The sequence below is a fragment of the Syngnathus typhle genome, linkage group LG5 (assembly GCF_033458585.1).
Source record: "Syngnathus typhle isolate RoL2023-S1 ecotype Sweden linkage group LG5, RoL_Styp_1.0, whole genome shotgun sequence".
In the NCBI taxonomy this organism is placed as follows: domain Eukaryota; kingdom Metazoa; phylum Chordata; class Actinopteri; order Syngnathiformes; family Syngnathidae; genus Syngnathus; species Syngnathus typhle.
Window position 1 is genome coordinate 5,616,967 of NC_083742.1, and position 61,517 is coordinate 5,678,483.

General features: G+C 40.0%; 4 protein-coding genes across 6 annotated transcripts; 3 read left to right on the plus strand and 1 right to left on the minus strand.

Annotated features, from left to right (window-relative positions):
• The first annotated feature begins 12,099 nt into the window (after nucleotides 1-12,099).
• Nucleotides 12,100-14,496, plus strand: LOC133154789 (beta-1,3-galactosyltransferase 2-like). The gene has a single exon (XM_061279786.1). It carries the CDS (start codon nucleotides 12,286-12,288, stop codon nucleotides 13,249-13,251), a length of 966 nt encoding a protein of 321 aa, XP_061135770.1. The 5' UTR covers nucleotides 12,100-12,285; the 3' UTR covers nucleotides 13,252-14,496.
• Nucleotides 14,497-15,896: 1,400 nt separating this feature from the next.
• Nucleotides 15,897-38,372, plus strand: zgc:162952 (PKc_LIMK_like_unk domain-containing protein). Of its 3 annotated transcripts, none has more exons than XM_061278369.1 (10): nucleotides 15,897-16,137; nucleotides 18,412-18,480; nucleotides 30,409-30,599; nucleotides 31,017-31,138; nucleotides 32,345-32,393; nucleotides 33,416-33,565; nucleotides 34,463-34,636; nucleotides 35,535-35,618; nucleotides 36,908-36,994; nucleotides 37,309-38,372. In XM_061278369.1, the coding sequence occupies exons 2-10, from the start codon at nucleotides 18,450-18,452 to the stop codon at nucleotides 37,411-37,413; spliced, it is 993 nt and encodes a 330-aa protein (XP_061134353.1). In that variant the 5' UTR covers nucleotides 15,897-16,137; nucleotides 18,412-18,449; the 3' UTR covers nucleotides 37,414-38,372. The 3 variants fall into 3 exon arrangements, with proteins under 3 accessions (XP_061134353.1, XP_061134355.1, XP_061134354.1); XM_061278371.1 differs by lacking the exon at nucleotides 18,412-18,480 and adding an exon at nucleotides 23,443-23,580; XM_061278370.1 differs by lacking the exon at nucleotides 18,412-18,480 and having other exon boundaries at nucleotides 15,899-16,137.
• Nucleotides 37,039-49,918, minus strand: gle1 (GLE1 RNA export mediator). The gene is made up of 16 exons (XM_061278368.1): nucleotides 49,709-49,918; nucleotides 48,898-49,116; nucleotides 48,517-48,666; nucleotides 48,156-48,304; nucleotides 48,017-48,077; nucleotides 47,679-47,936; nucleotides 46,377-46,599; nucleotides 44,323-44,435; nucleotides 44,025-44,237; nucleotides 43,757-43,947; nucleotides 40,715-40,844; nucleotides 40,451-40,555; nucleotides 40,241-40,323; nucleotides 40,090-40,153; nucleotides 39,661-39,756; nucleotides 37,039-37,442 (listed from the first exon to the last, which is right to left on the minus strand). The coding sequence occupies exons 1-15, from the start codon at nucleotides 49,799-49,801 to the stop codon at nucleotides 39,688-39,690; spliced, it is 2,121 nt and encodes a 706-aa protein (XP_061134352.1). The 5' UTR covers nucleotides 49,802-49,918; the 3' UTR covers nucleotides 37,039-37,442; nucleotides 39,661-39,687.
• A 2,141-nt stretch (nucleotides 49,919-52,059) lies between these two features.
• On the plus strand, nucleotides 52,060-53,793 carry LOC133154326 (E3 ubiquitin-protein ligase TRIM35-like). Its single transcript, XM_061278949.1, has one exon. The coding sequence runs from the start codon at nucleotides 52,063-52,065 to the stop codon at nucleotides 53,587-53,589; it is 1,527 nt and encodes a 508-aa protein (XP_061134933.1). The 5' UTR covers nucleotides 52,060-52,062; the 3' UTR covers nucleotides 53,590-53,793.
• The last annotated feature ends 7,724 nt before the right edge of the window (nucleotides 53,794-61,517 follow it).

A 61,517-nucleotide genomic window follows, 5' to 3' on the forward strand; every position in this document is an offset into this window, starting at 1 on the left:
GTGCCGAATGAAACATGGGGGTCTGTTAATAACCTGAGTTGTTGCTGTGGTCTGGCGTTAGAGGCTGTTGACTCTACTTGCATACTGTCTGTCATGCCTGACCCTGTCCCGTAGTCTACTCCCGCCACATGCGTATTTTCTAACAACTATTGTTCTCACTAGCAGCATCAAAACAAACAAACAGGGAGAGTAACACAGAAAGTGCCCCTTGAGATTTTTAAATAATATGGAGGCACTGGAGAGCGAAAGTGTGTCATGCAAGATTGTATCCAAGTTATACTGTGGATCATAACATCCTGATTGATAATTTCCTCAAAATCGTCTTATCCTTGCTTCTTAAATGATTTATTGGTTAGTCCCACTCCCAACCCATACCTAGGACTTCTTGAGAATATTTTCTATGCTCAAATGATTTCATTACTCAGCCTGTCCGTCATGACTTCACACAGCTAGGTAGAAAAGCAATTTGTTAAGATGTTCCATCTGCATTGGAAGCCCCTGCAAGCTGCATTTAAATTGTCATAACTTTTGGCATCTTCGTTAAACATCCTACAACTAAAGAAATAAAGAAAAAATAATACGCCTTTATCTGGTTAGACAGAGTTCAATAAAGTAGCAAATGTTCTTCAATATGTCATTGACTATTCCTGGACATGGATGTAAACCATTATTTGCTGTAGCAACTTTGCTTTTTCAAGAACATTATTTGGATACAAAAATATTACTATAAAAGAAGGAAGAGGAGTCCAGGAATTACCAAGGGAGTGTTAATCCTTTCAGATATCAGAAAATGTCTGTGTCGAACAAGCCATGCATAAGACTTTGACTTTAAGTTATATTTATATGAATTATTGTTTTGGTTGAGGATGGCTGGTGAAACCTGAGCTTTATAGCAGTCTCAGTTAACGTCGTGTTTCACTCTCAATATTGTCACGTTTGGGAAGGTGAAAACGTTGATCCCAGAGAAGCTGACGCCACTAAAGTTCAACACTGATTTATTTTGGCAATAGAGTGTGCCTTACATGCACAACAAAAGGCACTTGCAAAAAGCACAAGGAATAAAGTAACAAAAAGAGCTTGCAAGATATAAGGACAAAAGTTCAAATCTTAAAAGCACATGTAAAATGCAAGGAACACACAAACAACTAGAAAGTCAAGAGTAAATATAAAAAAACGAAAACAAAATTCAACAACAAAAACTAACACAAAAACAAACCCAGACAACTTGACATGTGTCATATGGAAAGAAAGGAATGCAATCGCTTTTCAAAAATACATATATTTTTCAACCTCGCCTAATTAAGTCCTAAGTAAGTTTTTTTTTCTTTCATTTGTGCGGCCTGCTGTGGCTTGGTTCAAGACGGCCTACGGCTCGGTACCAGCTCGGCTGCCCGGTGGTTGGAGATCACTGCTGTAGAAGACTCTTCATCAGCCACTCGCAACAGGGTCTAAGAAAGAACCACTTCCCCGAAAGTGTCTACCAGCTGTGCTTCATTTCATTACATGGATTCTCATGCTGTTTTAAGTTATATTGTAGAGAACTATACTGTGTGATTTGCGCACGTGAAATTCCGTTGTGATCACTTGGTTTCTTCCCTCCCCCCCACCATTTTTTTTTCTTTACCCGGATGGTGGAGTGTTTAGACCTTGGGATGTCGTTGATCTTTGTGAACTTTGGGCCTGTGAAGCCCTATGAGACTCTTTTGTGATGCAGGGCTACACAAATAGACTTGACTTGACCTGACACAGCGTCAATCATCAGCCTGCCAAGCAAACCAGCTGTCGGTCAATAACACCTCTTGTCCCTCAGTTTTTTCCTGTGTCCATTGATAGTTTTTCAATTCCTCCTTTCGTATTACATCCCCATGCAAACCAAATTCCAGAAGCTGATTTTCCAGAAAGTGATGATTACCACTATGATCTACTTTATGATTCAAATTCCAGTTTAGGTTTTGTTTTGCTTAGTTTCTTACCTTACAGTTTGTTCTGACCTTGTTATCTCGTCATTGTAATCTCCTTTTCTGACCCTTTGCCCTCTGTGTGTTGGTTGGTAATCAGTTTGGCCATCGATTTGGGCCAACCTTGTGGTAGCCAGAACAAGCGGCCAAGTAATGGTATCATTGTCATTCTGTTTCCCCGGGTCGTGTCATATCGTTTTTTCACAAACTTGTCATGTATTAGTCAGCATCTTTTATGGTGAAAGTCTGTTCACCTTTCAGGTTAATTCACTTCCGTGTGGCAGCACACTCAGTTCACTTGTCCCAGTTGGGGCTCTAATGAAGCACAAGGTCTCATCTTATGCTTGATGACAGCTCTTGACATTGTTTCTTGACATTGGACAGTGGGAACAGGGCTAATGATTTTATTCCTTTCTAAGATGGAGAGCTATACATCCCTATGTGACCCTTAAATATATTGGAAAATGGTATTTGAAAATGTTCCCTCCTATTTTAGTTCTCCCGCGACCCTTGCAAGGATAAGCAGTTCAGAGAAAGGATGAATGGATTTTAGTCCTCAAATTGCATCAACAAGCATTTGAAATTGCATTTCACAGTTTAAACTAAAGCAAATATTGCATATTCTCATTTAACTTTTCATTCAACAATCACCATTAAATGCAGTGCAAAATTCCTGTTTGTGAATTTCATAACCTATTTTCACTTTGCCATATGTGCAGTGCTAAGCCTTGCCAATTTTGTATCTGCTTTAATAAATGTATGTCTCTTCCATGTGGCCTGCCTCACAGAAGGTCCCTTACATAACAGTGGCAACTCCTTTGATAGCTGTCCAACAATTTACCTTCTTTCACAGCTCAGATACGCATTTATGCAATGTATGCCTGTAGCCTATTTATGGAAATGATATAGTGCTGTTACTTCACTTACTCTGTCTTGGATGAGTACAATGCTGAGACCTATCGGTAACCTACAATACTCAAAACTGGTTTTATTTCAAAGCTTCAAATTGAAATGTATTCATGCCCCATTTTGCAAGGCATCAAATACGTGTGTCAGAGAACTTTTGGCGTGGATATTTTGGCAAAACAAAGGTTTTGGCTTCAAAGTAAGTAACATACAGTCTAATGCACTTTCCAAGATTTCTCTGCTATCAATTTATGCCAAGGCTGCTGGAAAAAAGAAAATAATCAACATTTCAAGGTTCAATTAAATTCAATGGGCAAATTTGAATTGACAAAACTGAGGTAACAATATCTGTACATCTTCCATACATACAGAAGATGTATGCACGTATGTATGGAAGATGTGTGGAAGATGTTCTGGAGACAAAACTGCTGTAGGTCAGCCGCGGCCAGGGATACTTTTACTCGGCTCATTCCCGCTTCAAAACGTAGCTGTACATGCAAGTACTTAGTTAATGCTGTATCATTACAATTTTATTACAGTAAGTTTTAATGTGAGTGGGCTGTAAAAACTGGGTAGAGGACAGTAACACATCACAAATAAAAGAAAAAGCATTAAAATATTGACAAAAACGCAGTTGATATTGGTTCAATAGATTAACGTGAACAATAACAGCCAACCACAACCCAACTCTAAACTGACAATGACTGACAGAGAGGGCATCTTAAGTTCCTGGCCTTCATTCATCGCTCACCATCCATACGATTGGAGTCCCAAAGAAGAGCATCTGGGTAGTTTGGTGGATTTTTGAAAAGTGCACATGTAAACAGGGCAATATATATGTAGTATTCTGAAATACTTTCTTACCTCTTTGCTCTGATTAAAGGTCGCAAATGACGTAACGTCAGGCCCACGTCTGCCAGGTAATGACACATCCCCATTTGTCTTGTGAGTGAGGATAATGGGACCAAGTATTTCTTCAGTAGTACCCACGTTTCCAAGTAAACAAAATGACAAGTTGCCAGCAGACTGACTGTAAGTGGTGTACTGTATTATAAATGTATTTTATTTAAGTAATGTAAAGATATAAGACACTTTCAAAACAATCACAAATAATGTTGGGTCAATTAACAATACAGTATGGAGTCAGTATGGAGCCCTCAAATGACATGGGGATTTAATTAAATGTATTCCATCAAAACAAAAGTGTGTCCCCTGAAAGAAATAAAAATCTTGTAGTTGCGCGCTATATATTCCTTCCATGTCTACCTAGGCCTATGGGTTCCGTAAATCAGCGATGTTGCATTATCTTCATTTTACATGGAACAATAGCTTGATGCTCTATATGTGTACAATATGACAAAAGAAGCAACTCATAATTGTGGTAACTTATAATACTGCATGTAATGCAATTGTTATTCCAAAAATGGTCTCATTATAAGTAGGTCTAAGGTTGTGATTGCAGTACATACTGTATAGAGTAGCATTTGCTTAAGTTAGCCTCCATGTAACAACAGAATGGTGATGACATGAACGTTTAGGTTATATTGCTATTATTTATTTATATATATTATATTTTGCGTTACTGTAATTGTTCATATGTACAATACAGCCCCTGACAGAAGTTCTGTCGCTTGTTGTAGAAACAAAACCTTCTAACCTGAGTTTAAATGTATTCATTGGTTTCAGAAATGCCTCCTATGAAAATTGAAACTCTCCCAAATGAGGTGGAATGTATGAAAATAAATTTGCTTCACTGCAGAAATATTGATAACAGAAATTGATCAGATTTTGGCAAGACAAAAGGTTTGCCGCCTCGTCGTATAATGCGCCCAATCCTCGTTTACAGCCTCACCTGTGCTTACTAATTGATTGGTTAATTAGTGGATGTGTATAAAAAGACTGATATTTGTATCTAAACAATTAAAAAGATGACTCATACACGGTAGTTATGTAAATAGGTGGTGGAAAATAAGCAGTAAAAGATACTGGGAGTGAGGCAGACAAGACTCAACCCACTCTTTTGTTCTTTGTCAGCAGTAGGGATGGTGTTGTTCCATAAGCTTAGACTTGCAGACAGAGGGCTCCACTAAGTCTGATGACGTCACTCCACTGCAGAAAGAAAAAAAAAAAAAAAAAAAAGAATAGGACAGAACGGAGAGTCTATTTATAAACTATGAATGACTGGCACAATCCCATTGTATTAGCTATTTCTGCTGGATCTTCAGGTCAATTTTTCTTTAAATGATGAATGATATGCATTTAACAACTAACATATGGGACTAGATTAGACTAGGTTTTCCTCACGCTCAGTAAATTCTATAGGACAATTTTCTCCATGTTAAAGAGACGTATTTTTCATCTTGTTTATTTGGTAATTTTGTGCTCAATCAATTAAAATCAGAATCTGTTTGTGAAGCATTTCTTTAAAAAATTATTATATCCATATGTAAAAGTTCAGTTTTATAGTTAATTTGAGAGTTTAACATTAATACCACCAAACACAAATTACTTGCTTGTAAATTAAATTTATTCCTTCATGAGTAACTCAAGTGGCATTATAACAAGGGAATCACTTGAAGATGAAATGTCCCATGCTAATCTCGATGATAATCTGTAGTTGAAAAGGAGAATACAATAATGTGTAGTTCAAGTATTATGGGGTCTTAATCACGAATGAGGGAAGAATGAAATGGGAGATAGAGAAATGGATTGGTGCAGCATCTGCAGTGATGCAGGCTTTGTACCATCCCTCGTGGCAAAGAAGGAGCTGAGCTGAAGGATGAAGCCCTCAATTTTCTGATCGATCTACATTCCTACCTTCACCTAGTTTCCTACACAGGGAGTCTGGGCTCTCCTTTAGAGATAGGATGAAAAGCTCGGTCACCTGGGAGGGCCGTTGCTCCTCTGCATCGAGAACAGCCAGAGGGGCCTCTAGCCTCTGGTTAGGATGCCTCCTAGGTGCCCTCTGGTGAGATGTTGGAGTCACGGGAAAGGGACAAATATAATTCTGTGATTTTCTGGTTTATGCATTAAAAGCATAGGGCCCATCAACTTTTAACATAGACTTTTGAAATATGATACTTTGAATGTTACCATCTTTGTTGTACGCAAAGCACAGGTTTTTGTTCATATTTTTTTAATCATAAGTCAGTTGGGTGACTGCTTACTACCCATAGGCCTGGATTTTTAATACAAGCTTGAGCAGGAAATCTACCATTCATCAAAACCACACATGGGTCTGGTTGCGAGGTTGTCCACCTGCTTCCTGGAATAACTCAAATGTTTCCCGACCTATTTAAATAAATTTGAAGGCTTCAGAGTTCAGGGTTTTTTCCTTTTGGTGAGGTCTGCAGAGGAAGGCAAAATGCAGTATGCATAAAGTTCAGGGGAATGTACTGTAAGTATATGGCAATCATAAGACCCCTTCACAGTAAAGCACAGTAAAGGACATCAATGCTATTCTGTTCATTTTAAACTCAACACAGAGAGAGGGAAGGATAGATGATCAATAAATCCTATATATATATATATGTCCCTCCACTGCTCAAAACAGAAAGATACAGCGAGCAGGCACTCTAATGAGACATCTTGGGATTTTGACCAGCAGCAGTGCTTCTCCTATCTATTTTGATATGACAGCCTTGCAAGAAGATTATTCTGGACAGGCCACTGCAAACTAATTACTGCTGTTAATTATGTAATTTCTTCTCTTTAGTTTTTCATCTATATATATATATATATATATATACTCGCCTTTCGCGTGCCTGCTCTGCTCACAACACAACAACGCCGCGCACTGCTCCCGGAAAGAGGAAGCAAGCAACAATGAACTGGATTTCAAAATAAAGTCGCGTCTAATGTCCGAGGTCAAACACGGCGATATAAATCGATGTTTACGTTTAGCATCGATGCCAATAAATCGTAGAGCATCATATAGATAGCAGGCACGCGAAAGGGGAGTCGACAACTAGTACGCGGCTCCTGGGCTGGTGCTATGGCTAGTGTCCAAAATGACGAGGAAATTTGCTCCCCTTTAGGCTTCAAGTCATTCGTTTGGAAGCACTTTGGATTCCAAAGAAAAGATGGCTCAACGGACAAGACACGTGCAGTTTGTAAATCCTGCCATGCTGATCAAATATTCAGGGAGCACAAATCTCGCCGCACGTTTAAAGAAAAAACACGACATCAAAGTTCAGTGTTAAAATAAGCACTTTGTATACTACAATACTCTTGTAATTTCCTAAATAAAGGCGTTTGCAGTACCTTGTTGATTTTGCGTATGAATTGTTATAAATCAGGATATTGTTCTATATTTTTTTATTAAAAAAAAAAAAAAAAAAACATTTGGTATTTTGGACCAATACACCCCCCACTTCCCGTAGTAGGGCTCATAACTACCTTCTTTCTTGGGGCCCCAGAGGACCCATGCTACGCCACTGCCTGCATCCCCCAACTACGGTTGACCGGCAAACAGGAACGGACAACAAGTGAATGTGAGGCTTTGTAAAGCTCTTTGGCAGCCACCATAAGGTGTAGATACTCTGAAACATGCACTCCACCATTTTAATCACATTGAGTTAATAATGTGTTGCACCATTACTCTTTCTTTCTTTCTTTCTTTCTTTCTTTCTTTCTTTCTTTCTTTCTTTCTTTCTTTCTTTCTTTCTTTCTTTCTTTCTTTCTTTCTTTCTTTCTTTCTTTCTTTCTTTCTTTCTTTCTTTCTTTCTTTCTTTCTTTCTTTCTTTCTTTCTTTCTTTCTTTCTTTCTTTCTTTCTGACGATTGATGGAGGTATGGATGAGTGACAGAATATCTTTTAAAACTATATGTATGGATGTATGGATGTATGGACGGACGGACAGATGGATGGATGGACTTGTAGTCTACCACACGGTTTAGGATGAGGAATTTTATAGGGATTTTTGCACTAAGACAAAGTGAAATTATTGATGTACACGTTTTGTATTTATATTTTTGTGTACTTAATCCCGCCCTACCTTTTTGTAAAAAGAATACTGTTTAAATTTTATGACTGAATGAATGAATAAATAAATGACTGAACGGATGGACGGATGGACGGATGGATGGATGGATGGATGGATGGATGGATGGGTGGGTGGGTGGGTGGATGGATGGATGGATGGATGGATGGATGGATGGATGGATGGATGGATGGATGGATGGATGGATGGATGGATGGATGGATGGATGGATGGATGGATGGATGGATGGATGGATTTATTTCAAACTGTTATCTTCAGACTTTCCTAAATTTAATTTAAAAAAAGCATTTTCATCATTTCTAATTAGCTGAGAGCAACACAGACTGAGAAGGGAATCTGGTCAAGTATTTTTATTTTAAAAAAAAAAAGAATTAATTTATATGCTCTGCTGTTGAAATGTAAAGCATCTGACAATAAGATCCATATTCCATTATCGTCAATCGGTTGTTTTGGGCTCAAGACTTGCAAAATAAAATTTTGCTTGGGGTTGGCTGGTGTTTGACCGGGAAATGCCCTGAGAATGATACCAGGTGCTCTGTGTGTTTGAAGCGGCATGGCCTCATGGTAACATTCACACACTGACAAATATGTGTGAGAATGAGAGAGTGGTGCTACAGAAGAAAGCACTTTGAGTTCAGTGTCTTAAAAGTGAAAGGCGATATGAGCTAGCACAGATACTATTTAGAGGCAGGAAGCGTTAAAAAAAAAAACATTGCCTTCAGCATCTATCATTAGTCTTCTATGATGACTTTTCTTCAAGAATTTTGAAACATTCCTCAAAGAACAACTTGTGGCATTTCCCAAAGGTTGGGGGACCCATATTCCTGGCTCAAGGGACATATATCTCAATTTTTGAAATAGGTGACACACATCTGCAAGACATTACAATATTCTTCTGTGTGCATGTGCGCGTTTATGTGCGAACATGTGTGCGAGTGTGGCTTTCTGAAATTGTAGCAAAGCCCCCCTGAACTCAGATTGGAACCTTGTGCAATTGTAACTCATTCATTCATTGAGAACTGCTTCATTCTTACGAGAGTTGAGGGGCAATTGTAACTGTATGTCATGAATATAGTTTGGAATTCAAAAGTTATACCATACAGCAATTGTTGAAGCAGAAATCTTTGAGGGAAAAAAATATAATTAGTTAAAGTCTATGTATATATAAAGTAGAAATTGGATTCCTGACTATTCCTGATATACTGCAGTAACATGTAATGTACTCTAAACCATACAGACACAGACACACACACAAACACACACATGCACAGTGAAAATGGGCATCAGAAGACACGAGATCATTTTAAAAATATTTGAAAAGCACTCTTGACCGCGCAGCACAATTAAGAAAGAGGGGGGGGGGGGGGGGATTTGACTTCCAGTTCTCCCATTGAACCTTTGAGCCATTTCTTCATCCTATTGTCAGCTCTCCAGCATTCAGTCAGCACTTCGCCACCTTGTGGCCAGCCACGCTTTTGTCCTTATCCTCGGTCTCAAGATACTTCTGCTCATTACTGCTCATTAAATACTCCCTCAAACATATCTTTCCTTATTCATTTCTCATTGAATTACTACATGGACACCCCTGAAGGCCTTGATGAGATGATGTATGCCCTTTGGCAAAAACACTGCAGGTAAGACTGGCAGCAATCTTGGCAAGAGCACGGCTATTATGCGGGACGTCGGCAGAACAGAGGTGAGCATTTAAACCACATGTCTGTGGCATATAGGCTACCCCATTTATTAATTTATAGAAATGTATAAGGAATTAATGCAGACATTGAAACAAGGTCTTAATTCCGAAATCTGGTAACGATAAGAGATTGTGATAAATTAAGACCGATAATTTTATTTAAAATGAATTATTGCTGCCAGGTTGAAAGAGACTTCTTTCAATTATTGAGACTTAATCAGGCTTTTTGAAAGGGAGGGCAATCCATAATCATATTAGAACTGGATTAAGTGGAATACGGACTTTATGATTCAGGATATATTTCAGTTTTAGACTTTCCAAAGGCTTCATATTCAGTTGAGCATCCATTCGTTTACAGGATTTTAATTTACTTTGGGTTTTATGACAGATTTATTGTCCTTATTACTACACTCTATTAGTGCATTTATAGTTCTGTAGCTTTACGTAATGGCACCTGATGGAGATTTGAGATTTATATTTTAATCAACATTAGCCCTATTAGATGGTTGGAATATCTTGGGGTCTTGTTCACGAGTGAGGGGAGGATGGAGCGTGAGATCGACAGGCAGATCGGTGCAGCGTCGGCAGTAATGCGGACTCTGTACCGGTCCATCGTGGTAAAGAGAGAGCTGAGCCAAAAGGCAAAGCTCTCAATTTAGCGGTCGATTTACGCTCCTACCCTCACCTATGGTCAGAGCTATGGGTTGTGACTGAAAGAACGAGACCCCGGATACAAGCGGGCGAAATGAGTTTTCTCCGCAGGATGTCCGGGCTCTCCCTTAGAGATAGGGTGAGAAGCTTGGTCATCCGGGAGAGACTCGGAGTAGAGCCGCTACTCCTCCACGTTGAGAGGAGCCAGATGAGGTGGCTTGGGCATCTCATCAGGATGTTTCCTGGACGCCTCCCTGGGGAGGTGTTCCGGGCATGTCCCAACGGTAGGAGACCCCGGGGATGACCCAGGACGCGCTGGAGAGACTATGTCTCTCAGATGGCCTGGGAAGGCCTTGGGATCCCCCGAGATGAGCTGGATGAAGTGGCTGGGGAGAGGGAAGTCTGGGAGTCCCTCCTACAACTGCAGCCCCCGGATAAGCGGAAGAAGATGGATGGATGGATGGATGGATGGATGGATGGATGGATGGATGGATGGATGGATGGATGGATGGATGGATGGATGGATGGATGGATGGATGGATGGATGGATGGATGGATGGATGGATGGATGGATAGATGGTTGGATGTGTTGTGTAGAAAAATAGTGATAAGTCAGTTCGCAAATGATATAACCTTGTTTTTGAAAAATGAAAATCAAATTCCCTTAGCTCTTCAAGACGACGTCTTCTCAAAGCTTTTTGGGTTGAAGTGTGGATAAATGTGAGTTATTTATGGATATTGATGCATTACTGCCCTCTACAGTCAATTAATGAGATTACATAAGGACACGAGCATTGTTATTGCTAAAGAGAACATTGGAATGAAAAGCAAAAAAATCTGAAGGCAATAAGGATAAATGTTAGTCCATGCTTAACAGATGGCTGCAGTTAGACACTACAACCTGTTTCTGTTCAAAATTGATAGTTTGTGTGTGTTAATTTAACCAGCCTTTTCTGTACCTGCTTCACATAAAATTATTTGGTTGTTTTATTGCTCCGCTCCTATTAGACTAAAGTTTATGTTATACATGCAGTAGTATATGCAAGAGAATATAATGAAAATATAATTTCTGTGTGCGTGAGAGAGAGAGAGAGAGAGAGAGAGAGAGAGAGAGAGAGAGAGAGAGAGAGAGAGAGAGAGAGAGAGAGAGAGAGAGAGAGAGAGATCCATTCTCTCTCTCTCTCTCACGCACACAGAAATTATATTTTCATTGTATTCTGTTGCATATACTACTGCATGTATAACATAAACTTTAGTCTAATAGGAGCGGAGCGCACTCTTCCACTCCGAACACGCCCTCTCGCAGAGAAGCGCACAAGCGTCAGTGTATATTTTCCAACGCGCCCATAGGTACATAAATTTAACCACTAGATAACTTGCGCGTTGCCACAGAGCGGCCGTCTTGGGACAGAGCTGGTCGATGACTCTCACAGTCAAGGGAGCACGAATATTAATATAGCTATAGATTGCTCAACGCAGCAGACTTTCAAACGGCTTTTTTCGTCGGATGAACGTCAGAGATAGTTATTGTTATAGTTATTGAATTCGATTTAAAATGTACATTGTGGTAGATTCCCTCTCCCCTTCCCCCTCCCCTCCCCCTCCCTCTCCCCTCATTCTCCCCCTCCCTCTCCCCCTCCCCCTTCCCCTCCCCCTCCTCCCCCTCAAATGGTAATAGAAAATATTCAATTGTGAGCAATTGTGAGGAAGCAATGACACAAACAAGTAGCCTGCCGTTTATTAAAAAAAAAAAAAAAGTTATTCAAACAGTCCACCTTCAAAAACATGCCATGAAATAAGTTTTGTAATAAATAAATCATTTTGTAAACCAGTCAGGAATTTAGCGAGTTGGGAGTATTTAAGTGAGTGAATTCTTACCGCCGACAACAGCACACCGAACCGAAGCACTGTCCAGGAGCGAGCGACATTGCCGACTCTCCCGTGAGCTATCTAGACTTCCGGTCAATACCTGTGGAGTCGCTGACGTCTTCACTCTTCCGGGTTTACAAATCGAGGTTTGTTTTTGGTTTGAGGTTACTTTAATAGTTGTGCGTACGAACAGCAGTCTTGGCGGCTATGAAGGTGTGTTTCTTCCGAAGGTTCGTGAAGCTTTTCAGTCTCACCATTTTACTCGCGATTGTTCTGTTAGTTGGACGAGAGGGATATTTTAGGCAAGTTACAGAGCCATGGCCCCTTCCTGTGGAAGAGTACAAGCTGCTGCGCCCCGAAACGTACTCCTATCTTCTCAATCAGCCTGACGTTTGTAAGAAAAGAAGTCCCTTCCTGGTGTTGATGGTCCCAGTGGCACCTCTGGATTTGTCGGCAAGGGATGCCATAAGAGAAACGTGGGGTGCTGCAGGTCAGGACACCATAACACTGTTTTACATTGGCGTGCCTAAAGCGGAGCAGGTGAGAAGAATACAGGACATGCTGGAGGTGGAGAGCAAGAAATATTCAGATGTCATCCAGATGACCTTCGTGGACAGTTACCAGAATCTCACAATCAAAAGCATGATGATAATGAACTGGCTAGCAAACTACTGCCCCAACGCCACCTATGCCATGAAGGTGGATGCCGACATATTTGTGAATGTATTCTACCTCATCAGAATACTGAGGAACTCTCCCAGGAACAATTACATTACAGGATCTGTAATAGCCGATGGCAAGCCATCGAGAAACCGGAACAGCAAGTGGCGCCTGTCAGAGCAGCTATACCCTGAAGACAGCTTTCCTACATATTTGTCAGGTGCTGGCTATGTCTTCTCAATAGACATGGCCGCCAAGGTCTCATGGGCTTCCAAGTTTGTCCGATGGATCCCTTTAGAGGACGTCTACATGGGATTGTGTCTGCGCGTGCTTGGTGTAAGGCCTGTCTATGCAATAAAATGGCTGCAATTCATCAACCTCTTTGAAATCGGTCATTTGGACTATGACAGGTGCACTTTTGCCAGACGTGTTATCATCAACGGCTTTCAGCCTCCCCAATTGCGACAACTTTGGAAAGATTTCTCAAAAGGCTATAAAAGCTGCTGGTTTTGACCAATGACTGCTTCTGAGCTGGATATCTGTCAGCATTTGGAACAACCAATGCAGAGATAGTAAATATAATTTTATATTTATATATAATTAATTATAATTAAATTAATTTTATTGCCTCTGTCAAAATACAGAAGATGTATATGTCATTTCTGGTGTGCAAGAAAGAACAATTTTAAACCAAACAATATCCTGCTGATAAAAGAATGTTATGTCTAAAAAGAATCAAATGGTGACATTTTTAATATGTATATGAGCTCACTATGTTTTGTATTTATTTTACTTCAGGTGCTGCAATAGTTAGGGAAATGAAAGTCATGGGTTCTTTTTACTGATTTGCGTAGATTCAAGGAAAAGTGTGCGTGCGTGTGTGTGATCTATATATATATATATATATATATATATATATATGTATATGTGTATGTATATCAAAGTGCCAAGACACACAAAGAAATCGAAATTACGTTCCCACGGTGACAAGAAATAGTACACAATATACATACAAGTAAACAACACAAAAAATAAAAACAAGAATGCACAAACAATGAATATATAACAATGAATGAAAATTATATACACGCACGCATACGTATATGAATATTGCACTTCTCGGTCAGGCATAAAACATGAACCAAGAAAAACCTGCTGCTTGCTCGGTAGCTGTGCCTGTTTTGATCTTACTGTATTGCTGTTTCACTCAGTGGCCTCTAGGTGGCAGTACGAAACAGAGGATGAGTGTGGCAATGGCAGCTGTCATGACCTTAAAAGTTGAGAGCAAGAAGAAAGCAGTGATGCCTGATATGTACCAAAAGTACCTTATGTATCAAGTTGCTTTATGTAGGAATGAAGTAATTGAAATGCCTTATCAATCTCTTGAGTGCAATTAGTCATCCTATACTTTGCTGGCGACCATTCCAGAGCATAGACTAGATCTTGTTCACTGTTGTTTGAGACACCCCTCCGAAGCATTGGCGCATTTCATATCATGATTGGTTGGTATTTTTGGCACAGATTGTCTTGTTCCCTTAAAATTCTGATTTTGACACGTTTTGGTCAGAGGGGAGTTCTGTCGTGACTGGCCATTCCTTGATATAGGCCGGATGTCTCACAATATATAAACACGGATTACTCAGTGACAAGTTGTCTTTCTTTCGGGTAGAATGTCTAGTTTTCTTCATGTCTTCTGCGTCCAGCCCTGCTCTCTGTGGATACTTTTTATTTTTGTGTATAAAGACTGTTACTTTTCAACTTTGTGTCATGTTTGTTTTGGAGTACAAATCCTGCTCCTCACGTAACAGTACGGCTCTGATCACACCCACTCTTGCGTATACATGGCGTCAGAGTGAATTTCAGAACACACTGAAGTTTTTAGTTAAGATTTTATTTTGCTCGCATTCTAGCTCAGCTATAGATTGCTTTGTAATTAATAAAGAATGAATACAAAAATAGACATTCTCCCCTCAAATTTCCCAGTCTAACTCCTGATGGAGAACCAGTCACAGTTTGTAAGTGTGGAGTCTTCAAAATAGTGTACAAGATAAAGAATCCCCGAATAAATGCAGACTAGCAAGGCCGCATCATAGTCATATTTTGCTTCATTAAAATTGTCAACCCAAATAAATGTATGAATGTCTCATAAATCATAATGTCTCATATTGTGTGTGTGTATATATATACTATATAGAGTATAGACTACACAACAAACTCATGAATAACTAGTTTTTAAAACAGAGACTAATAAAAACTGTTCAAATATTTAAAAATGAAATATTTAAATCAAATTAAATCAACTATTTAAAAATAAAAATTATTTTGAAAAAATGAATGGCAGTAAAAAATGCTCGCAATATCTCTATTTTTCGCAAAAACAATTTGAAAGTTTGGAATTGACATATGAATACGATGTAAAATTTGTCCACCTAAGATGACGTGGCGAGCCGTATCTGGTCCCCGGGCCTTGACTTTGACACCACCTGCGCCACCATTTTGACATGTTTTTAGCAAGTCTAAACTCTTGTGTAATTTTTGTGACCTAATTGTCAGATGCGCTTACTCTAGAACTGACGAGTTAAGTTTTTGTTTTAATTTTTTTCATTTTAATTTGAACATCTTTAATTTGAAGTCAATCAGTGTTCACTCTTTAACTACTATATGCGTGCAATCTACGCCAGTTAATGGCAGTCTAAAACACGCAATGTGTTAACAGTTTTGTAAAACTGTTTGCCATTTGCCTGTTCATTTGCTGGTTTTGTATGTGCTTTGTTTTAGAGTCTATTCATTTATCACACAGTCTGAGTAGGAGGTAATGCTTTGGGCCAAAGCTCCTCATTGTTCCACTCAAACACACATTCACACACACGCATAGACACGCACGTTGACATGCACGTCCACACACATGCCTCCCCCACTCTGTGCTGTCTTGTGTCTGGACACATCTCATCAACACATGTAGCTCCAAGGAGAGTATACAAACCAGTTCAGCTAGCCATCACAAAATATATGTTTGGAGGCATTAATAAATCCAATGCCAAGTGCCAGTGAAAATCTGCATCCATCCAATGCAGAGCTCTTGAAGTGGCAATCAAGTCAGTCTGCTATTCCCCTCCAGCCTCCCTCCCCGTGGGTGGAGTTCCATCCACCGACGCACGGCTGGTGGAGCTGGTTCCTAAGACAACCCATGAAACATGCATCTCACTAGTGAGACTGCTTTCACAGCAGCTGCGGGAAACTGAATCCACCACTCAAAACCTGTGAGAGAGTGAGAGAGAGAGAGACAGAGACACAGAGAGAACAATCTAGCCGCACTTCTTGTTGTGACACGTGAGAGGATATATGATGCAGAAACCCACCACATAAACTCAACCTGCCTCTTACAACCGAATAATTCAGGTCAGTAAATTATATATTTTCACGTGTTCACCGCTTTCTCAGTAATTGACTTCTGTTACTCTGTTCGTAAATGCATACAGTATACAGTAAAGGAATTAGGATAGGCATATAGGCATAGGAATATGGGTATTGCACATGAATACATATGAAACAAGAGCTTTCCAAATATGGAGCCAAGAAAGTTTTTCCTACACACAACAACTGACACAATGTTGTGGAAGTATGCCGTCGGCCCCAGCTGCAACCCCAAGATGCAACACAAGATGATCGCTAACAAGAAGATGAAATGTTTGGAGTCCCACTTATGCAACTCTAAAGGCTTTTGTCACATTTGTGGGTTGGAGGTAGAGATGCACCGATCCGATATCTGGATCGGATATCGGTCCCGATATCAACAAAATAGATGGATCGGGTATCGGAAAATACAGCCGATCTGTGAGCCGATACTTTCCTTAATCTATTGGGACGCGGGCTACGTCATACGCTAGCAGCACGTGTGCCGCATGCCACGAGAGTTTTCTAAACAAACGCAAACATGGAGCGAACGTTCGCTTCTCTTCCCCGGGTTGCTAAGCGGACGTCAAACCCTGCGCGTTCGCTTCTCTTCGGGTTGCTAATGGGACGTCAAAGGCTGCGCGTTCGCTTGTCTCCCGAATGGGGGGGGGGGGGGGGGGGAGGCTAATCGGATGTCAAACGCTGCGTGTTCGCTTCTCTTCCGGGGGGGTGTTAATGGGACGTCAAACGCTTTGTGTGGCGGGCTCCATCTAGTGTGGAAACTGAGAAGCTGAGCTCAAGCTTCTTGTGCGGGCCATATTCAATTATGTTTTCAGAATTTGCTGCGGGCCAATAAAAACTGGACCGTTAGTTTGGACACCCCTAATTTAGAGCAAAGAACTGTGTAGTCTGCCTGATGCCATTGCCTTTGGTCTTTTCTGTTCCACATGTAGAGTTATGTAGCTTCTTAAATAAAATCGGAATTATTATTTCAGTGAGTTCAATTATTAAATTGAACTCACTGAAATACAACGACCTAGTCGACTTTAAAACCATCCAACTCATGTACAAAATAAAAAATAATCAATTACCAAACAGTATCCAGAGGTTGTTTGAGTGGAGGGAAAGTACCCATTATTTAAGAGGAACACGTATGTTTAAAAGAGATTTGGTGAGAACAAACTTAAAGTTACATTGTATAACAGTTAGAGGTGTGGAACTATGGAACACCAGCAGTGACGAATTAAAGAACTGTAGTACCTTACCTAAGTTTAAAAAAATGTATAAGGACAAAATATTGACGGGATACCGTAACATGCTGTGAAGTTGTTTAAGTTGCTTTGTATTTTAATGAGAAAATATATGGTATATATATGTATGTATATGTGTATATATGTGTATATATATGTATGTGTGTATATATATATATATATATATGTATGTGTGTATGTATGTATATATATATATATATATATGTATATATATATGTATGTTTTTTTTTTCTTTCTTTAATATATTGACTATGGACAAATTCTTGACAGAATTAAATAGAAACATGTAGTTACATGGGGTAGAGTCAGATAAGCTTAGGCTTCCTTCTACTCCCTTTTTGAACAAATATGATTTTACGATAAAGGAAAATTATGATGCAATATCTTTTTTCTTTTATATTCTATTGTATTATGGAGTTATCATTTTTCTGTATTTTTATTTTTTTCTTGTATTTCTTTAATGTTCGAAATAAACGTTTAAAAAAAAAAAAAAAATCATATCGGATCGGTATCGGGTATCGACCGATACGCAAAGCCACGGCATCGGTATCGGTATCGGAACTGAAAAAGTCGGATCGGTGCATCTCTAGTTGGAGGTTTAACTTCCCATATTATAAACAATTATGCACATAATGGTGCTCAAGGACTTTGATGGGATTTCTTTAAAAGGGGAGTGCTGATCTCTGAAGTTGACTGGAAACATTAAGAAAGCACCCCCTCCCCCACACCCGCCAAAAAAAAACAATAACAAACTACACAATATAATTTAACAAACCAACCACAAATTTGACATCCATTGCATCGACATACAGTATATTCAACAGAAGAGGATTTTTGTTTCCTGGTATAGTCAGTCTTCCGGGAAGTATTAGAGCAAATCAGCCCAACCCCTTATGCCAGTCAATTTTTATGTGTTGTGTACAGTGTTGCTTGCTTTTCTGCATGTTTTGTGGAGTCATGTGAATGTGCTTTGCTCATTTGTTGTTGCATGTATGTGGTTCCTCCTCAGTTTCTGCAGACATCTGGATTTGTTCCAGCTACCACAAGATGCATATGAATAGCTTACTAAATCAATTGAGTAAGTATTGTGAGATTAAAATACGCATCTGTAGTCTTCCTTTATTCATTACATAAAAGACACTTCATGTCCGAGGATGGCGCTACAGCTGCTATTGGCAACAGTGGGACACCACAGTGTTGAACTCCCTATGCATTCTTGGGCCAATTTCGGTTGCTTACTTTTTGGACAAGTAATCACGAAAATAGAAATTATTTGAATGAATACAAATTCTTAAAGAAAAACTTGATATAATTGTTAACAGTCTTTTATTTATTTTAAGATCATCAATATTATATTGTAAATGTCAGAGAGGAACAGCACTACCATAACCCCTCAGAGCTTACAACTTTCAACTCTCGGAGAAAACAACCAAGTTCAATAGTTTAGTACCGTAATTTTCGGACTATAAGTCGCACCAGCCATAAAATGCCCCAAAAATTGAAAAGAAACCAACATATATATGTATATAAGTCGCTCCTGAGTATAAGTCGCCCTCCCACCCAAACTATGAAGAAAAAAAAACGCGACTTGTAGTCCGAAAATTACGGTAATTGTCAGTGGTGGATATACCCTTGCCTTCATTTACCAAACATTTGACTCAAACATTTGCACCTGAGCAGCAGTGTTGTGTGAGAGTGCTGTAAAGAGAATTGCTTGTAATGACAATTGTTAGGGAATATGACTGACAAGTGTCCTATAAAAGTATTCAACTTCTTTATATTGTGTGTTTAATGTCCTGTTGATCCCTCTAAGTCAGTGTGGTGCAGATGGATGTTAGCGTGCACCCTGACCGGGATTTTTAACCCCATCACCCATCTCAGGAGTCCGTAAAAACTGTTACGGTAACAACACAAACGACCAAGATGGCGACTCGACTCCTCAGCCTGCCTGAGTCAAATCAGTGTAAAACGAGACTCAGAGTAATAATTAGGGCAGTGAGAGAGAGGTCAGTGGTGTGGAAAGACTGTAAAAACTTGTAGTCTACCACACGGTTTAGGATGAGGAATTTTATAGGGATTTTTGCACTAAAACAAAGGGAAATTATTGATGTACACGTTTTGTATTTATATTTTTGTGTACTTAATCCCGCCCTACCTTTTTGTCAAAAGAATACTGTTTGAATTTTATGACTGAATGAATGAATAAATAAATTACTGAACGGACGGACAGATGGCTGAATGGCTGAATGGCTGAATGGCTGAATGGATGAATGGATGAATGGATGAATGGATGAATGAATTTAAAGAGTAGCATGTAATACCATAAATCATTGTCACTTCATGAACAACAACAAGATGGTCACATTGAATTTAGCAAGAGTCCTATTTTCCAGTGCTTCATCAGGGGTGAGTTAGGGGAACTAATAAAACCATAGAATATATAGAATATAACACTTTTATGAGCCCAAATAAAATCATGGTACGAATAGTTTTTTCAAGGATAAAACTTTTAGGAGTCTAATTAAAATCTTGGTGGATGTCTGATTGTAGTTGCATTTTTGTTTGGTTGAAAGCCTGATTGAAATTGCAAAGCACGTCTGACTGCAGGTGCTTTTTGTGAGGTTAAAAACGTAAATATGAAAACCCAATTTGGACACAATTATCAGTGCGCGCACGTCTGTTGTGATAGTAGGTACATTGTAGTTTGTTTGGTGAACTCTGATTCTGCAGGAGTTTATGTGTTGAGGGAATCCATTCCATTCTTTTATTGCTATACATGAGAAGCAGTTTTTTTCTTTTAGGGATGGTACAATTCTGTTTTGTTCAGATGTGATATAATTTGGACTTTTATGCTACTTTTTTATTGTTTGTTTGTATATCGATTTTAGGGGTTAGATCACAGGTGTCAAACTCAAGGCCCGGGGGCCAGATACGGCCGGCCACATCATTTTATGTGGCCCGCGAAGACAAATTGTGCATCAAATTCGTGTGTTATTACTAGAATTGTAAATTGTCTTCACTTTTAATAATATATTTTTTCTAAATATTTGACCAGTTTGATTTGAAAATGAGTTATTTGTCAGTTTGTTTTGTAGCTTTTACTGTATATAATATGAGGTGCTCATGCATTTATTTGGGTCGACAGTCATAATGGCCCTCCAAAAGAAGCTATGACTACAATGCGGCCCGCGAAAAAACCCGAGTTTGACATCCCTGGGTTAGATAGTTATGTTTGCCTGTGACCAGCTCATTATACAGTACAGGAAGCGGGATCATACCATGGTAGAATGTTATTTCTGCCTCCGTGAGAGGGAGTTCCTAATATGTTTGTTATGTTTGTCATTTTCTTAATGTTTTTACAGAAATTTAGGTTGGAGGCTAAGATAATTCCAAGGTATTTAGTCTCTCCTGTTGGATTAATAGGCTCCCCTCATACTGTGCCTGCCAGGCGGTGGTGTAGTCTCGTTTTTGAGAAGAAAACTGATACTGTTTTTGCAATGTTTAGTGCGAGACGAGAGGAGTCTAACCAGATGGCGTGCATGGTTTTGGTTAGGGTCTCTACCACAGCGGCATCATCTTTGCCATGTGCAAACAGCGTTGTCGGCGTACATCTGTATGCTAGTATCGTTACAAGCTGAGGGTAGGTCATTCATGTAGAGATTGGAAATTAGTTGTCCAAGTATTGACCCCTGCGAGACGCCAATACGTCTCGATGGTTTCATTAATTTGTACTAACTGTGCTTGTGCATAGTTAGCTATGATCTAAACCAGTCTATGGCACTAGGAGCCAGATTGAATTGTGTTAGTTTGGCTAAGAGAACGTCATGGTTGACCATTTTGAAGGCCTTTCTTAGGTCCAGGAAGACTGCGCCTATGACGCCTCCCTGCTCAAGTCTCATTGTTACGTGTTCTATCAAATAGTAGCAGGCTGTTTCGGTCGAGTGAGCGGGGCGGAGCTTGAATTTTACTTTCAAGGAGAAAACTGGTAAAGATCAAGAACATGGACATTTAAATTTGAAAACTTATCTTCGAAGGTTTTGGTAAAGTTGATGAAATCGGTGTACTTAAAAAAATCTGTTGCATTGTGTACACAAACTTATGTAGTAGCTCTTATGCCCAATGTTATAAAAAATAGTCTATGCTTGTTTCTCATTCCAACCTTTCAAGCATAAACGTAATAATGAGAAAATATACGTATATATATTTTTAATTCAAACATATAGCACTGTAGCCTACCTCATTATCTAGCAGCACTTCTTTCATTCTCGCTCTCTGTCTCTCTCTGTCTCCCTCTGTCTCTTGTTCTCTTTCTGTCTCGTTCTCTGTCTCTTTCTGTCTTGTTCTCTCTCTCTCTCGCTCTCTCTCTCGCTCTCTCTCTCGCTCTCTCTCTCGCTCTCTCTCTCGCTCTCTCGCTTGTTTATCTCATTCACTACATATATATATATATATATATATATATATATATGTCATTGGTAGTGAATGAGATAAACAAGCGATATATATATATATATCCAGACATTCAACCCCAGTTGTTGGGTAAAGGGGGCTCTGAAAATAGCTGGCAGTGAATTCGTTTTAATAGCAGTTATATGCTAAATTGTAAAACATCTTATGACTCATGCCATGTTCAGTCTTCTTCTGTCGGTTACCTAAATTGCAGAGCATCTTGCAGCGTTCATCTAAACCGAGAATTTTCGAGGGAATGAACAAGCAGTGAATGCATTAGCCTTGAACTTGTATCACACTCCATTCATGATAAGAGTATAAAGATATTTTAACTCACAGGTAGTTGATAGCAAAACACTCACATAAAAAATTATTGGAGAGTAGGAGGGAAGTCTTGCACCTAATGGGCAAGCAACAACACTGCTATTAATGTCACAGTTTGCTGTTCACCATTTTCATAACCAGGTCAATATTTCATTAGCCAGGATTGGATTCTAAGTCATTGATCGTCGCTAGAAGTTCCCATGGATCTTCACATCGCTATGGCCTCCAGCACAGCAAAAATACAGTCACCCAAGTTAAGCGGTACAGTCAGTTTTAATAGCGTAGCACAGCAAGAAAAAGAGAAAATACTTACATCGTCAAAGGGTCACTTAAATGAAGGAGTCTTTTTCAATTATCATTCAAGGACAGGACAAAACTGCTGAACAAAAATCAACTCACTCAAACTTGTAATATTTTTCAGTTGCTCAATTTATCCTGCATGTCATTCCAAATTCACAAAATATTGAGCCTATCCACTTTGTAGAATAGGGCAGTAGAATTGTGATTTTACAATTTAAAACTATAAAGTCTACCCATGCCGTTTGCAGGAGATAGAGATTGGGTCAGGCCCAAAACAGCAAAAATCTACTAAAAAGCATTGAGATTTGTTTCTTTCTTTTATGGTAAATCCCCCAAATTCTTCCACAAACACTGGTGCACCTCCAATATGCATTTTCCACTCAAAATGGGCATGTTCAATCCTGGCGGCACAGTGACGCACTGGTTAGCACGCAGGCTTACAGTTCAGTGATTGGGGGTTTGATTCCTCCGTGTGGAGTTTGCATGTTCTCACCGTGCCTGCGTGGATTTTCTCCCACATTCCAAAATGCACGGTAGCTCGACTGAGCACTCCAAACAGCCTGTAGATGTGAGTGCCTGGTGCAGATACTCTCTACTGGCCATAGTGTAGCCCTGCGATTAGCTGGCTCACCAGTTCAGGGTATCCCCTGCCTACTGCCCGATAACTGCTTGGATCGGCTTCAGCACGCCCGCGGGACTAGTGGGCTGGTTTTCTGGATGATTAAAAGGATCAGATAATCAGCAGAAGATGACTAACAATCCTGATCATTTAAATCAGGCGGGTTGCAGGAAATAAAATATCCAGTAAACGGGCTCCCAAGGCCGAGGTGAAGACCCTTGGAATAGATGAAATGTGTTTGAAAGAGTGCCAAACTGCAAGTATATCCAATATACAGTTGTAGAGGGAACATGCTAATAATTCTTTTTTGTTTGTTTGTTTGTTTGTGTGTTTGTTGGGTTTTTCCTGAAGGGGGCACTCCAAGTGGCATGCAGTCAGTTGCTATTCCTGACGCACATACCAAAAAATATTAACGGTATGGCCACATTTTTAAGTGAGATTATAAAGAACTTCCATTCATTGAACACCTTCAGGTACAACACTGGACAGGTAAATGAAGCAATACTGTAAAGTTTGATTATTATCTGTTGGTCCCATGTACGTATAGTCTCGTCTGTATTTGTTGGAAACGGATGTGATGTCAAGTTGCTGACTGGGCCCTCCCTTGCACCCACCACTTCCTATTGAGTGATAGGCCTCATGGCTGTACATTTTTTATTTAATTCTAGTCAAGGTGACCCTAATAAGCTGCCATAGGGAAGGAAGGGATTAAACGGCAGGTAAGGAGCAAGCCCATCACCCTTTGGTTGTTTCGGTGAAACATGACATATTAGTACTGCGCTGATGAGCTGAGTTGAGACATTATTTGGATCTCACTGGAGTTCAAGGCAGGATATGCCCTGGTGATTAGCTGCTGGAAATAGGCAACGACTACCTCAACCTCAAGTAGGATTCCTGATAACAAATCAATGACCAGTCTGGTCTTAGGCTGGCACGCCAAGAGAAGTAGTTTTTAAATCTTTAAAATTCTCATTACAACAATTAATGCTGTTCTGTTGTGGGGGTAGCATTCATGATATTTTCATTCCTTTCAATGGGAAAATATCAATTGAAATAAAAACAACTTTGGAGTGTGGCGACACAACCAAAATAAACATACCACTTAATTTATTATCGAGAGACAGTGTAAAAATAAACAACTGAGACGATTCGGTTGGTTGCACAAGTGTGCACACCCTATCATAACCAGAGCAGTTAAAATTTAACCAATTGCATTTAAATTCATGTTAAGTGGGAATCAAGACACACTTGCCACCATTTTGCTGAATCTTGCTCTATTAAAAAAATTCAGACATGTTTTGGTCACATCCTCCAGCACTGACTATGAGCCACAGAGAGCTTCAACAGCATCAGAGGAATCTCAATGCAATGATATCAGTAGGGAGAATGGTACAAAAATTAATTTCTAATGTACTAAATAGACAAATACTACAAAAAATTATCATTATCTGGTGGAGGAAATACACCCTTCATATTGCCCAAACACGTGGAAAAATGTGCTCAAAATTGAAACTTTTGACCATAATCCCAAATGGTATGGCACAAATAGAACACCAAAAGAACACGAAACCAACAGTGAAGCACGAGCATGGCAGCATCATACTTTACGGCTATCCATCTGTCCGTCCGTCCCTCCTTCTCTCTCTCACTCCATCCATCTATCTAACATGCCAGGAAAAGTGGTGACGCATCCTTTGAGCTTAGTGCTGATCATGATCAATCATATCACTCTGCTTGCATAGCGTAATTGGGTATCTTTGTTCTGGCTGTGGCCAATGTATCTGACGTTAGCAAGAAATTTCAGCTAGCTGTGTACTTGAGCCTTGGCCATCCCATACTGTTGTCATATTCAGCAATTCATTGTCGCCAATCTCTGCAGTCAAATGCAATCAAATTAAACTCACAAAAGATGAAACCAGGGGTGATGGGCACTGAATTGCTCTGCTGCAAAAAAAAAAAATGCACAAAGCACTAAACAATAAGTGGGCTTGAGTCATAACTTAATAAATGCTCAGCTTTAACACACTAAGCTGTAATCGTAAATGTCATGGCCAGAAAGGTTGTAGAGGCAGATAAATTGCTGTGGTGCAGTTGCAAGTTTTTCCTACATACTTTATACGTCATTGCGGATACTACATACCGTACGTAAGTTGTGGCTTCGTGGCTTTCTGTGGGTACCAAAATGTCATTGCAGCATCAAAATGCATTAAGGGATTATTTTTCAGACTTTACAGGACTGTCTCAGAAAATTAGAATATTGTGATAACGTTCTATATTTTCTGTAATGCAATTAAAAACCCAAAAATGTCATACATTCTGGATTCATTACAAATCAACTGAAATATTGCAAGCCTTTTAATATTTTAATATTGCTTATTATGGCATACAGCTAAAGAAAACTCAAATATCCTGTCTCAAAATATTAGAATATCATGAATAAGTATACTAGTAGGGTATTCAACTAACCTGCCCTCCAAATATGTTGAATATCCGAAGACAGTAAGCTCAACCACTTCCACTCATCAAGACTCCGAAGGCCAGGTTGAAGGTTGACTCCAGGTTTAATAACAAGGGAAAGGGTGAAACCACATTGTATAATCAGTCATACAAACTAAATAAATTAAATCAATATTAAATCTCTATCATGTCACTGTAACAAACGCATCTTATTATCTTATGAATCACTGTATAGTAACACAATCACTGTGTTTAGTCATTGTATTTGTCTTTTTAAACTATGAATTAGTGAATCATTATTACAGGGATGAGAACGGCAAATGAAAAAAAACACTGAGAAGTACCCGGGGTCTGGGGGCCCCATGCCCCTGGCCCACTGCTGCAGGGGCCACAAGCGCCTATTGGGGGCCACAGGGCCCACAGGCCCCCATTGGGGGCCGCAGGGGGCCAGGGGCAACGCCCTGGAGGAGGCTCAGGGGGCAAAGCTCCCTGGAAACCCCTGGATTTTGGCAGTACAGCAACCCCAAAACCATTAATTTCATCACTCAATTTCAACAGTTTTGTTAAAAAAATCTTCCTAATTGGTGGGCTACCAAGGTGAATATAATAGAGTCAAGCCTCGGTTTTCGACCACGTTCACAGAGTCCAGTCTGTCAAAAGGGGGAAATGTGGCAGGAAACGCTGCACAACCAAGAGAGATGACCGCAACCTTAGCAGCATTGTGAAGAAGACTCGCTTCCAGAATTTGGGGGAGCTTCAAAAACAGTGGACTGAAGCTGGAGTCCAGGTATCAAAAGCCACTGTTGTCAGACAGACGTGTCCGGGAAATGGGCTACAATAGCCGTATTCCCATGGTCAAGCCACTTCTGAACTCAAGACAACGGAAGAAGCGTCGGACTTGGGCTATGGAAAAGAAGCACTGGACAGTTGCAGAGTGGTCCAAAATCCTCTTTTCAGACAAAAGCAAGTTTTGTATTTCATTTGGAAGTCAAGGCGCCAGAGTCTGAAGAAAAGGCTGGAGAGGAGCAAAATCCAAGTTGCTTGAAATCCAGTGTGAAGTTCCCACAGTCAGCGATGGTTTGGGGAGCCATGTCAGCTGCTGGTGTTGGTCCACTGTGTTTCATCAAGTCCAGAGTAAATCCAGATTTTAGAGCACTACATGCTTCCGTCTGCTATGGAGATGATTTCATTTTCCAGCATGATCTGGCACCTGCTCACAGTGCCAAAACCACCAGTAAATGGTGTACTGACCATGGCATTACTGTCCTCAATTGGCCTGCCAATTCCCCTGACCTGAAGCCCATAGAGAATTTGTGGGGTATTGTGAAGAAGAAGCTGAAAGACGCCAGACCCAACAATGCAAATGAGCTAAAGGCCGCTATTGAAGCATCCTGGGCATCCATAACACCTCAGCAATGCCACAAGCTGATTGCCTCCATGCCAGTAATCTGTGCAAAAGGATTCACAACCAAGTACTGAGGGCATCAATGGACATTTTTAAATGTTTGATTTTGTTTTGCTGTTATAAATCTTTTTTTTTTTTTTACTTCTTAGGTCTGAGGAAATATTCTAATATTTTGAGATAGGATATTTGAGTTTTCTTAAACTGTAAGCCATAATCAGCAATATTAAAATAATAAAAGGCTTGCAATATTTCTGTTGATTTGTAATGAATCCAGAATGTATGCAATTTTTGTTTTTTTATTGCATTACAGAAAATAAGGAACTTTATCACAATATACTAATTTTCTGAGACAGTCCTGTATATTACCAGCAATATTTTAATTTGAGAGCACCTTTTAAGGCCATATAGAAAAAAAGGAACCCTTAACATCTTTGGGCCTGCTCATAAATATGTGCACACACACACACACACGTATACGTACATTCAACTTAAAAACTGCCAAAGTCACATCCGCGTAATAGATTTTGAGCATTCCTCAGGGAAATGACATCTGTAGAATAACTCAAGTCCAGGGGTGAAAAATACTGCCTGGGTGTGAACTGACTTTTACTGTGAGCAGATTTCCACATCGACAAGCTGGATGTCAGCATGGTGAAGCTCAGCTCTGATACTAGACGTCTGTCGCAGCTTAAATTCTCAGTTGGTTGTGATCATTTCCTCTAGCGTGTGCACGTGTGTCATACTATCATGCTCATGCTACTTCAACCTTCACATGTTGTTGGGCTGTTAAAGAAAAAAGAAAAAGCCACAAGCAACAGTCAGATGTATTTAATGAAATTTGTGATATTATCATTATGTTGCCTGAAATGCAAGAAAAGCGGTAAACCAAAAATGCTGCCTCTACAAGTTTCAGAAAGTTGCTCCATGATGTCACGAATGTGTTACGTGTGTTTTTCCACAGTTTGTGGTCGGTGTGTCTTATGAGCTGGCTCAGATAGAGCCAAAAGTTTGTTTTTGCAGCATTGACAAACAGTACTAAGATTAATCCTAAAATTATACCCAAAGAATGTAGAGGAGCAGGAGTGGGTCTTCGTACCTGTAAAAAAAAAAAAAGAACCATTTTATCAGATCAGCCCCCTGAATGTAGAAAGGAAGATTTGTTTTGCGTGTACTCACCCACAGGCTGGTAGCTGATAAGAAAAGGCGGTGTGATTACAGAAATTTGTTACCTCAAATTGTTTTTGGAGAATAGACAGTCAATAAACAAACAAAAAAGTGTGTGGTTTGCTTTGTGGGACGAGGAAATGAAGAAACTATGAAAGTCATCAGAACAGCTCGCAGCAGTTTGGTGATAATACTTCACTTGTAAGTGTCTCTAACTGACAGCGCTGGAGCTGAGAGTGAGACAATTGTTTTGGAGCCGAATGAACAAAAGCAGCATGAAAACTGAGGCTGACTGGACAGGACTTGATGAGGAAACCCCGCTGCCAATTGTGTTAGCGTGTCAGTGTGTGCTTTCCACCGGCATCACTGCAAAAACTCACGTGGGGGTAAAGGGGGTGGGGGTCAAATACTCAGCGTTGTCACACCAACCCTTGGAGCAGAACCAGGTCAAAATTTTGTATTGCAGTTGCCGCTCGATATCATTCAGAGCCCAAAAGGATTGTTGTTTTTTTTCTTGAAAAAAGGACAACTGTTGCTTTTATGTGAAATATGATATCATATGCCACTTCAGTTGAGTGAATATTACGTGTATGTCAGTTACCCGATCTATTAAGTAGTGCATTCCCAGACACCACATATTGAAGTAATTTCATATTTTATTCAGATTTTTTTTTTTTTTTTAAATTCAGTTGTGGTTTACTGCTGTGTACAACTTCAACGCAATACACTGACAGCCTGTTTGAATTTTTTGAGCCACACATTGAACAAAATAAGAAAAGTAAAATAATTGATTGAAAACGGCCCTCGGTATGATACAGTGAATATCTATACCGCTAATGTTGACCTTATTATTGTAACTCTTTCACAACATTGTGGGACACGACGCGGTTGTCTGCCACAATGCATTTCCAATGAGTTTCTGGCTAAATGAATAAAAAATATATGAGATTTGAAATACTATATTTGAAAAATATCTGTCTTTGCTTGCTTGTTTGTTTTGTATTGATGGAGCTTGGTTTTATCTTGATAAATGCTTCTGTGAATCAGTTTTACAAAGCTGAGAGAATGATCATTCATGCACATTTACATCAACATTCATCATTTCAATTTAGCCCAGAGCTAAAATGAGATTACATCAACATTGAGGTTGGTCTGTGTTCAATGACTGATCCTGTTATCCATTAACCCAGCCTCGAGTTTTGCCCTCACATTAATCAGTCTCACATTATTCACCGTCTTTGTTTAAGGCCGCAGTTCAGTATGTGGGACGGCGGTCCCTTTTGTGAACCCCTCTTTCATCTAAAGGTGCTCTGAGTTATTCAAATGCACAATTTGCCTTTCTCAGTGCCACTCACGACAGTAGGTTGTATTCTTTGTCTAATTATGACCAACACGGTCTATCCATATTTATCAGTGAGTATACTATATAAATACACCATATAAAGGGTTAGCACATCTCGACATATTTGAAAGATTGGGTAAGGCTATTTTCTGTTGCAGCTTCGCTATCAAATGCAAAGTGCACAAGGGGGAGCCTTGGCTTCAATCCCACGAAACACCTTTGCAATGAACAACGGGACACCTAGATGTTTCACCTGCAGTGACACTCCAGAATATTGGAGAAAATCCACCAAAAAGAATACAACCCATTTGATCTGAAAATAAATTACATATTGTTTTTCATTTTTTAACTTAGTCCTGTAACATGGTGATGATGTATTTATTTTCATTTTTTCGTTTTTCAAAAAGGCAATTTAAATTTGTATTCAAGCTCAATTAAAGGCTGTAGAAGTTCTTTTGAGTTTTATTCGTCTTTAAAGATTGTGTGGCACCTTTGACATGTAAATTTAACCATATTGTTTTGCTTGAATGACGTTGTCACCAGATCAATTTTTAACTAGAGAGTGGGTTTAAGAAGGGAGTGGGTAAAAGAACAAACAAATATGTACAGTGAGTTTGGACAACCCTGGAGCCATGCAAAGTACTTTCTGCAAAAGAAAATATTGGACATGCACTGAGTCACTTTCAAAACAACAATGGCAAAACAAGAGTCTATTGTGTGTGTGTGTGTGTGTGTGTGTGTGTGTGTGTGTGTGTGTGTGTGTGTGTGTGTGTGTGTGTGTGTGTGTGTGTGCGTGGGTGTAAGGGAAGCATTGTAGCACAAATTAACCTGTAGCTCTTTGAATTTGAGTCAAAATTCAGCATCCCGGATCAGGCTCTTACTAAGCCTGTAGCAGGTGATTGACTATGAGACATTTTTTTCCAAGTCCACCATTTCTTGTCTCTTTCAGCGAGCATCTCCAGCATGTGTGACGTGGATGTATCAGAGCCCACCAGTCCCACCTTTTATGGTGAATCTTCAGACAAGTACTTCCATGTGGACCGTTGGCAGAAACTCCGCACCGCCGTGCGTAAACTGGAGTTCTGGGAAAACTTTACCACTGAGTTAATTGGGAGTGGCTTCTTCTCTAAGGTCTACAAGGTGTGCATTCAGAAACTGTTCTTTTCTACTTTTTGTCATCTACCAGCCTAAATAAAGATGTATTGTACATATGAGCCACCATCAAAGCATGCTTTGTTCTAGCCATTAATTAGGACATTTTTACCATTCCATGATTGGCCCACACGCTTTGTACACTGTGGGGACACAATGCCATCCTCAGATGAGGCATTATGTAATGCCTATTGGGACCAAGAAAACTGATTTCCATTTTAAATGGTTTAAATGCTTGATTAAATGAACCACTGAAAGAGACCAGTGACATAAGAAAAACATTGCAATGCTTATAAATGCCATTGGTAACTCTAAAGAGCCTATTTATCATTCTTGTAGCTGTTATTGAAATTTCTTTACCATTATCAGTGCCGCTGAAATTCATCACCATAACCTTTTTTTCAGGTGATACACACGGCTAGCCGCAAGGTGATGGTTGTGAAGATATACAAAAATGACGTGGACCAGGACAGCATTGTACGTGAAATCAGCCTCCTTCAGAAACTCTCTCATCCTAATATTGTCAGGTAAGAGTAGCAAGGATATACGTAAATGCACAAAATGGAAATGTTTAGTGTATTGATGTTTTCTTAGTTTTATAGAACCTCATATCATTTTTTCGACCCACTCCCCAGTTCAGTGCCATAAAACACATTTTCTCTCAAACACCTACAGTCAATTTTACACCTCAACAATCAAATAAGGAGTCAAAACCTGTATATAAGCTAACTTTACAATACTAAATGCAGCGGTTTCTAAAGTTTGTCTAATATTAGGTGAGCGGGTACAGTAAATGGCATTTTTAAATAGAATATATATAAAACTTTTAAAAAATCATTTTGCTCTCATCAGAGTTTAAGACTAAATCATTGAGCCACTGTCACCACTGTCATTGAGCAGCTCATTCAGAACTCAAACAATAGCATAAAATAAATATATCATAATAATTAAAATAAAAAGCATGAGCAAACTGCACCAAGAAGAATACCTGTAAGGGAGCATTCATTTGAAAATTGTTAGTGTAATAAGTTTTATTATAGTCGTAGGATTGCAATTTCTAGTATTTGCTGTAGGAATTGAATTAGCACAGTTTTTCATTGTTTTAGTTAGCATTTAATGGCACTAAATTTCAAATTAAATCATTGTGTGTCTGTACTTGTGGACTACCTGTGGGAAAGGTTTCTCTTTCCGCACCTTGACTACAAGACTCGACTCTGTTATTGCGTTTTTCATTGGTGTTGTTGGCACAAAAAATGTTGGTGAGTTAGCAGGCTAGCGATTGTCTGCTTAATCCGTCCCCTTGACATGTATACTCATGTTTGGTTTTACAGCATCTTCGAAAAACGACCAAGTAAAAAAAAACTGCTGAAAATGAGATGTTTGCGGTTGGATCAATAAACATTTGATCCTTTACAGCAGGGGTGCCAAACTAATTTCTTTCGCGGGCTGCATTGCAGTCATAGCTTCTTTCGGAGGGCCATTATGACTGTCAACACAAATAAATGTATGAGCACCTCATATTATATACAGTAAAAGCTATAAAACAAACTGACAAATAACTCCTTTTCAAATCAGATGAGTAAAAACTGGTCAAATATTTTAAAAACAAGATATTAAAAGTGAATACAATTTGCAATTCTAGTAATGACACTCGACACCAAATTCCACCAAGTTGCTGCTGACATTTTATAAACAGAGACAATCGATAACATGCTTATTGCCTTTTGTTCCAGATATCTGGGTATATGTGTTAAAGAAGACAAACTATATCCACTTCTAGAGGTGAGTCAAACTTTATATTAGCTATATTGTTAGGGCTGTTGATGGCAACTGAAAAATCAGGTTAGCAGAATCTGATTCTGGTCAGCTCCAGAAAAGAAGCATGACAACTTTTAACCCAGCAGTTTTAAGGGTGTGTAGACCAGCTCTAAACCCTTAGCGAGGTCCTGGATTGGGCAGGTTACACACTTCTGTTGGTGTTGCTCCAAGCATATCGGGTATTTGTTTCCAAACCTGGCCTTACCATTGATGATTCTGTTAATAAATTCCAGACAAAGCCAGGATGTTGATAGTCCAGTTTGGTGGCCTTTTGGCAGATAATGTAGTTCTATTGGCCTAATTGGGTCATGAATTTTAATTCTCACTGGAGCAGTTTTCTGCCAACTGTGAAGTTGCTCGGATAAAAATCATGATCTCCCAGTCTGGGTCCGAGCTAGATGAAGTGGCTTGGGCACCTTGTTATGGGTACCTCATGAAAGCCTCCCTGGTGAGGTATTTGGGGGTCATCTCAACATGAGGCCTTGGGGAAAATGTAGAGTCTAGCATAGGCTACATTCTCTATGTCTCTCAGTCAATATTTTGCAGCTTTTGGAGCTCTTTTGGATGACTTTGTTTGGTCAGACAGGTTCTTCTTTATGCAATTTCTTGATTCAACAGGTTTGTAGGTAATCAGTCCATTCATGATTTAACCAGGGCAGGGGCAAGTATTTCTTCACACAGGGTCAGATAGCGCTGAATTGTTCTCTTCTCAAATTCAGTCAACATTTAAAAACTTCATTTTATTACATTGGTTATCATTGTCTGTTCATTTATTTGATACTACAGACGGAAGTGAAGAAACTATGTAAGAAAAGTAGAATTTCAGAAGGGGGTAAATACTTTTCATGAAACTGTGTATGTACATACGTAGTTTTTTGATCATACATCGTGTCTTTGTAGCGATATCATCTCATTGATTTGTTTGGCCATATACTGTGATACTTGTAACTAAACAATGACAAAACTTTATTTCTGGCCTGGATTAGTACGTGAATGGTGGCTGTCTTGAGGAACTCCTGGCCAGGAAAGACGTTCCCCTGAGCTGGAAAGAGAAGGTGGACTTTGCCTGTGATATTAGCAGAGGAATGATCTACCTGCACTACAAGAATATTTATCACAGAGATCTCAACTCAAAAGTAAGACAGTTTTATTTAGCTGAACCCCTGTCTAAAGTGACAATCGCAACCTACCCTTTTCACCCAAATGCCCCCCCGGGTTGAATTTCTAAGATTGAGGTTGAGGCCCTTAAATTAGGGCTTACTTTAAATCATCATACTTACAAATGTTTTCCACTTTGGTTTCCCATATTGGTGCTTTACTTGGCAGAGAGGTGGGGCTAAATTTAGACCAAAAATCTCTCACAGACGTTTTTTCCCCAAGGAATAAAATAAGTAGAGGGTCAAAATACTTCCGCAAGATTTGGAGTTGCAACATCTGCACTGTAAAAACAATCCTGCTTCCTGTTGATACAGTTACCAGACAGAATCAAAACTTAATGTTAGTTTTTAATATTTCAATATGAACTCAAACTTTATTTTATGGGAAAGGGAAAGTCGATGCAATCAATGTACAGTAAAATAAATACACACCGAGACAGGGTTCATAGCTGTCCTTCTGTCTCTCTTCACACATTCAACACTAAAACTCACAGAGAGCATTTTCCCTACTCCAAGAAAGGATCTACTGCATGTCATTCGGCGTTCACTATTTGATGTGACGCAGGGTGCTTTGACCCACACAAGCGACCTTTGTTCTCTTTTGAGCCACTTCACACATGGTGCAGGTGAATTATTTAGTGCACGGGAAACATGCTGACATCAGAGAGAAGCGACACATGAAGTGACTCAGGAGCTATTTGGATGACCCCCCCCCCCCCCCCCCCAAAAAGTGATCACTTTATATCATGGAAGACTGAACTGATCGCATTCATGATTGAAAATTGACAGATTAATTGAACACGGTTGTTGTTGTTATGAAAAGATGCGCCACTCTGTCCTCTGCTGGTCAAATGATCTATTATTGTTTCTCTGCAGAATTGTCTGATCCGGATGACATCCCGAGGTCGGGAGGCCCTCGTGACAGACTTTGGTCTTGCAAGAGAGGTGGTGGAACTCCCAATCAAAGACCCTTGCAGGAAGCTCTCATTGGTGGGCTCTGCTTTTTGGATGGCACCAGAGATGCTTCGAGGGGAGCCGTATGACCGTAAGGTATCAGAATCTGTTTCAACTTTGGCAGCATCATATATAAAATAGACACTCTCGGGAAAATATTTTAGCATGCCTTATTCCTGGATAAATATATATATACAGTGATCCCTCGCTACTTCGCGTTTCGTTTATCGCGGCTTCACTACATCGCAGATTTTTTTTTTCCAAATCAAAAAAACATTTAAAAGTAAAAATAAAATGTCTAAATCGAGGAAACATGTGTCTAACCCAGTGCTTCTCAATTATTTTCTGTTACGCCCCCCCAAGCAAGAAGAAAACTATTCGCGCCCCCCCTTCCCCACCGTGACTATCCTAACTTGTCTTGTAAGTCGTAAAATGTTGCACTGTCGCAAACGTCACAGAAGTAACAATGTGAGCGCCACTGCCCCCTGCTGTGAAGATTCGCAATTACACTTTATTCTAGTACTGCCAAAAAAAAAGCCTGTTCCCCAGGGTCACACGCGCCCCCCCAGATATAGCACCGCGCCCCCCAAGGGGGGCGCGCCCCACTATTTGAGAAGCACTGGTCTAACCTTTAGGACAATGTATTATTGCTCCAAATGTTCATTTACATTCCTTTAGAAGTCCGTTTTCATGTGTTAGCACGATTGGGAATTAGCATCTTTCCGCTAACTCGTTAGCCTGCCCAGTACTTCTTGTTGATGACCGTACTTCGCGGATTTCACTTATCGCGGGTGGTTTTTGGAACCAATTATCCGCAATAAACGAGGAATTACTGTATATATATATATATTTTTTTACGAATGAGGTAAATTGGCTCAAGGTATTTGTCCAAGGGGTGTAAAAATAATGTTTGAAAGTGACATTTCTCTACTCATCCCCATACTTCCCCATACCTAAAACCGTTATGTGTTTTTTATGTACCTCTCATACATAGGTGGATGTTTTCTCCTTTGGAATTGTGCTGTGTGAAATCCTGGCCAGGATCCCTGCTGACCCTGAGATACTACCCAGGACACAGGTAGAGTATTAGTCTATAGTATTTGTACAGGGAAATATGACTAAGATATCTTGTTCATATTGTTGGGCATAACAGTCATAATGTTATTGAAATAATATCTAAATTGAGTCATGGGTGTGGCAGAGCCTATCCCAGCTAACTTTGGGCAGGAGGCATCTGTTTCAATTTTGGCAGCATCATATACATAATAGGTTGTATCACTCATTTGGGTGAGTGTTAGATTTTATTTCCTTTGGGTTTGATACTTTACAATTACAGGTTGTCAAAGGGGAGTGGGGCAGACATATGTAGATTGCAGACCGTCCAGATTAAGTCCTCCAGGAAGGGTTTGATTTGAATTCCAAATGGTCTAATGAACATGGGTCTAGCTTCATAAAGTTGCAAAAACCCGGGGCTAAAGACAGTACAATAAGCAGTAAGTATTCTTTGTTTGCTTTGAGTTTGATTGCATACTGTAGAGCAAGTTTTAGGCGCCTTAACTGAAGAGGGGTTTCCCTCGCCTCCACATGAAGGCTCCCAATTGGTGGGGTTCTGAAGGCTCCCAAGGCCAGTTTTTGATGTAGTGTTCAGCATTTGAATTTATGATTTCCTTGCTGATCCGTAGACAAACGGGACCTCATTGCATCAGCACAGTCTACTCTGCTCCCTACTTTGTCCTTGATAGAACATTTAAACTAGTTTTAAAGCATATTTTATTGAGACGTTTCAAGTGTGGAATTAAGGATAGTCATCAAAGGTATCTGCAAGAAATTTGAGTTATTTCACCACTTAGGTGGTCCATCCATGTAGAGCAGAGGATCAAGGTGTAATGACCTCAGCTGACCAAAAAGAGTACAGTTTTAAATTTAGAGAACTTGAAGCCATTTTGAATCGACCAAGTACTGATCTTATTTATACATAGTTGGAGTTGTCTCTCACTCATACACTTTCCTCTATAGCAGATACAGAGGTCATGGACATAAAGGCTACAAAATAGACGTGGGGGAATTGCTTGTACGGTACTATTGAATTTAACACTGAATAAAGTGACAGAGAGAATGCTGCCTTGAGGAACTCCTAATCTTGAAAGAGTTGAAAAGGTAGTTGTACCTGTCTGTTGGACAAAACGTTCAAGATAAAAATAGGCATATGACTTCTGAATCCCATGCAGCACAGATAAGTTGTATCTGACTTTTTCAAGGTCAAAGTTGACTCCTACCTCCAGTTGGAGAAGATAGTTCAATGTGTGCAGGACATTGTCAAAACCTTTTGAAATGCAATTAATGTATAATAATGACTATATATTTTAGGACTATGGGTTGGATAAGAATGCATTCAAGGAGATGGTGACAGACTGTCCTCAGCGTCTCTTGGAACTGGCGGCCAGCTGCTGTATGGTGGGTATCTGTTTTGTTTGTCCACACATACATTGACACTAGTATAGTTCAATATGAATAAAGAAAAAGTCTGATTTTTTTTTATTAATATTGTGGACTTTCTGGTGTAGCTAAATGACATCACCCAAATATTAGAAGCTGCTCTCAGCATGATGCAGTGCAGTAGGAGAAATATGTTGTTAAATACCACTCTGAAAGATTCTCTCATATACGGTGCGCTGATAAAACCATTGTATGAAAATGCAACAAACTTGTCAAGTTCTCCCGCTTTCACTGCTCCATCATTTTGTCAATTGTGTTTCTTTGTCCCTTAGGTTGAGTCCTTCAAACGTCCAGCATTCACAGAGTTATTAGATGAGTTAGGAGAATTTGCAGAGAGTCTGGAATCACCGCCAAAAACGGAACTGGCCTTGACCTGAGTTGCAGAGTAGATGAACGACTGGAAGCACTGGAAGAACAACATAAACCCGATTGAAAAATAATCATATTCATTCACATGCGACAAGACTGCTCACCTGAGACAGCGCAAAGATATTTGATGTTTTTGAGAAGTAATATGACAACTTGTCAGAGACTTTGGTATTGAAACTTGCCTTTATATAGACTGGAAGGAGTGTACACTGTACACAGACAGTCCTGTTTCTTTTTTTACGTCTAATTCCAACGTAAGGTAACACGCGCTTTTGTTTTTTCTGTTCTTGGCCGGGGTTTGGCTAATTGTAACTAACCGTACAGACAGTCACGTCTGTTGATTTACTGTTTTCCTCGTCCACGCCATTTAACCGTTCCTTAGTTTTCATTTATGTCAAGTTTGACAGCTAATAGGTTTGACGTCGACTGTAATCGGAAATAAGGACAATCACGAGCTTTGCCTGAGAGAACAGCATTTAAATATAAAAAGTAGGGCAGAAAAGAACAGCTTTTGTCGTATTTGAATAGAAGTGTTTTTTTTTTTTTCTTTAAAGCACACAACTTAAAGAGATGCGGCAGAAAGACTTGGAATTTCCCCGTGTGGGACAAATAAAAGAATGTCTTAAAATTATTTTTATTACGTTAATATTAGACATTCATTTATTTCATACGAAAGACTACATAAGAGTTTATGTAGAAATTAATAACATGTTTAAATAGAATAGATTTGTATAGATTTCAGGATTGAAAATTTGTTTTGGACTGAAAAGGGGAATTTGGGGTATTTTTATACAGAAAGACTTTGAAATTGGAAGATGTATAGCAAGGATGTACTTACTATATTTATCTGCATTGAGTACTTTTCTCTGGTTGCTAATGCAGTTTTCATGTTCCAAACTAATGGACCTTTTTAATTTGTTTGTATTATCAAATTAAAAACATTTTAAAAAATAAAGTTTTGAACCCATTTTACACTAGTAATAGTGTATTTTTGTTTCTCTTTTTGTTGTAATTTAAATCACACACCACGATTTCTGTAAATTACACTTCAAGATGTTTGTTTTGCAGTTGCCTAACAAAAATATAATTACAAAGCCTCCTCTAACATATACAAAGATGTTTCAGTGATTTATTTCCCCCCATGGCATTAAAGGTGAATACTAGTAATGTCTATCATATCACTCCACCCTCTGGCCACAACAAAATAAATTACTGACCAGTGAGAAACTGAGATGTGAAGTGTTAAAATAACACACTTTTGTGTATTACTGCAGAAGGCAATCCAACAAACTGCTTGTATGGCTGTCGGCGAGCTGATTGGACCTTTCACGACTTGTGACGGTTGAAACTTGGGACATGCAGTATCTGAAACTGTAGTGTGTGATAAAACTACATATCTTGGAATGGTGTTTTATTGTGTTTATTGTGGGCAGCTTAAGGCACTTGATGTCTCATCAGCAACTTCAATTCACTCACACCTGTGAGGTTGATGGATTTTAAATTGTTATATTTTTGTTCAGTGTATGTACGTATAGTTTTATGTTTTAATAATTTTGCAAAAATGTAACCTAAAAACAAAAACCAAAATGTTTCTCATGTTGTCATTCGAGTTTTACCTAAGTGTGCAAATTTATGTCCCATTGAGGAGAATTTATCTGTGCATACTTTTCAGCAAGGGCTGCGTACACTGCTAATGGGAGTCTTGAATTTAGTTTTGTTTGTAATATAAAAGGCACAAAAAGCACTGCATTTATGGAAAATTACATAAAAAAACAGACTGCCATTGACATCAAACATCATTTGTCTTGTTTGAAACGTCAATTTTTTAAAATAAACTCAATACATTTCATTTGCAGAAAATATGGTTGTTTTTTATTTGTTTACTAGAACCCATCATTTTAAAATAATGAAACATAGTAAAATAACTTTAGTGGAACCTTCATGTTTGAGCTGATAAACAAAGTTGTCATCATCACCTGTTGCAATTAATGAAATATAGTCATAACAAAAGCTCCTATAAGTAATGATAAATGTTTAGATATCTTTCTTCTCTACGAGGTCAACAAAGTTGACACAAACCAACTAGCTATTTTCCATCATTATGTACAGTACATCACAGTGTTTAGGAGGGCAAAAACATTGCTCAAGGCTAAGTCCAGAATGAGATAAAGGAAAACTGCAGCCCAAAGTACATCCTTAGTCTATGGTGACTTTGTTGCTGAGAAATATTCCGTATTTGCATCTATCAACTTCACCTGAAATCCATATATTCTTCCAAAACATTAGGACCTCCAGAACATGGATGTCAGCTGGCCTTTAGGTGGACTGATGTGCCCTTCTTGAAGCAATTTCTGTGGGTATGACACGAAAAAAAATCATCAAACCCATTACAGAGTTTCATTTCATAGGATTCATTAACACATTATATACACATTACCATGAATACACGCACGCACAATCTCATCTGAATATGTTGATTCTTTTCATTGTTGTTTTCAGGCTTGAAACAGTCTCCTTTCAACTTTCACAATCCTAAATTGCATCTCTTCAATACCTCAATCAGATTTCATAGCTGAAAATGGTTTCAAGCCTTCAATGAATGCTTTTGTATTCGCTGTAGCATTTTCTTATTTTGAATGATAGCGATCACATGCAGAGGCTAATTGGAAGATTGCATCTATTACCTCAAGGAATAATCTGAGCCTGGAGACAGAACCCATCTGTCCACTGCCTGTCACAGCTTCAATCCTGGTAACAGATAGCCATAATTGGGTCATCATGCAAAATATTCAAGTGTCCCTTAGCTAGTAGCTACGAGTCCATGCGAGTATTTACCTGGGTAAGTATTGCTCTTTCAGAAGAAAGATGACTTTCCAGAACTGGCCCTGATAGCTTTTTAATAAAGCGTGACCGCAAACCTGAGGGAATCAAAAGACAAAAGAGGCGTCCCAGCTTTGTTTAATCAAGGATTGCTGTGAGGTGCGAGCCTACTAATGTAGGCTTCCTTTTCCCCAAATCGAATATGGTACAGTAAATAGGACTCACCTCGAGAAAGTCAAACAGCAGTGTCGCGGTGATGTCAGCAATAGGCTCCATGTTGAGCATCTGAGCCAACCAGCGCCAACCATGATTCAGACCATGAGTGGGCATCTGAAATACAAACGATAGCATTACTAAGCTGCTCGACCTTCACCTGATGAAAACCAAAAGATGCAAACAACTTGTAACTGAAACAAATGAGATGATCAGAAGCATTTAAAAAAAATTATTGCCAGGCATGACTGGTCAAACAAATGAAAGAGTCCCTACCTCATTCTTGGAGTCAAATGGCCACCTCTGTTGGATGATGGCAGCATAGAGGCGGATCATGCCGGACATCCTTTTCAGGAAACTGTCGTGACCTTCAACCCCAGAGTCATCCACACGGTAACCAAGAATTCTGTTAAGCAAAAAGATAACTTTCAAAGCTGTTTTTCAGTTACTGTGTGTCCCACAAGGTATATACACACTGCATTGACAAATTAAGCGGTAATCAGGAGTAAGGGAAATTCTTTAGCTATTCATTTTGCATGGGGGTATGATTTGGAGCATTACAACCACTGAAGATGTAGCATTGCTTTTTTTTTTTTTTTAATTCCATCTGACATAGTGACTGCCCTCTGCTGGGACACGACAGTCACGATTAATCACGTTTTTGATGGCGGTTTGCTTAATATGTGCAGCGAGGGCAATGTGTGTGCAACACCAGGACGCGAGTATGATAGGACATTTGTGGTCATTTGCTTTGCCCCGGTGCATGGGGATTTTAATGCTAATCGCACATACCGGAATGAAATATCTTAAAAGCGCACCGACCATGTGACATGTCCCATTAGTTGTGAGTCATTAGCTTTGTTATGCATTTACTATCAGCACTGCCGGCAAAAGACAAATAGGCTGAATAAATGTGTTGGTTTGCTCACATGGCATGAGTGAAGTAATCTGACACTACGTAACAATCGGCAAATCAACCACCATGTGACATACCACAGTAATATTTAACACCAACATTATGCGGAAAGGTTTATCGATTTAATCATGACAGTGATTAAAAAAATGATTCATTCATCTGAATCTTTTCCTGTTGGCAAATAACTGAACATGCGTTCAAGCCTCTAAAATTAGAGCAGTTAAACATGGCACAGAGTGCAACTGTCGCTTCGTCACTTACAGCCTTTTAATCAATGCCTGCAAGCTTTAAGGTGTACAGTGAGGCCCACACCTATGTACTATATATAAAACAGCTTGTTGTTCGTTTATTTTTATTTGTTTTTTTTTAACACTTGATCCTCACATATGCACAGCTGAGATCTGCAAGCGGCTGAGTCGTTGCAGCTTTGCACAAATTTGATAAGCGGTGACATCAGCGCAATAGCAACAATTACTTTCATCCATCATCCATTCACAAACAAACCTAAAGAGACATAACTTAGTTCATTACAAAGACATTGTGGTAAGTTAACAAAAAAAAAATGGTGGTGGTTGTTTATAACGCAACGTTTATCCGACTGCAAACTAATGCTGGCAAAACGACTAGGTTGTAGCATGTAGCGATAGTAGGAGCCTCTACTCTTCTCCACCTAAAAAAAACTAAACAAACACGCAAGACACACAATCGATCGGTCTGAACCCAGCATTAGACAAACTTTAGATGGCCAGTGTGAAAGCTGGAGTTGGAAATGAGGCCAATTCAGCACATCTCAATACAAGATATTTGATTGGCAAATGATACCTGTCTGAGCAAAATGATACGATAAGATTCTCGTTTCGATACAATATTCAAAATATGAACATACAACGGAAAAAAAAAAGATGAACACATTTCGAGCAAAACTACTGAACATTTAGGATAAACATTCAACTATTTAGTTCATTCTTAAGATCTTAAGGGATGCTTTGAGAATAATTGTCAATTGTTTGTTTATGTGAAGCCCTTTGAGACTGCTTGTGATTTAGGGCTATACAAATAAACTCGACTTGATTCTTATAAGATTTACTACAATTCCTACCACGACGCACTGGTTTAAAAAAAAAAAAAAAAAAAAAAAACAAAGTACTGTATTCCACGATTGCTTGTATGGCTGTGTTTATAGTCGAGGTCATGTTTTTTTTTCTTCTGCTTCTGTTTTATGGCGGTTGGCAAACAACATGAAGTGCATCACTGTCACCTTCTGAGTGTGGGTCTGAATTATACTAAATGGTAAATGGACTTCTTATATACTTGCGCTTTATCTGCACCACATGACGCTCAAAGTGCTTTACAATGCCTCACATTCACACACATCAATATCACAACCTACGATTTAACCCTATTCTGTTCAAAAATAGACATTTAAAACTTGCACAAACTCCTCTTTATAATGTCTAGCATTCAAAGCTATTTCCTGACCTCTCAGATAATTCATTAGTATACATGACGGGATTCTAATACATAGCAAATGGGTCGATACTGTCATCTAGTGGCTAACTATGAAATGTTTAATCAATGTTGTGACATTTGCAATTTGTGGAGACTTGAAAATATTAGTATTGGATTTTTCATTAATTGATCTACAACAGGGGTCACCAAGTCCAGTCCTCAAGGGCCCCTCCTTATCTAGCCTGTTTTAGATGTATCTCCATTGCAAAACAAATGATTCAAATCATCATTATAGTTTTATAGAGATTGCTGATGAGCTGGTCATTTGAATAAGGTATGTTGTAGTCAGGCTGCACCTAAAACAAGCTGGATCGGAGCCCTTGAGGACCGGCGTTAGTGACCCCTGGTCAACAATATGACATTCCTATTTTAAAAAGATCCATATTATAGAAACATCTGATATCATACAGCACTCAGGCGATGATGTCAACACAAACGACAAGTTAAGATTTGGCGTGCAAGGCCAGGCACTAGACGTTGCATTTAATGTTTACAACAGGGGGAGATGAGGCGACAATGAACACGACTTACTTTGCTATCACGATGTAAAGACAAAAGTACCTTGAATACTGAAAAGCTATTTGACGTTGGAAATGGTGACGCTACTGAAATTAGTTGTGTCGCTACTAACGTCGCTTTTGATTGTAAGCATAAGGTTACAATGAGAGCACTGTACCAGAGTTCATGCTCTTGTTCTAAAAGATGAAAACTGTAAAGTCTCACGCAACCGATTCATAGCCTTGCAATAGCTTGTTCACAGCCTTATGGTCGATGTAGCCAAGGATTCCTGGTGAATTTTGTATCGATTGAGATTTTTGTATCGCTCTCCTTGACAAAGGGATAGTCAGTCAATTGGGTTTATCGTCCTAATCCGAGTGGAAGCGGGGACTGACCTCTGATATTCATCCACAGGTGTGCCATCCTTCATTCGAGGATAATGGGGGACCGCATAAGGGCATTTTTTGTGCAGGTGGCCAAGGAAGAGGTCACCAAATCGGGGGTGCAGCTGCCAGATACCTGAGGCTGCCACACCAATAGGGAAGGCTGCTTCATGATGAGATGCAACCTCTTCCTCACCTTGTTTCTACGACAGAAATCACATGCATGACATAACATCTTCAGGTAGTTTCTTAATAGACCCGTCTTATGACTAGCACTCACCACAAACTTCTCAGCCACTTTGTAATACACAAAGTCCAAGCCCTGTGGGTGATGGGAGGAGGAAACTGCCTTCCCCCCCGTCACCACTGCCTGGCCAGAGAGCAGCTTGTCAATTTTTTCAAAGATTTCTCGAAGCCGAGATCCAGAATTGGAGGAGATTTGACTGATGGGTATAGTCGCGGCTTTCTGGAGCTCCAATTTCAGTCTCTTTGTCTACATAAAGAGCAATGACGACACAGTAAGGATGCATTCAGACAGTCTTAGGTCTCTGAGAAATTACTGACGTGCACAAACTAACCTGGACATCTTTTGATGAGCTGAGTTGTTCAATGGACTGACTGCACTGAGTAAGGGAATCTTGCAGCTCCTTGTACCATTTCAGCGTGGTGTCATCTGCATTGTTTTGCAGCTCTATTGGACGACATGACTGGAGTATCAAACATTCCGCTCATAGTTAATAGCAGAATTCTGTAAAATGACAATGGAAATGTGCAGTACTTTGAAAAAGTATTCCTTCTACTTCCTGCATGGTACCAGATTTTTTTTTCCTGGGGGGCACATTTAATATCAGATTTCAACATCTCAGATCCTCCAACCAATTGTACTATCTCATATAACCAATCCAAGAAAATATAAAATGCTGCTATTACTCCCTGTACCAATGGCCGTACCCAGGGGTGGGCAAACTTTTTGACTAGCGGGCCGAACTGGGTTCTAAATTTGGACCGGAGGGCCGGACCAGGAGCAGATGGACGTAGGCGTTGTGTGAAGTCATATAAGCGACCTGTAAAGGTCATTGCATAAAAAAATTTGGTAGGTAGTAAAGCATGGATATTCCAAACAAGTTTTTTGAAAACAAATGCATTTATTAACAGCATTAAAAAAAAATAATTCACTAAAAAACTGCTATCAGTGATTCTCATAAAATACGACACTGTTATTATGAATAACAATCTCCATCACTTCAGTGCCTGCAGGTCAGATTAATGAAAGATGTTTATCTTATGAGATCACATCAAACGGCAAACATTCTGACCAAATATATCATCTTGAAGAATCGGTGAAAGCATACATCCAAATAAAGTAATCAAAACAGCAACACGGTGAGGGGTATCTGAAAATCAGAGCAGAGTTTTAACTCGCAAACACCTGGTAACAGAGGTGAGGAAACAGCAAACACTTCCTTAAAGTAAGCCTTAAGAACTTTACAGGTTAAGATTAGTCGCAAATAGGTGGTGCATCAATGTCCTTGAGCATCCTGCATTGTTTGAAAATGAGAATGGTCGCTAGTTTCAATCCCTGCTATGTGTACAAATCATATTCAAAATGCATTTTTTTACAATAAACTTGAGAGCCTCCCGTTCATTTTCAGTGGGAACAGTGTTGTTGGTGTCCCTTTTTTGCTAGTGCGTCATAGTCTGGAGTAAAATTTGTTGTGGCAATTCTTAGGCGAGATCCGAGGTGTTGGTCCGTTTACCTTGATCTGTGACGGGTTGATGTTGATGTGGCTGAACGTCACGTCGCGTACGTCGAGCCAAATTGGCCACTCTTTTTTAAACACTCGGCACTCACTTCTTTTTTTCGGGCCACTCATTTTAATGGAAGGATTCCAGGGAAGGTTTGTGGGTGGCTTTAGCGCAAAACTGCATCTGAAAGCTCAGCGCGCGAATTACAAGAATGCAGATGTCACAGCCCACGCTCTAAATTCGGGACTGATACGAATAGAGCGAGAGTGCGCCATGTCCGTACACGCACTTGTGAGTGTGCACCGAGCTTTCTGACACGGCTTCCGGTAGTAAATGCGCAGGCGAGCGCTTCGCCATCTACTGGGAAAACGCAGTCATTGCAGGCAAAATGACAAAAAAAAAAAAGTTTAATAATACAATTTGTTCAGGGTTGGCGGGCCGGATTAAACGGTCCCGTGGGCCGGATGTGGCCCGCGGGCCGTAGTTTGCCCACCCCTGGCCGTACCACTCTCGGCAGCAAGGACTAAAATCAGGTCTTTGCAAAAACTGGTGAGTCTATAGTCCCACGGTGGAGGAATTTTGGCCCACTTTTTTAAATTTTTTCTTAAGTACTGTAGTGGATTTTGCCTTGGAATTTTACCAAGGATGCCAATTTTGGGCCAGTCTTTCTTATGCTTGAGTCCTGAACACTGACCTTAACTGAGGCTTAATGAATCGCATGTAAATGAATGCAAACTTTGCTTCTTGTGCACTATAATACATTGGAAAATCAATTATTTTGTATTGCCCCTCCAAAGGCACATTTCCAGACACCATTAAAAAAACATCTGGTGTTTGTTTTTTCCTAATAATTTAATGTCTGTGTTTTGGGTGTTCAATTTCCCACCTTGCTCATCCGCTTTCTCTTTGGCTAACTGCTCCGCCTTCTTTTGCTCTTCCTGCTGCATCTTCAGCTCCACCAGCTGCCTGTGGGACTCTGCCAACTCTTTCTTCTTCTCCTCCTCCTCCTGAGCTTTGGCTGCCTCTTCCTGCATCAGGTGGATCTGAGTCCTCATTTCATGTAGGGCCCGCTCTGCCTCAGTCATGTCTTCCACAGTGGGATATTGTCCCTGTGAAGATAACAGAATGAATCAGACAAGTCTCAGGGGGGTTCTTAATAGCTTGATTTCTTTGAAACACTGTTCACGTTTTCAAAAATTATTTGAGTAGTTTGTTTCAACACAAGTCATAACACCCAGTTCCAGGCATTTAGGTTTTATATTTAGAATAGGGATGGGCAATGTTTGAGCCAATAAAAAATGTAATACCACAGACAGGCAGACATTGCTCACCAGAGCCTCCGACCATACACTGTAATGAAGAAGTGCATGTCATGTCCTCAACCAGAGGTGGGCATTTTGTGCTAGGCGGTCTGTCTATCCCGGCCGGACGCCCATTTCGCAGACGAAGAAAGAGGGATGCAAGTAAGTTTCAAAAAGGACGGCCTGGGGAGTCGGGAATGACGGAAGGTTGCCCAGGTCGCGAACGGAGGACCGACCGGTAAAATTGGGTTTAGTGCCCACTTCTGGCCTCTATCACTACCAATCTCATAAGAACACAAATAAAAATGTGTCATTGGATTGATGAGCATTTTGGGGGATTTTATTCTTGTTAACATTACTGACAATCAATGTTGCATTTATACGGTAACCAGTCATTTGGAGAACTGTAGTATTATTCACATTATTTGCCGACGGATATTTGCGCTTCGTCGCCAGTGCTTTTAAGGAAGGTGGGGCAGGTTTTGGCTTTTCGCTCGAGTGACTAACACCACTCTCCGTTTAAACTTGTTATTGGTGACCAGGCAAAAGGGGAGCGCACACCCTGGCTCACCAGTATTCCGAAGCTGAGCCGTGATTGGACCCGAGACCTGGCAACTGTGATTTTATTCCCTTTTTCCAGTCGACAGCAAGTGGGAAAACGACCATCCCATGAGATGGATAAAAAACAGGTGAATTTTGTTGCTTAATTCATATTCCACAAACGCAATATTAATCAAAATGCTGTGTTTAGACTAGAGGGTGCACATACAACATTATTGTCAAGAAGATTTGGGGTTGACCTCCCCTTTAAATACTTCATGTTATCATCCCAAATAAAGATGTTTTTAGTGTAATGCGGTCATATGACAAAAAGTTTTTACACTGACCTCTGCTGTCTTTCGAACAATCTCTGACACCTGGGAGCACAGTTGGTTCCCACGCATGCTGTAGGTGCCAAGACTAGCTGACAGGACAGTGGTTTGAGTTTGGGCCGAGGACTCCAGTAGTTGGTTTAGCTGCAAGATCTCTTCTTGAATGGAGTTGAGGTTACGCAGCCTCTCTTTGCCTTCAGCCAGCCGCTGCCGCTCCAGCTCCGCTTCCCTCAGTCGCTGCTGCTCTACCTCCCTCAGGCGGAGATTCTGGATCTTTGGGTCAGAGGACAAGACCAACATGGGGATTTACACACTGACAATTTTCTTTCAAATGTATGTATGTGTGAAAATACCTTCAATCTGTGGCGTTGCTCTTCCTTCAGCTTCTCTTGACGTCCAATGCTCTCTTTTGTCCTACAGTAGAGAAAATTCAAAAACCATAAAAAGAAAGCCAAGCGGACACACTTTTATACATTGGTCAGGTAATCTCACTCTCTTTCCATCATATCCCGCATGCTCTGGTACTCTTGTCTCTGTTTTAACTCCATGAGCTCCTCAAAGCGCTTCAGCTGCTCTGACTCAGTACTTGCCACCATCATCACCAGCTTCTCTTGCAGCTCCTGACGCACTCTGAACGCCATCTGATCCACAAAAAAATTAAATCTGCCATTAGCAATAATTCTGTTGCAAAACAGCATTAGGGTTTTACACTGCAAAAAAGTGTCCAACTAACACTCAAATTGGACCATCTTACAAATTGATTTAATATGATTATGAACAATTACCCCCACAAAAACTAATAATTTTTATTTTTAAACAGATTGCAAGGGGAAAAAAAAGATTAGGTCGAGACCTTTGCTTTTTTATGTTGCTCCTTTTCAAACATAACAATGCGTCCAGCCATCGCCATGGCTTCAGGGGAGAGCAGAGAGATGGTCGAGGACATGCGACAGGCGAGTTCATCTGCATCGTTTTCTGAAGGCTGATTGTTCCCATCATTTGCCTGATTAAAAAAAAAAGGAGAGATAAGACTTCCAAATAGAATAATTCATTCAAGTAATTACATAGTATTCATCTTTAAATAACAATTCTCAAATATTGGATAACAAAAGAAACAAGCTTTGATAAGATGGAAAATTTCATCATTTAATTTAAAACACCCACAACAAAGTTGTGCAAAGTATAACATTGTCAAATAAAATTATATTGATTTCATTTCATCTTCAGAACTTGCCTGTTCATGTTCAGTCTTCAAATATAGTGTTGTATTGTCTTTCGATGTCACGTCACGGCTCGATCCAGTGAAAGACGCAGAAGGCGTAAGGCCAGGGCTGGACTGATCGGTATAACTCAAACCATCAGCGTTTTGTGGAGATTGGGAGTCGAGTTTTTGCAGTATGACCCCAGACTGCGATGACAAGCTGATCGAATCTTGATAACCTGACAAAATGTCCTGCAAAGCACATACATACGTTTGTAGAAAATACACAAACACCACAAACAAAATAAATTAAGTACTGCACGGTTAAAACGATTAACGGAAATTAACTGAATTAGATTGGTTACCGTAAACTAGTAACATGAATGATTGCGTTTCAGTTAAAAGTACAGAGGTACAAATCAAAATATTTTCACTGCAGACTTTTCGAGCTTGCCGTACTGTATGAGTTGATAGGGTGTCATCTTTCTCGTGGTCAGTTAAGATTTTTTATATATATATATAATCGCATGAGTGAATCAATGTGCAATGAGTTTGAGTTTATTCACGCGATATCCAAGACATACAACATGGAACAACAAACAGTAATTCTGGATGCGTGAAAGGTCACCCCAAGCAAGCTATTTAAAGCTTTTAATAGGGGGCCTGGTTTCCCATAAGTATCAGATATTGGCCAGATATCCTTACATTGCATTAACGCTTTCTGCCACCTAAATAAACGTGCAAATCTGATATGATATCGATAAGATGGTGAAAATTGTGGTGAATCGCCAGTCGACCAAAAGTTGAGCTAAGCTAAAAACTAATAATACATTTTCACACTCACCTCACCCCTTGCCGACCAATACGGATTGAAAGAGATCCTTCCCTTTGGTGAATTTTTAAGAGCCTGTAACGTTTCCCAACGGTCACTGGGCATGGTGAATGAACGTAAAAACAAGTTTTAAAAATAAAACAAACTAAAAGATACACAGCAAGACAATCCTACACGGTCGCCTCAGCGATCTCCAGCACGCATGCGCAACCGTTCGACTCTATTTGATGACTCAGTACGGCATCCACGATAGAGCAAAATAGGTGGCGCGCATTCCGAAATTAAATCGCCGTACGTCTAATATTAAAAATGTACATGACATTTTCATAGCGTCGTGGTGCAAATTCTAAATTATGATTAATGCAATGAATGAATGAATGAATGAATGAATGAATGAATGAATGAATGAATGAATGAATGAATGAATGAATGAATGAATGAATGACGGATGAATAACTCCAAATTTCAATTTCAAAACAATACTCTAGTTCAGGGGTCCCCAACCCCTGATTACCGTTCACTGCCATGCAGTTAGAGTACCTCTTAATTTAGATTGACATACAATCAATAATAGATGTCAAAGTCCTTAAAACCTGGCTGTCATTAGATGGATAGCTGGATGAATATGATACTCTATTCTTCCCAAGAGGGAAATCTAGTGTTATCAATGCAGTAGGCAAATGCATGTAGTACATCATTTCCTTCAGCTGTGTGGGCAAAGAGCAGAATATCCTGCACCCAAAAAAGTAAATTTAATAACTATCTTATAAGACAAAAGCAAAACAACTACCAGAAACTATCCAAAACTTATTTAAGAATCGGGAGGGAGGTTATAAGCTAAGGGGGAATCATAACTTCGAAATCTTAAACATAAGAACAACCTTAAAAGGTTTATGTATCTTTATAACCGGGGTCAAACTGTGGAACAGTCTAAGTGAGGAACTCAAGCAAAGTCCATTTATCCACCAGTTTAAAAAAGAATGTACAAAAATTTGTTGTTTAGTGGGTACAAGTGTAACAGATGGAGTGGAGTCAGGGCGACCAAATGCAGCTTGGACTCGGGTTTATTGAGGGAAAAGGGAGTTGGAAGGGAGGATGAAGGGGAACGGACAATCCGGACTGCCAGACTAACATGACTTCCTGATACAGGGACTAAACTAACTGAAACCGAGAGACAAGAGACAAGACAAGAGACTAGAACAACGAGAACAATCCGAAAAGGGAGTGACACGCAGACAGGACTTAAATATGCGACAGGTAACAAGAGGCAGGTGACTGTGATAAGAACATAGATTGTGAGTAGACACAGGAGGGGAGGGGCGAGTAGACAGAGACACGGACAGAAACCATGACAACTTAGACAGGAAATGGCCGGGGACGAGTCGTGACAACAAAGTCTAAAAATCATGGATCCTCAGTGTGTGTGTGTGTGTGTGTGTGTGTGCGTGTGTGTGTGCGTGTGTGTGTGTGCGTGCGTGTGAGTTTTATCTAATTTTAACTTTGTTATACCCTGACCCATCAGTAGAATCCATATCAACATGGCGTGTTTAGCTCCTTGTTTGTCGCATTATTACTCTTTCTCTGTGTGTCTGTTGTTGTGAGATGGGAGGAGAGGGCTGGACGATTTATCGTTTTTGGATCCAAATCGCGGTTTCATACAAGGCAATCTGGTGATTGTCAAACCTTAATTTTTTAGCCTGACCTATCCAGAATCTGCTGTTAACACACTCTGTCTCACTAATCAGAAACAGCATGCCACTCGATCACGTGACGCATGCATTTATTAATTAAGTACTGATACTCGATGAGCGTAGTCCATAATCAATTGCTACTTAAGAAAGTATCGATATTGCAATACCACAGAACCAATCCGTGCAAAACTACTAAATTCCAATCCAATGCATACTGACATGAATAAAAATGATATTGGGCATGAAAGCAAACTTATTATTATTTTAAGTTTCGAATATGCATTAAATATTTTAAATTCAGCATATCATTATCAAACGATTTGTACCAGCTTCATCCTTCTGAGATGAGTAAACATACTCATACGGTCGTGATGCAGTACTGTGAATTCATGAATTGCTTCCCTTTGCCCCAACACTCCCTGAAGTGGATCGTTATTGCATTTAGCGGTGCACTTTGGCACCAGGCAATCTGTAGTTCTACAGCCATATTTGTAGATAACGTTGGTCTTATCGAAACCCTGCTCTGACAAAAAAAAAGCCAAAGTCCAGGAAGGAAGACTTGAACTCTCGGACTTATTGAACACAAAATGATCCTAGTCACTCAGGCAGACGTACGGAGGCTCTCTGAGTGAACGTTGAAAGCTTGAAGGCTGAGGCGGTATCTTCATCAGGACCATGGCAAGCCACATTGAGGCCAGTCTCGAATGCCCGGCCTGTTTGGAGCTCTTTAAAGATCCAGTCATGCTGCCGTGTACTCACAGCATCTGCAAAGACTGTCTGCAGAAATGGCATGATCAGAAAAGTGGTTACTCATGTCCAGTCTGTAGAAGAGAGTTTCCGTCCATGGATATGCCCAGGAACTTGGCACTGAGGAACGCGTGTGAGGCTTTTTCACGAGCCTCAACCGAGTCGAAAGACATCTCCAGCTCCTGCCAAGAGTTTCTGCAGATAAGGTCGGAGCAGAAAAGCGGTCACTCCTGTCCAGTCTCGAGAAAAGAGTTTTCGTCCATGGATATAACGTTGAACTTTGCACTGAGGAATGCGAGTGCAGCCCCTTCAAAAGCCTCAATCGAGTCGAAGGACATCTGCAGCTTGCACAAGAAGAAACTCGAGCTCTTCTGTTTGGACCACCAGGAGCTTGTGTGCCTCGACTGCAGAGATGCAGAAACCCACGATGGGCATAAAATCCGTCCCATTGATGAAGTTGCAAAAGGTAACAAAGAGAAACTCCAGGAATTCCTGCAGGTTGCAATGGAAAGTCTGAAAGATTATACAGAGAGAAGGGACAACTGCATTGAACAATCGGCGTACATGAAGGTCCAGTGGGAGCATGTGGAACGCAAAATTAAGAAGGATTTTGAGGAGCTTCGTCACTTCCTGCAGGTTGAGGAGGAGGCCAGGTTGTCTGCTCTGAGGGAGGAAGAGAAGAACAAAACTCAGATGATAAAGGAGAAAATTGAAGCTCTCAGCGCAGACATGGCCGCTCTCTCAGTTACGATCAGAACCGCAGAGGAGCAGCTGGTGTCTGACAACCTTTCCTTCATGAATAACTTCCAGACTTTGATGACCAGAATGCAGAAGCTGTCCAAGCCCGAGCAGCTCCCAAGGGGATTTCTCCTAGATGAAGCCAAACACGTGGGCAACCTCAAGTTCACCGCGTGGAAACGAATGAAGGAGATTGTTGCCTACAGTCCCATCATTCTGGACCCTAACACAGCCGGTCGAGGACTTAGTCTGTCTGAAGATCTGACCAGCGTGAGAACCGGTGACGAACAGCAGCGTCCCCAAAATCCAGAGAGGTCTTGTACGAACAGTGTTTTCAGTTCTGCTTTGGCCTTGGGGACGAACATCTGGGATGTTGAGGTGGGAGACAACACTTACTGGGAGCTGGGGGTGATGTTTGGTGGAGCCTTGTTTTGTATCGCATTTCAAAATGATAAATACAAAATTGTCTCAGAACGATTAAACACATGGTATCCGTCTGTGAAACTGAAGAGGATCCGAGTTCACGTGGACACTAACGAAAGGTCACTTTCATTCACCGAATCTCTAACAAATACTTTTCTGTATCGAACAATTCTTCCCAATTGGAGACATCCATCCGGCGACATGAAAATCGTCCCCTGCTTTTTGACCGAGGATAAATATCCTCTGAAAATAATTCCATTTTCGCCTTGTGTTACGATTCAAAATCAGCAATGATGTCAGAGATTTATTTTTTTGGACTGTCCGATGTTTGCCCAAGACACGACATTACGAGGCGGGACTGGCAAAATTAGAATCGCCCACATGAGAATGCTTCTCCGAAGTGTTAACATTATGCCGGTGCAGAAGGTGGGAAAAATGTTTGAGACCTTGTTAGATAATTAATGAGCACCGTTAATAATTTTTATTTGTTTGTTCAGACTATTAGAAAGTGTGTGTCGAAAGCAAGCTGAACAATATGATGTGATTACATTGTCAATGTCGTAACTGTTGGCTCACGGATTTACCATTTGTCATTTGGTAATTTATAAGAGGAAGTATGACTCAATAAAATGCTACATTCTTTGTATTCTTTTTTTTTTAATCACAAGGTAGTAAATAGTTGTGTTTACTTTTGAGGATGAAAAAGCTAGTAGTTAAATGCAGCACAGCCTAAGGACAGTATCAAGGACAAGTCAACTTGTCTACCAGCTGATCGGGTAGATCGGGTTGTCAGCTGATCAGTTGACAAACAGACTTGTCTTTGATAGTGAAAGAATAGGATACGGTTTATTGCTGGGTCACCAAGGTACAGAGGTTCAGTCATAAAACTTTATAACTGCCATGTGTTTTTTATCATAAACTGTTAGAAGTACATTTGATTCATGGGATGCTTTTATAATGATGTCCTGAAAGGAAGCAAACCATTATTAGGAGTACTAATTTGTTTTCTATCGGCATTGAGTGGCATGTATCTTTTATTTGCACCAATAAATGTGTACTTTTAGTATTGAAATTATTTTTTTTATCGTTGTTGTCATGGTTTTGGCGTCTGATTTGGCCCACATGCACAACACACTCAGGAGACCGACTTTAAGTGTTTATTGAAAAGGGGATGAATAGCAGAGCTGAGGGTCCGGGACAGGAGCAACAGAACTGGTCCTTCAGAAGGTGGAGAGAGCAAAGTACCACCAGAGAGGAGTGGATTCTGCCGGGAGATCAGCAGGGGGGATCCAGGAGCAGGAAGGAGCAATAGAGTTTGTCAGATAGCTCAATAGGAACGTGGCAGAGGGCGAATGGGCAGATGGAAATTCAAGGTGAAGCAGCAGAAAGCGAGCAGGGCAGATCGGAACATGACTCCAAAGCTGTGGAGGCAATCACATGGGCAACACTCAGGCGAGGAATTGCTGGCAGCAAGCTCCTTAAAAGCCTCCCTTCAGTGAGCTTCAATCGGCAACACCGGTGGGTCCTCAGCCACCCTGGTCATGGACGCTACCTGTGAAAAAAGAGGAGAAGGCTTCCAGACCCTGACAATTGTTTCTAGTCTTGGCGTGACATTGGAGGATGCAGGCTCTTTAACTAAATCAGTTAGTGGGATCATAAGAGCTGATTGGAGCGATCGTTAACAACGGCATTGAGTGAAGCCCCTCCCCCTGTTTGGTCAGATTGTGTTTTCGTGCGAATGTAAGTTCGTAGCAATATTTGTACAGTATGTTTGCTTGCTTGTGTGTGTGCGTGTGTGTGTGTGTGCGTGTGTGTGTGCATGTGTGTGCATGGATATGTATACTTGTGGGTATATGTGTATCGGGGTATAAACATTTATGCGTCTGAATAGATATGGATACATGTAGGTGTACATATGCTTGTATATGACCTACTGTATATACTGTATTGGCCCGAATATAAGACGACTCTGATTGTAAGACGACCCCCTCTTTTTCAAAACTCAAGTTTGAAAAAAGACTTTTTGAACACCAAATTTAATTTTTATACTTCATGACTAATCATGACAGTACATCTGAAACAAATGATTATAACATATTCGAGAGAAAAAGCATCTTATTTATCCTCATTCATATCATGCAAAAACTGTCTATCACATTTTAATATCTGAACAATTAAATATGTAAACTAAAGTGCAATCACATTTGTAAATGAATGGCTTCTAGTTTTTCCATTTTCTGTTATCTCTTCTCTTATTTTCTTCTCTTTTCTTTCTTACCGCCATTTATTGTTTTTGTTCTTCATGCTACCGATATATTTTTTTTTAATCTTCGTGACAGGGGTTTGCTTTGGCCTGGGTGTTAAGTTCAGCATTCGCTTTAAGGATATCTGGCGCCATCTAGCGTTGTGAATGGGTATAATGTCTAGACCCTGAATGTAAGACGACCCGCACTTTTTCAGTCTTATTTCAATGCAAAAAACACCGTCTTATATTCGGGCCAATACGGTATATATGTACCTACATGTGCATATAAATTATGTTTAGCTCAGTGGATCAAACTCTAGGGGTTCGGTGAGTCGATCTCAGGGGTTCGGCAGAGGCTTCACTGCGGAGGTCCGAACACACTTAATTTATCGTGTAAATTAATGATGACACATATCCGAACTGGTGTCGCAGAGGCAACAGCAGAAGTCACACTGATTTGCAGGTATGTAAATTGTTTTGAGTTGTTTGTGTTCTGTTTTGTACTTTGAACAATGTGATGTTCATGCACGGTTCGTTTTGTGCACCCGTAAAAATCATTGATGTCTTGAGTTTGAAAACTAGAAATTTGTTTTTCAGTAAAGAAGGGTTCGGTGAATGTGCACATGAAACTGGTGGGGTTCGGTACCTCCAAAAAGGTTAAGAACCACTCGTTTAGATAACAACAACCTCCTGCTGAACGTCGACAAGACCAAGGAGATTGTTGTTGACTTCCGGAAGGGTCACACCCAACACCTGCCGCTGACCATCGACGGTGCTGTGGTGGAGAGAGTGAGCAGCGCCAGGTTCCTGGGGGTGCACATCAGTGAGGATCTCTCCTGGTCCACCAACACCGCATCACTGGCGAAGAAGGCCCAGCGCCGCCTGTACTTCCTGCGGAAACTCAGGCGAGCGAGCGCTCCTCCGGCCGTCATGACTACATTTTACCGTGGCACCATTGAGAGCGTCCTCTCCAGCTGTATTGCTGTTTGGGGTGGCGGCTGCACTGACTACAACTTGAAGGCCCTGCAGCGCATAGTGAACATGGCTGGTAAGATTATTGGTGCTTCACTCCCCTCCTTGAAAGACATTTACATCTCCCATCTCACCCGCAAGGCGACCACGATTGTGAGTGATGTGAGTCACCCCGCACACTCTTTGTTTGAGCTTCTGCCCTCTGGGAAGAGGTATAGGAGCCTGCGCTCCCGCACCACCAGACTCAACAACAGCTTCGTACTTCAGGCTGTTAGGATCCTGAACTCGCTTCCCCTTTTTGCGTAGCGTCCTGTACTTTGCGCTCAGTTTTGCTCCTCTTATTTATTGGGTTATTTGTTTATTATTTATTCATCACTCATTTTATTTATTTATTATTTATTATTTAGTGTCTGTGCCTTCTTGTTTTTATATTGTGTCGTTTACTTGTATGTCTATCGTGTAATATGTCTCGTCACCGTGGGATAGAGATAACGTAATTTCGGTTTCTTTGTGTGTCTTGACATGTGAAGGAATTGACAATAAAGCTGACTTTGACTTTTGACTTTGACTAAAGGGGTGAGAGCTTCTCACTCCTTTCCGAATATCTTTTTTTCTCTCTCTTTTTTTTCTCTAAGTGTTTATTTTGCCTCCTCGATTTCATTTGGTTTTATGCAGGGATTTTGTCTGATAGCAAACAGGAAGCTCGGTATTGTTTGTGTATTTGAATGTTCGGAATAAAAGTTGTCAAACAAACAAACAAACAAACAAACAAACAAACAAACAAACAAACAAACAAACAAACAAACAGACAAACAAAGTAACAAACAAACAAAACGAGATAGCTCAAAATTGAGATCCACCATACAAAGTATGTTATGATCACATCCTAGAATTCATGCTCTAATCATATTATACCATTGAGCTAAAATGGCAGAGTTGACAAATGCTACTGCATAATTTGGTTTAGATTCAATGTTTTCTTCTTACATACCACCTACAACACTGGGTCAGTGAACAGCCTGGAAATGTCACCCACCCCCATGCATAATGGGAAAAAACAACAACTGGGATTTGGTGGTACGTCAGGGCATTATGTAGAAAGTATGTCCTGCGTCATACTGACAGATGGAGTCCTTGTGAAATGTGCGTGAAGGTCAGTTGTGGTATATAGCTTTTTGGATCAATAATTATAGGTAAAGCAATGGGTTGTCAGAAGCATGACCTAATAGTCCTTCAACGACTGATGGATGGCTTGTGTGTGCTGGGTGACTATTTTTAGCTGGACTCTTATGTTGATTGGTTCTCCAACACTGATTGCATAGTTGAAAGGCAGCTCTGCAACAGTATTTAGAAAAACGGGTATATTTTGGTGTGCCACTGATGGCAAACCATTATGGCCATAAATACTATGCCACTTCTTTGATTTCAAAACAACAGGTTCCTCTCAACTGACATGTATGCAGGAGAGCATTTGTATTTTTTTACACCGGCACTTTGATTACTGTCTCAAGGGGCTCTTGAAGTCCCAGTCTCCTTCTTTGTCCTCCTGTGAATGACTGACCCAGTAAGTTCTGAGTGAGGGGGATAGTAGAGTCAGTGAGCATGTGCAGAAATATGTCTTTAATGGATTGTTCGAAGCAATATCAACTTAGTGTAAAATACCGTTTGGGAAGACATACATAGGAAGGGATTTTGAATTTTATGACGATGGACTTCTGTCGCTGAAGTGTAATGTTGCTAAGCAAGAATACATCACAGTAAATAACCAAATTTTATTTCAGGAAATTCCATCATATCTGTCACAGGACAATAAACTGGCTCATCATATGGACAAGGTACATCCAGAAAATAATACCAACGCCATATATGAAATACCAATAAATCATACACTGGGGAAATGATGGAGGAGCTTTATTACAACAAAGAAGGAACATAAAACCGTGTGAGGAGGCAGAAAAAAAACGAGAACAATAAAAGAAAGGGACAAAAGTAACACCGCAAGTCAGCCATCACCGATCACTGAAAAAGGGAAAACCACATCATGGACTGGAAAAAGACTAGAGCCATCCGCATGGAAGACAATAAACATAAGCGCATGATCAGGGACGCTATTGAGATCAGGGAGCGAGGCCCGGCAACCATCAATAAGGACAAGAGTCTACCACCTGGTAGAGACCACCTCAAATATGACAGGTGAGCCATGCCTTCATATTGACGATTCACACACGATCACGTGACCGGCAAAAGACATCTGTTAAAACATGTCAGGTTCATTCATCTATTTTCAACATAACTTAGTCAGTTCATGGTAGCAGAAAAAGACACTTTTGGAGCAAGGGAGAAACAGACTGGCTTTTTTCTGTGGTGAGTGACATAATATAATTCTGACAGTTGAAAGTAACAAGCAGAAATGACGTCTATTTGCGTCATGACGTCTGTGTATCGCCATTTCAAACAGGATATTTAAATGTGTGAGTAACTCTGTTCTTTCAGGCATGTAAATGAGTTATTCTGAATATATCAGAAACAGGAATTTTGACCCTAACCTGAATATAAACTGCACATAAACGTCATTGTGTGTTCCTACTGAAATGTTTTGGTCTTGAGGTCCCGAGTCTTTTTTTTTGTCGGAAATGGATGGATAAGGTTTTGACTTCTTCCACACGAACAAATAAGGCAGGGGTGTGAGTTATTCCTCCGTACTTCTAGCAATCTATTATGGATTTGAAGACACTGGAAGTAGTCGGACGTGATACAACTACTTCGTGGTACCTCTCTGCCCACAGGTTATGTGCCCAGGATCTGACTGAAGCTTGGACTCCTTACGACCAGAAAGATGTTGCAGTGTACTGAGTCTGGTGAGAATAAATGGGAGGGAGCAAATGGTTTGTGTAATGAGTCTGGGGTCTACTGAGGTGAAGAACTGCTGTTGGAGTAGACTCAATAATGGGGATGATACGAAATGAAATGCAGAAGATGATATTTTTTGGGTCACTTGAAAATGAAACTGAAAATGAAACGCGACAAGGATGGTGAAAGAGTTGTCATTGAAGTGAAAAATGCAGATGCATATGCCGTTTGTGCTGCTGATGTGAGAGGTGGCAGATCATGGATGAAAAGCATTGTAAATATTAAGGCAATACATGGCTCGCCTGGCAAGCTCAGACTCAACCCGCTACCAATAATTGGGTTGGCACATTTCTGGGGCGGGGCAAACCTGAGCAAACAAGACAGTTCAAAGGAACTAGTTAGCGAAGAGCAGACTTGATGCCGAAGAAAACCTTTTTTTTTTCAAATACATGCTTCCAGTGATGTCAGCTGCTGGGGCTTTCTTACCTTGTGTGTTTCCAGTTATTTAAAGCTGATTTAATGCTGAATGAAACTAACTATCGTCTCACCCGCGCACCATTTTAAATGAGGATGGACTTCTGCTGCCGAAGAGTGATGTCGCGCATTTCACAGCAAGTAAACACATTTCATTGGATGCCTGAGCTGGGGTGAATGCCGTCCTCAACAATTTCAAATAGTATATTCTGTTCTAAGACAAGTTTTAAAATACAGAAAACATTCATTTGCGTGAATTTAATTTGATACTTTCACTGATTCACTGGTCATCTGAGAGAGAGAGATTTGCTCACATTACCCTTAATCATATCCTATTAACTATTGACTCGTTCACTGCCATCTCAGTTAAAATGGATCTTTGACGTCTAGAGCCGTCATTGGCAGTGAATGAGTTAATAAGTCCTAATATTTATGCGAAAGAACTGTTTATGCTAATGATTTCTCACAACGAAACGGATAAATATGAACACAAAATACTTTATTTCAATAAATCTTTGCTAGTGTTTACATTTTCAATCGATCAGTGTACACATAATTTCTAGAAATTCACAATGTTCCATCACTGATGAGCAATTTTTGGAAAAGACACATGGGCTTCTTGTATAGTCCTTTGGGTGGGCACCACGTTGGTGACTCTCGGCCTTTCGTGACTTATCTTAAGAGGGATGATAAAGGCTTAAAATTGCTCAAATTATGTTAGGCTAAATGACCTCAAAGCCGCATGGTCCACAGTAAATGCATTAATCTACTAAATCAATGTATTTTATTATTAAAACATGAGTGATTAATCACTGACACTTTCCTACGGTAATGCAAGGCCAAGATTTGTAATTCAAATTTCTTAATGCGCAAACAAAGGTTGAGGGAGACATCGAAGAATGACCTTTATGCTACTTGAGCACATCCCACAGAGCAGGAGGACTCTTAAGGATTGATTATTGCTGTGAGTTGAAAGGTCATATTAGCTCGAGAGGTTACATTATGTCATTCACTTTAGAAATGTTGGTCAAGCTGAGGCCAACTGAGATTGATCAGAATTATTAACCAGTTAATATTTTTATTACTTGTTCAAACACACCTGTACACAAAAAAATGATTTGTAGTTATCCGACCTTTACTCATGACAAGAATCATGATTCACAAATAGCTTGAAATTAATTAACTCTCAAGACATCAAAAATATTTTTACAGGAAAGACGCCACTTTTGTGGTGGCTATTGTGGTTCGCTGTATACAGCTGATGATCACGTAGAAGTAAAATATGGGTCAATGCTAATCAGGTTTGTGCTGGACTGATTTAATGGTCTCATAACACCAGGAGGAGGATGAAGCTTGTGTAGAATCCAATTATGAGGTTAGTAATGATATACACAGAACATCTTGATCTGACTGAGTAGAAAATTAGATCTTCACAGAAATCATCACATTTCAGAGGTCTCATCAGCAAATCTGACTGTATCTCATTTGAATACGATAACATTTCAGGGAAAACGGCGCAATGTAAGACATTGGGAATTTGAACAACCTGCTGTATAGACATGTTTTCCATCCGACGTCATTCGACTTACGTCATCATCAATGTGCTTCATCTGTGGTACAAAGGTCCTACACTAGTGGGGTGGTTTTACCATCACCCCTCCAAACATCGAGAAAGTGTGCT

What these genes read in the sequence shown, in the direction of transcription:
- LOC133154326 (XM_061278949.1), top strand. Translation starts at nt 52,063, where the DNA reads ATGGCAAGCCACATTGAGGCCAGTCTCGAATGCCCGGCCTGTTTGGAG.
- LOC133154789 (XM_061279786.1), top strand. Translation starts at nt 12,286, where the DNA reads ATGAAGGTGTGTTTCTTCCGAAGGTTCGTGAAGCTTTTCAGTCTCACC.
- zgc:162952 (XM_061278369.1), top strand. Translation starts at nt 18,450, where the DNA reads ATGCATATGAATAGCTTACTAAATCAATTGA. An exon ending in TCTTCTCTAAGGTCTACAAG is followed by an intron (nt 30,600 to 31,016) that starts GTGTGCATTCAG and finishes CCTTTTTTTCAG; the next exon opens with GTGATACACACGGCTAGCCG. An exon ending in AACTATATCCACTTCTAGAG is followed by an intron (nt 32,394 to 33,415) that starts GTGAGTCAAACT and finishes GGCCTGGATTAG; the next exon opens with TACGTGAATGGTGGCTGTCT.
- gle1 (XM_061278368.1), bottom strand. Translation starts at nt 49,801, where the DNA reads ATGCCCAGTGACCGTTGGGAAACGTTACAGGCTCTTAAAAATTCACCA. An exon ending in CCTGTGGATGAATATCAGAG is followed by an intron (nt 40,845 to 43,756) that starts GTCAGTCCCCGC and finishes TTTGCTTAACAG; the next exon opens with AATTCTTGGTTACCGTGTGG. An exon ending in TGCTGTTTGACTTTCTCGAG is followed by an intron (nt 40,324 to 40,450) that starts GTGAGTCCTATT and finishes TGATTCCCTCAG; the next exon opens with GTTTGCGGTCACGCTTTATT.